Below are 71512 nucleotides of genomic sequence, written 5' to 3'. Positions count from 1 at the left end.
TGATCTATTGTCTATCCTTATGCCAATACTGCGTTGTCTTAATTTACTGAAGCTTTACAGAGTCTTTTGAACAGAGTCAGAAGAGGATATCCAAATGTCCAATAAACTGGTTAAAAAGTGCTCAATCTTACTAATAGTCAGGAAAAATATATATTAAAACCATAGTGAAACACTACTATTTGTCTACAAGAACAAAAAAGAAAAAAGACTGACAACAAAATACCAAGTATTGGCAAGGATATGGAGCAACTGATACTCTCATACTCTCTGAATACAAAGTGAGGCCATCATTTTGGGAAGATGTTTGGCAGTATCCTCTAAACTGAATGTATGTGTATCTCATCACCTGGCAATTCCATCCCTAGACACTCACTCCACAGAAACGCTGACATAAGTATCCTAAAGCAAATATGCAAGAGTGTGCAGAGCAGATGTGTTTCTAATAGCCCCCTCGCTAAATGTCCATCAGTAGTAGAATGGGCGAATAATTTGTGTTATATTCAATCAATGAAAATGAACAAACTGTTGATACATACAAAACATAGATGAATCTCATAAGGATAACGTTGAAAGAAAGAAAGTAGACGCAAAAGAACACACACTGTACTTCCTTTGACACAAACAGGCAAAACTAATATATAATGACAGAGGCGAGGTTAGGGACTGGGGACTGAGACAGGGAGGGGCGGAGGGGTTCCCTGGTGCTGGTTACTGGGGCAGTGCTCACCTGGAGACAACTCTCTGAGCTGTATGATTTGTGCTCTTCTCTTAAAGTATATTCTTCTTCAATAAAGCATTGTTTCAAAAACAAATCAGATAGTTATATATGATTGAGTACAAATTACTGAAATATATATGCACACATATACGCACACCCACACACACACAGTATCCACAAAATAATGCCACGTCTTCTTTAGGAACATACACACAACTGCATCTCTATCTCTGGGGAAGACATTTGGTGTCAGCGTATGTCGGCCTTCTAGAATCAAAGCCGTTTAACTTTCTTATCACAATTCTTCTGGTGTTAGTGTTGAAATCAAGCTGGAGGTGAGGTCGCTGGATAGAGCCAAGTTTCCTGAGAGATGGACTCTCAGCAGAAGGGTGATCAAGCAGCTCCTATTTCCTGGCACTGAATGGAGCTGGGATTGTAAGTTGACAGGGAACTGCAGGGTCCTTGAGTGTAGTCGACCACAAATAGTCTCACACTCTATGCTGCTACTTTAACGCTGGCTGTCAGCTTTAACAAAAAACATTCAAAGTCAAGTGTTTGAAGGGCAGCTACAAAGAGAGCCAGCCAATTCTAAAAAATGGGTGCTGTCTTACAAATAACTAGAGAAAATTTAATCATATTAATTTTCAGGTAGTTTGGGGATAGACAGAATAAATATGGGGGCCGGCGTGTGTATTTGAGAACTGCCAAAATCCTGGTTATTTACTCTATTGATGAGATAAAGAAAATGAAAATGTCCTCTAAAATAGGTGAAAGTCGGGAGAACCAATTATTAAGGGCTCACTGTGCCTCTGGAGAGTGAAATGTGGCCTTTTAGGTGGGGGTTTGGATATTAGCAGAGCCAGGAGTCCTGCTGAAGCCTCCTGTGGGGTTGGCCCCCAGGGCCCAGGTGAGGCCAGCATGATCTCCCCACGGTTGGGTGGGTCTCCCCAGGGTTGGGTGGGTCTCCCCAGGGTTGGGTGGGTCTCTCCATGGTTAGGTGGGTCTCCCCACGGTTAGATGGCCTCTTCTCTTTTTGGGAGCTTGGGGCTTGTGAGTCGTAGGAGGTTTGAGAGCAGAGGAGAAATGGGACCCAGGGACATAGGAGAAGCCCTTCAATGCTGGGGTGGAGGGAGGTCAGAGGGGGCTTTAGCTCGTCTGTAATGCCATTTGTTTGAGTTTTGAAAGAGAATATAGCCAGTGGCAATTAAAAAATAAATCTCTCCATTGGTGTGAAGGCCTGAGTTGGTGCTCCCTTTGGTGCATCCAAGGGGATGATGGAGGCCCTGTTTCAAATGTTTATATTGGAGAAAGGGCCGTCTTGTGTTATGGAACCAGAGACCTGCAGAGGGGGAGGTGCCTTAGAGCTCAGGAGTTCTCAGCTGAGGTGTCTGTTAGATTCGCCTGAAGGACTTCTACAATGTTGAAATCGAATCTCAGGGGTGAGGGCCAGACATCTGTAGTTTTTTAAATGGCCCCGGTGGACTCTGATGCCTGATGTGGGTTGAGAACCGCTGATCTATTCAGTCCATAGATTTTTCGTCTCTCTAGGACTCTGTGAGCTGCCCTGGCAGTTTCAACTGGGCTGCTCCACTTTTTCTGCTTTATGATTTCACAAAAGGTCTTATTTGGAGAAAGACTTCTTCTTCTAAAGGCTAAAATATTGAGGACTACAAATGTTGTCAAATGAGCTTCCAGACATTCCTCTTTCCTCGACTGAATTTGTCAGGCTGACCGTTTTGCCATAATCTCATGAAGAGATTGAAATACTTAACAGCTGCCCCATGCTGAACTTTCTGGAAACAGATGTGAACTGGAGTTTCCGGAGCAGTGTGCTCATTGGACTCAGCGCCTGTGAAGGGAAGGCACTGGAAGAAGCCTGTGCAAGGGAAGGAGCTGCGCTGCGCTGCCCAGAGTGCCGGGTGAACATGGTCGTGCGAGGATGCCCCAGCGGGCGTCTCTCAGTCAAGGGCTGTGGGCTGCTGGGGGAGAGCGTGACCCCGGTTGAGGAGGGTCTTTGCAGCTGAGGCAGACCCCGAAATAGCTGACGGCGGAGGAAGACTGCTGCTGGCACCCCCATCAAACCCATCTGAGGGTCCACAGGACAGGTATGTAACTTCGGGCTGTGGAATGCCTGTGGACTGTTATCTCTGATTCAAGAGGAGGGAAGAGTTCATGGGGCAGCGCTAGCATCCTAAGCCAGGCTCCTGGCAGTGGGACCTGGGAACGGCCCCTGAAGGAGCAGAGAGAGGCGAGTGAGTTGAGAGGCAACACTGAGCCTCTCCTCTTCTTGGGACGTCTCAGGCGGCTGGCTTCCTTTCACAGCTTCCTCTTGAGGACAAAAAGGGAATTTTAGCCGTGGGGTGCCCTTAGAAAACATTCCAGAGGATACTTTGTGTCTTGACCTTTGTTCCTTCTGTCTCTAGCAATAGATTAACTGTAGGATAAGAGAGCTTCAATTGTTGCAAATCAGATTCAGGGGAGCACTTATGGATCACCAGGAGTATGCCACCTTCTGTGCTAGCTATTTTTACGCACAGTCCCACATGCCCATATTCTCATCTTAATCAGTTTGTCATGAAAATTACCCTTTGAGTGATTTTCTTTTCATTTTTCAACTTACCTACTTATCTATTTAAGAACTAAATGTTGAGGGTCTTGTTTTCTGAGCTGAAAACAGTGGAATCCCTAGGATCTTGTTACTAATGCGGCAAGTCATGTTCTCATTGTGTTTAAAAGACACGTTGTTATTGCCGCTTTAATTATACTTGTAAAATAAATCTTTACTGGCAGAAACGCCTTTAGCTATGTTCTTAATGTTAAGAGATACAGCACAAGCCTTTTGTAGTGGTTGAGTAGATTAGATCTGGAGCAGTGTACTAATACTGAGTTAATTATCACAGGATTGGTGCTTTCTATCCACTTCCTATGACAAACAGAGATGAAAGCAAGTAAACACACGCTGTGTTCTACTAGAAACCACAACGTTCAAGGATACATTTCTACAACAAACTTCAACATATGTCGTTTCCTATAATGAGAACATTTATAGTCTCAAGGCTGTACGATGATAGTTCTTAGAAATATTAAAACAAACTTTTTAATACTGTAAGAAATCTCTTTGCACTAAGAAAGAATCTTAGACAGAAACTCCGTTTTAAGATAAGGTATAGACAATGGATTGATGGAACTTAAATTATGGTGACTGGTGTGTAAATATTCAATAAAAATTTTCTTAACTATTTATCAAGATGTAATTTCTAACTGAATGGTTTGTCTACTCGAGCTACCTTGTTGATTGCTCCCCAACGTTCAAGGTTCCTCATTAATCTGCTCGCTGAAGCTTGTAACTTGTCTTCAGAGGGATGTTAAAGACTATGGAGCCTATTATTTTCTGTTGCCACACTAACTAGACTTCAGGTTTTGAATGACTTATCTGTTCCACAATTCTCCTTTTGGCACAAACACAGCCCTGCAGCAGTGGTGTTAGGCAGGGGCAGATCCAGAAAAGGGGTGCGAGTGGGTGACGGGCAACCCCAGAGCTGACAGGCACGCCCAAAGCCAAGCACCCCCCTATGTTTCTGATCAGCCAATATACAGTGAGTGTCAGCAACAGAGATGGACAGATGGTGGCAAAGACGACAGAGGGAAGGACTTGCCCAGAGCTATGCCACTGGGCCGGCTGACTCCTATGGCCTCCAAGCTGTTATAGTATCCAGCAGGAAAGGGAGGGCTGTCTCCAGGGATGCTGTCTTTTGTTCACAAATGAAGGCCAGAGCAGGGAGGCACTGGAGACAGGGCCACGTTATGGCTTTTGCGGGCCCCGCCCCTGCTCCTGCTGGTGGATACGGGCTATGCGTGGAGATGCTGTCCAGAGGCAGTCTCAGAGTTCTGAGTTCCACGTCTCAGTTCCCCAAAGTCAAAGTAACAGGAGCAGTGCCAGCCACTCTAGTGGACAGTGAATCTGGCCACTTCAGCCTCTGGAAGAAAAACAGGTGAGAGGTACTGGTCAGGGACACCGGGAAGAGTGCGTCTGGTGGAAGAGGCCATCATCGCAGCAGCTCTTGGAAAAGATTATTTCGAGAATTAAGGCGGGGGAAGCGGTGGCTTCTAGGGAGCCAGTGTTCTGCTGAACCTGACACTTTAGGCACCTGGAAGACCTCAGAAGGAGACACAAGAAGAAGTCAGGAAGGGGCTGAAGTTGACGCTCACCCACCATGTCACTGTACTACCAAAATCTCTTGTGGGCAAGGCTTTCAAGTCCCCGCCCCTGGTTCGCATCTTATCCAGAAAACAGCGTCCTTCCGAGGCTGCCCTTGAACGTCTGTAGTGACGCTGCCACCGAGGACACAGAAACAGCCCGAGAAGCCTGCTTTGGACCTTGAGGAATCTATTTAACTTGTGATGGTTTGCATTTTGTTTGTGAGAGGAATGAAAACACAACCAGCCCTAGAAAATAACTGCTTCACCGCATCTTACAATTTATTCCACCCGGATGTTGGCAGTAAGCCTGCAAACTGCCCTAGCCCAACCTTGGAGGATTCGGAGGTTCAGACCAGGAAAACCGAAGTCAGGGGAAAGTTTCCACACGTGAGAATTGTAGTATTGGATCTTTTAAAGCAAGAACATGTGCACACACAGCCCCCAGCGCTTCTGAAGGCCTGGAAATACTGATCAGGAATCCGAAAATCAGGAAGTCAGGGTCTGTGTCACCAGTTGTGTTCCCAGGTGTTCGTGCGGTGCGTGTCTGATACCGAAAGTGGTTTGGTTAGACTGGGCCTGCTCAGCCTGGCCCTTGAGAGGGTTTCTTCCTAACTGTTGCTTTAACAAAGTCCTGCTTTAAATCACAAGCTAGTATACAGGGAGTCGAGGGCTAGGGTTATTTTTAAAAGCTAGGTAAATAGATGTGTAGAATGTGGTAAGAACCCTTTGCTGTTTTTTGTAAAATAGCCAATGGGAAAGAACCAATCTTCCTGTCTTTTTTTCTTCCTTCTTCCTTTCTTTGTTGCTTACACAATCATGACCAAGATAACAGCTTGCGGGAGCCGCTGTCTTTAGATATCTTATTTATTGTTGCTCTCAGATGACAGCTGTATACATCTCACTTTGACCTAAAATGTCTTGAAATCTAGAAACAGGTGTTGGGTAGAAAACTAGAAAGGTGCTAACTTTCAGCTCTGGTGTTGCTGCTCTGATCATCCTGGTGCCACAAGACATTGTCCAGCGTCTTCCCGTAATAGTTGTCCTGGCTGCGAATCGCCCTCTGCACTTGGACCCGTTGTCATCTGGGTAAAACCTTCTCTTCCTTCAAAACCCATAGTTTGCATTCTTGTGGGAACCTAAGTGTGGGTGGGGAGAGGTAGAAGAGGGTTATAGGATAGACCCTGGGTTGGGCTTGGCGAAAAGGGGAAAGAGTCAGTGGAGGGCATAGGGATGGAGTGACCATCAATCCAACTCACAATTCTGTGGGGTGGGGGAGAGACTGGTGGTGCTGGAAGGATCCCAGTTCAGACTGGGCCAGCCAACCAGCTGATTGAGGTCCCTTAGCAGAAGAGGCCAGGCAGCAATGCCAGTGTTGGTACCAGGGGTGCCTGGTCACAAAATGGGAGTCTCCTCATTGAAACCCTACATCCAAACTGTCAGCAAATCCTATTGGCTTTATTTCCCAAAGATATTTAAAATCTGATATTCTCACCACCTCTGCCACCAACATCTGGCTGGAGCAGCCATTCTCTCTTACTTGGGTTATCAAAATACCTCCTAACTGGCGTCACTGCTTCTGCCTTTGCCTCTCCCGCTCCCCATCGTCTCAACCCCATGACCAGGTTAGTCCTGCTAAAACCTAATTCAGGTTGTATTTCCCTGCAATAGCTCAAAGTAAAAGCCAAAATCCTTACATCCAACTAAAAAGCTTCTGCACAGCAAAGGAAACCGTAGGCAAAATGAGTAGGCAACCTACGGGATGGAAGAAAATATTTGCAAATCATATGTCTTATAAGGGGTTAATATCCAAAATATATAAAGAATTTATACAGCTCAATAACAAAAAATAAATAATCCAATTACAAAATGAGCAGAGAATCTGAACAGACATTTTTCCAGAGAAGACATACAGATGGCCAACAGGCACATGAAAAGATGCTCACCATCACTGATCATCAGGAAAATGCAAAGCACAACCACAATGAGATATCACCTTACACCTGTTAGAAAGGCTATTATCAAAAAGAAATAACAAGCGTTGGTGAGGATGTGGAGAAAATTGAAACCCTTGTGCACTGTTGGTGGGAATGTAAGTTGGTGCAGCCACTGTGGAAAACAATATGAAGATTCCTCTAAAAATAGAACTATATGATCCAGCAATTCCACTGCTGGGTATTTATTTGAAGAAAACAAAAACTCTAACTTAAAAAGACATTTGTACCCCTACGTTCATCGAAGCCTTATTTTCAATAACAAAGACATGGGAGCAATTCAAGTGTCCAATGAATGAATGGATAAAGAAGATGTCCTGTGTATGTCGAATACTACTCAGCAGTCAAAAGATGAAATCTTGCCATTTGTGACAACTTGGATGGAACTTGAGAGTATTATGTTAAGTGGAATAAGTCAGACAGCCAAAGACAAATACTGTATGATTTCTCTTACAGTGTAATCTAAAAAACAAAACAAATGAACAAATGCAACAAAACAAAACTCATAGACACAGAGAACAGAGAGGTGGTTGTCAGAGGAGGTGGGGCGGGGAGTGAAATGGATGAAGGAGCTCAAAAGGTACAAACTTCCAGCTATAAAATGAGTCTTGGGGACGCGATGTGCAGTGTGGTGACTGGATGCAATACACTGTGCCGCATACTTGAGAGTTGCGAAGAGAGTAGATCTTAAAAGTTCTCATCTCAAGAAAAAAAATTTTGTAGGTTTGTAAGTGGCAGATGTTAACTAGACTTATTGTGGTAATCGTTTCACAATATATACAATTATCAAATCATTAAGCTGTATACCTGAAACCAATATAATGTTCTATGTCCATTATACCTCAATTGAAAAAAAAAAAGCCAAATCCTTAAGGGGCCCACAGGGGCCACGCGGGTCTCCCTGCCTTCTCTCTGGGTTACAGTCTCCTTCTGGCCACCCTCTCCCCCCGCCCCGACCCTGTCCTGATGCAGTGGTCTGTCTGCTCACTCATTCCAGGCGTCTCCATCTCGGAGCTCACTCTTCGCTCTGGGTGGAGCACCTTCTCCTCAAGAGCTGTCTGGCCTCCAACTCCTTCAGTCTCTGCCTGTGGGTCACCCTCCTGGTGAGGCTTCCCTGAGCACATCTTTGGACACGGCATCCTCACCCTTGCTGGCTCTGGCCCTCCTTCCCGCCCCACTCTTTTCCATAGCACTACTAAGCATGTTTGCTTTCTAATGCATCCTCAGACCTTAGAACAGTGCATAGCATATTTTGTAGTGGTTAGTGCTGTGGAGTAGATCCTGACTCCTGGAGACCCTGTGCAGAACAGAGTGGAACCCCCGCCCCCTGGTCTTCTTGTGCCATCCTCTCACCTTCCAGTGCTGCATCAGACAATTATCCCTGCTATTCATACAGTTTTCATGGCCAATTTTTTGGAAGTAGGTGGCCAGGTCCTTCTTCCTAGTCTGTCTTAGCCTGGAAGCTCTGCCCACCACAGGTGACCCTGCTGGTATTTGAAATCCTAGTGGCATAGCTTTCAGCATCACAGCAACATACGACCACCACAGTATGACAACAAACAGATGGTTGGTGTGGTTCCCTGACCGGGACACGAACCTGGGCCGTGAGGTAAGAGTGCCAGATCTTAACCACTAGACCACCAGGCATAGCATACAACAAACACTTAATAAATATTTGTTGAATGAATAAATGAATGAGGTTATTAAACAGGCCCCCAGTAATGACAGAGGGACAGAGACAGTTCATACAATGTTGGCAAGAGTCAGTGGGATTGTCTGGGTCCCAGTTCAGGAGGCCAAGGTTAGGCTTTTGGGAAAATGAAAGCAAGACATTGTCCATGTTTCTCAGGTGCTCGTAGCAGAGGAGTCACATATAGGATGTTATCAGTTTGTCAGAGAACCATCAATGCCTATGGTCAAAGAAGTTGAATACAGCCAGAGGCCGGCACTTCAGGACTCTAACTCTCCTGTGAACCTCTGTAACAATCACTGTCTCCTCCATCCATCTGTCCATCCATCCATCCATCCAGTCTTAAGACAATTATGTATCCAATGTCTCTTCAAAACCAGCTTTGCATGCTCATAGTTTCCGTGCATCTCTCCTACAGGGCTATACACCTTTCTGTGCAGAGCAGGAACCCCCACAGCATCAAAGCTCAAACACTCCCTTTCCCTAAGATGGAGTCTTGAGTCAATGGACCTTGGACGGGAGGCCATGCCTTGTTCTTTTCTTTATAACCCAAGCAGAGGGTAATGAGAATGGACCTCCGAGTCTCAGAATCGTTAAGTCAGAATTTGGATCTTTCTAACCAGCACTGAGCGCTCTCACAGTTTTCTCACTGGATGTGTGCCCTCCAGGGGAGAGGCCTGCTCTCTCACGGTCAAGGCCTTGTGTTTGAGAACTTGGTAAACCCGAGGCTGGTGCTGTCACTGGAAAAGAGGCTTCGTTCCTGGTTATTTATTCCATTAGTTGCTAGGTTGTTTTTGTCCATCTCACTGACTTCATTTTTCTTTCCTGCTCTGTATTCTACTCAATATTAAACAACTGTAGCCTTTTCACACAGTGAGGCTTTTAAAATCAGTGTATTCGTGTTCCTCCAAGTGGATTTTAGTTCCTCACTGTCTGTCTTAGTCTGCTCAGGCTGCCATAATAGTACACCATAGACTGGGTGGTTTGAACAACAGAAATCTATTTTCTCACAGTTCTGTAGGCTGGGAGCCTGGGACCCAGATGCCAGCATGGGTGGACTCTGGTGAGGGCTCTCTGCCTGGCTTGCTGATGGCTGCTGTGTGCTCAAATGGCTTTTCCTCAGCGCATGACGGTGGGGAGAGAGCTTCTTCTCTTTCTCTTCTTATATGGCCACCAGTCCTGTTAGATTAGGACCCCAGCCTCATTTAACCTTAATTACCTCCCTATAGCTCCTACCTTCTAATGCACTCACATCGGGGGTTAGGGCTACAGGGTGGGAATTTGGGGGGACACAGTCCACAACACTGCCCTACTTTGAGACACACGGTGTCAGGTATCGGTGGGGTTCATTTTGTTGTAACTTTAGTTTGATTGTAACTCCAAGCTGTGTTTATGCCCAGTCTTCATATTTTCTTCCTCGTGTAGCGTGCATTTCAGCTCACCGCTTAAATCAGCTTCAAGGAATGCGATTTATAGATTAGTCTTGCTTTGCCCCAATTGTCAAGTTTCTGCCGTACTCTAAATCTGGTTTCTTTTGTTTTTGTTAGAAAACAGGTCAGTGTGGAATCCTCTGTGCCCGTTAACATTTTGTAGGCACTGTCCCGTGCGGTCCTCGTCTCCTCTGTCTCACCTCTAGTTGCGCAGATATAAACACTTGCACGCTCTTCACAGGGCTGCGTTCTTCTGATCATTGGGGTTTCTGTGAAACGTTTCAGAGGGCCTTGCCCAGTCACCATCTCTGCCAGGTCAGGCACACCACATCACCTGTGCTTCTCTCTTCCTGACACCAACGGCTGTTCTCCAGGTGGGGACACAGGCCGGAGGATGTGAGGGATGTGTCTGCAGTTGTTCAGCTTCTGAGCAGCAGAGAGAAGGCCCGGGGGGCGGAGGTGGCTCAGAGGGGTCTGCAGGTGAACTTAACCTGTCGTGCAACGCGTCCTGGAGCGGCCCAGCCCCGCCCTCAGGAAAAGCGGGACAGTGGTCCTCTGGCTCTTACAGCTTCAAGGTCTTCTCAAGGTGGCCTCACCCGCTTTTCTCCGTCCTATCGCCTTGAGGACACCTGTCTGGCAGAGGGAGAGGACCGGGGTGAGAGGGCTGGAGACCATGGCCAGGTGCAGGGTTGCCAGATTTAGCAAATAAAAATGCAGAAACACAGCTAACTCAGAATTTTAGACAAATATTTTTTAAGAATAAGTATGTCCCGTGCAATATTGGGGACATACTTATGCTGACACTTAATTTGCGTTTCCTCTGAAATTCAACTTTAGTCCTGTATCTTCTCTCTCAGCCCCGCCAGATGGCTCCTCTACCACCGCGCGTGTCCTACGAGGGGCGGTGATAAGCCGCTCTTGCGCGTGCTTGCAAAAGAACACAAACGATGACATCGCTTTGAGCTGTGGTTTTATTTACTTCGGAGACACTTTGGTGTTCTTTGACAATAAGAACAACAACACAAATATTCCCAAATACGTATTTAATTTTGGAGACTTTGGCTTGCATTTATCTTGATGAGCACAGTTCCTTTGATTTTCTGTAAATTCATAGCACTTAATATCCAGCACCAAAGGAACTAGAAAACTGGGTTCCTCATGCCGAAAACAAGTTTGGATGAAATTGGACGAGGTATTTAACCTCTCTTGTTGCCTCAGTTTCTTCATTTGCAAAATGGAGATAACAATCGCACCGATCTGATGAGGTTTCTGTGAGGACCTGAGGAAATGCATGTGAAAGTGGCTGGTCCAGCACTTGCCATGTAGTAGACACTCAATAAATGTGAGCTTCCTTCTTTGTCCTCACTGCTTCACTTGTGAGAATGGGCAGTATCACTTCCCAGGCCACCACAGAATACCAGGCAAAAGAAGTAACACAGATATGTCCCAAAGATACTTTTTTCTTTTTTTTCTTTTTTGAGGAAGATTAGCCCTGTGCTAACTATTGCCAGTCCTCCTCTTTTTGCTGAGGAAGACTGGCCCTGAGCTAACATCCGTGCCCACCTTCCTCTACTTTATATGTAGGATGCCTACCACAGCATGGCATGCCAAGCGGTGTCATGTCCACACCTGGGATCCGAACCGGCGAACCCCGGGCCACCGAGAAGTGGAACACGTGCACTTAACCACTGCACCACCAGGCCGGCCCCCAAAGACATTTTGATTCTTGCTCTTTACTAGAACACAGGCACCAGCAGAGCCATACTGCTTGCTTAACCCCTAGTGACAACTAATTGAGTGACTGACTTGTTCATTCCAGCATTCACTTCGCAAGCACGTACTGAGCTCCCAGCACGTGCCAGGCACAGTGTTCTAGGAGCCGGGGACACGTGGTGACAGAGCAGAGCTGCTACTGTCCCATGAGAATTGCTTATATGTTGGGGAGGGGGGCGGATAGTGAACAGAGAAGCAAGAAAATTATTGTATTAATTATATTATATCATATTTTATGTGGAGCAACCAATTAAGGCAAATGTTGTGAAATGATTATTGAACTCGGTTGTGTGGAGATCGTCGGTGACCTTGATAACAACTTTTTGTTCCCCGAAGATTGTTCAAGAGAATGGGAGGAGGAGGAGGCTGAGAAAGGAACTTTGCTAAAAAGCAGAGCAGAAAATCAGGCCTAACTACAAAGGGGATACGGAGTTAAGAGGGTTTCTGGTTTCCAAGGGAGCTATTGCAGTGTAGTCATGAGCTGAAAGGCCTGATCCAGTGGAGAGCAAGTCACGGGGCAGGGGGCAGAGGCCACGTCCAGAAGTGAGTGCTGGACAAGGCGCTAGGAGAGGACACCCAGTGGACAAGAGGAGGTGTGGCCTTGTGTGGCACCAAATGGGAGAACATGGAAATTCTCTTCTACCCTCTCAGTGAAATGAGACATAAAATGTTGTCTTTCATTTCTCTTATCGTAATCATTGGTAAGCTGAAATTAATTATTGATAAGAAATGACAGCTTCCTCATTTGTATTGGGCTCTTGCCAAGCACCCCCAAATGCTCTTGGCTGTGTGCCGCTGTCGCCACACTCCTGCATGCACAGGGCATGACTCTGACTTAGTTTAGTTTATTCGCAGACAACTCTTTTTGGCTCCGCATGCTGTTCCCAGGCCGGAGTGCCGGGGCTTTGCTGTTTTCACCCATCGCGTGTTTCTCTCCATTGAGATAAACTTCTTCCTGAAGGAGAAGCCCATCTTGACAAGCCTGTTTCTCGTCTGTGCTCCACTGCACAGCCAGACCTGAAAGTGACGGGAACTGACAGACGCTCTGAACTCGTCCCATCGGATTTGTCTAATGGGCCTTTGCCTGACACAGACGAGAGAGTCATTGACAGAACAGACCATTTACTGTGAACCTGAGCGGAGGCATAAGCAGTGACAGATGAAATAGGTCTCGAAAGAGAGACGGGAAAGTCAGGCTGCGTCTGAGGGGCCCAAGGAGATGTCTGCTTTCTGACGATGGAATGGACAGTGCTGGGTCTGCAGCCCCAAGTTGTCTGGCTGGTTGGTAAGAAAGCTGGGCCCTGCTCCCCTCCACTACACCAGAGAGAAGCCAAGTGGTGACTCGGGGTCAGGGTGGCTGTCAACAGGACACCACAGGTCCCAGGGGCTGAGTTCTCTTTCCAAGGGCAGTGAGACCAAAAAGCCTTATTTAAAATTTTGCAGCCATCTAGAAATTCTAGTCTGTTAGCAGAACTCATGTTGAAGAAAGCTTTCCAAACAGAGAATCACATCTTAGGAGTGCTATTTTTAGCTTCTATAATCAACACCTAACGTGAACATCATACAAACTTAGTACCACCCTTGAAAAGCCCTTACATCACCCATAAAACACACAACCCTGTACTCTGCTTTCTGCCCACACTGAACTCTGAAAAGCATGGCGCTCAATTAAAGGAGAAAACAGACAGACCGGGTGTGTGAGGGTGCCCGGTCTTCAGACCCTCCCGCCTCGAAGGCGGCTCTCAGATCCTGGCTCTGAGTGAGTATTGGGTGGAAAATGCCACGGTGTTTACTTTATTCCCTTCTAAGATGAAGCCTCAACAGCCTTTGTAGAGGGGAAAGGATGTGTGGTTATTGGGAGGGTTCAGTGGAAGAATGGCAGAGCATCAAACCCAGCTCAGGGCTTGGGTCTGAGCGTGGCTAACGCTGGAATAGTACCACCTCGCCCGACTTCCTTCAAGAAAAATCTTAGATAATCTTGCTCTATGTGCAGATATGTCTAGGTCTCTTCTAAAAGCCATGCGTTGGCTCAATGAAGGGTTAAAATTGCTTTATTAGTGCAATTTAAGTTATTAATATATTAAGGCAATTAATTTCCTAAAAACTTAAAAAGGTGAAAAATGTAACCCAGGGAAAGAGGGTTGATTGGTTGGTTTTCAAAAGGGAATAGAAGGATGTCCCGGGCGCCACCCAGCGCTGGCGCCTGGAAGCCAGAACTCTGAGGAGAGAGATGGTTGGACAGAAACGGCCCCGAGGAGGAAGTGAGCCTGAGCGATGCGGTCCACGGCCCAGGAGAGGGACCAGCGAGGGGCTGTCCCTGGTGCGGCAGTGCTGATGGCCTCGGGGGATATCACGCTTGACTTTCAGTTCACTTTCGGGCTTTTCGAACTCCCTTATGATCCTCTCAACACCTCAGTAGTGCCAGCGACCTGCACCAGCCCTAACGGGGTGGGGAACTCTGCAGTGGTCTGTGCCCATTGGGGTGGGAACGGAGAGAGCTGCCTCACCTTCCCCAAGGTGGGACCACCATCCCCGCGGGGGACACAGCGCCGTACTAGAGACAGATGGTTGTGGCAGGTCGAGGAGGTGATCAACGGCAGAACCGTAGGGAAGTCCAGGGTGGAGCAGGGAGACGACGTGACACAGCGTCAGGACCCAGAGCAGGAGTGGACTGAGCTGAGGCCCTGTCTCTCGAATATGCCTGAGCTGGGATTGCAACTCACATGCCCTCGGTGCCAGCTGGGAGCATAAACAACTAAGGGACTTCCATCCTTGGGCTCCTTCTACTGCGATTATTCATGTCTGCTGGTGAAACATGGTGGGGATGTGTCAAACAGTGAGCAAGGCCCTCTCCTGGGCCTCGTGCTGCATCAGGTGTCCGGCTTCCCGGCTGCGCTGGCCCTGGGGAGGGACCCCCACAGGGCACTGTGGCTCTGCCAGGACGTGGACAGGCCTTGGGGAGGCCTGAGAGCTCGCCCTGCCTATTCGCCCTCTTGAGAGGGGATTTAGGACAAGGACATGTGGATCATATCCAAAGTGACGTCTCTGCCTGCACCACGTGGCACGCTCAGCCTCAGTCATTACAGAGACGAGCGGAACCTGCTCACTCTCTGATGGGCTGGCGGCTTTGAGGGCAGTGTGCACACGTGCTTCTGCCAGCACTGCTCCGCACCGCCCTAGACGCTCCTCTGTCGTGCTCTGTGTTCTCCTGAAAGCTGGGTCTCAGGACAGGACTGGGCACAGATTGTAAGTTGGGATCCGATCCCAGGAAACAGGAGTGAGGGAGTGGGGAGACTGAGGCAGGGAAGGAGGAAGAGCCAACTTCTGGTGTATGAGTGAGGTCTCTGATGTGGATGCACAGAAGTTTGGGGCCCTGGTCCAGCGGGTCCCGGGTCTCAGGAGCGGAAGGTGGGGAGAAGAAGGGACCCCTGTGTTGTCTGAGTTTTCCTTGGGAAGCCCCACAGCTCCAGGAAAGGCCCTGAGGCAGAAACGCAGAGAGAGGCTGCTGTGGGAGCAAGCGTGAGGGGGCGTTGTGCTGTGAGTCTGAGTTTAGGTGAGGGGGTGTGATGCTGGGTGTCCAGGGTGTCTGCTGTGGTCTGTGACGCCAGAGGTCAGGACCCATCATTCTAGGGGTGCATTAGGGTCCGGCGCCATGGACCTGACCTGGTGTGGCCTCATGATGGCTCTGAGTCCATTCCCTGCCGCTCTGTTCCTCAAGGTCGCCTTGCCGGTGGGCACTTTTCCTCCTGGGCTTTCCTGACTCTCACCGTTGATCTATGTGACAAGCAGGCCTGGCAGCAGCTCAGGGAAGGCAGTCTTTCTCTGTTCCCTCCATGACCTTCACTGACCTTCCTTTTCTTCATAAAACATGGTCGTCGGTCAGGGTTGAGTCCTTCAGACTCTCCCTTCTTCCCCCTAACCGGGCAGTCACTGGTCCTCTCTGTCCGACCGCCGTCAGAGCATCTCCAGGGGGCCTCTCCAGCTCCGGCCCTGCTAATCCTCTCCACCTCAGAATCACCTGGCTGTTTGCACACCAGGGTTTGGAGCCCTTGCCTCCAGTGTGGAGTCTCCAACAGCTGGGCGAACGTTCCTTTTTGGTGTCTCCTGCTCACCCCAGTTCAACAGGTCTAAAGGGACCTCGCTTCCCGCTGTCGCTGCATGCCTTCCTCCCTTCTCCTGTGTCCCCCCCACCAGGAAAGGAAGCAGTGGCTCTGTTTCTGTTCACACCACTGTCACTCACGGCTACATGTGTTCAAGCTCTGCAAGCACATTTAATTCCTGGGTCACTTTGGAAGGGGCAGTGCCCCTGGTGTTCAGAGGCCACAGTGTAGGGTCAGGCAGAGGTCGCGGCCAGATTGTCTGGGAGGACAGACGGGGGGCGAATAGTCAAGTTCGCTGGGGTTTCAGCCGCAGAGGGGACTGCAGAGCCAGAATGTCAAAGCTGGAAGGATCTCGAGAGGCTGGCTGGCACAACTCCTCGTGGTACCAGTGGAGAAATCGAGGCCAGAAGGACGGACAGCGTAAACAAAGGTCCTCGGCCAGGTCACACAAGAGGGTCCAGTGCTCTGCCTTCTTTCCCGGACACGATGATGCAATGACACCGTTAAGCGAGGAGCCAGTGTCGGGGCTTTTTAAGAGCAGGGAGCAGAGTACAGAGCTCAAACGATAACTTCCCTAAAAGTCTGAGGTGTCTGCTCCAGGGGACCTTTGAATCAGGAGCTGCAGGATGTCAACCAGGACCGGCGAATGGAGTGCCCTGGTGAGCTTAACCCAGACCTCGTGACCCCGGATCATACGTGGGACTCAAATAGAAATAAGGGTGGGTGGAACGTGGGAAGGAAGGTTCTGGAAGCTTAACAGAGCCAGCCAAAAGTCACTACGAAATCCACACGGGGACAGAGGTATGTGACCTCCAGTCTGAACGAGTGGCGGTTGTGGCCGGACGATGTCCGTCTCAGTCCAGTCAGGGGGGGAGTCTGGCTTGGGGGTTGAGGCTGAAAGGATTACAAAAGCTGGAGGGAGCTCTGCGGCTTTTGTTTGGAAAGCTGCCTCACGTCATGAGTCCCTGTGCCCTGCACACTTCTCCTGTCTGTTCAAAGCGCAGGGCGACCCGGGGCTCCCACTGGAGAGCCTGGTGTGCTGGCGATTCTGCTGTTTCTAGGGTGTGGGGGAGGGGAGGGAGGTGACCGAGCTGCCCAGCCAGACCTAGGCCTTCCCTCTGGACTGCTGTCCGTTTCTGGGGGCTGGTCAGTGATCAGAACCCTGTCCCTGTCCCCACCATCAGTGAGATGCAGTTCTGCGTGTTTCTTCTTCACAGCGCTGGGAGCATCTCTCGTCTTTGTCTTCCCACTGCCGACCCTCAGCTCAGGCGTGAGGTGTCTGGTGCTGGGGCAACCGCCAGTCTGCCCCTGGTCTCCCAGCCCTGCTTCTCACCTGCCGTGGCTCATCCTGCTCCCCGTGCCAGGGCACTCACCTCCAACGCTGGTTTTCTTATGATGTTCTCCTGCTCAAAAGCCTTCAGGGGGCCTACGCTACCTATAGCACCAGGTCCAAGCCCCTCTCTCAGGCTCAGACATCACCTCCTCTGAGACCCCTTCACTGTGGCTATTGTCCTGCCTCCGAAACCCAATAGCACTGATGTCTGTCCCACTGGGTGGACCGATCAGCTGTTCTTGCTCTCTGTCATTAACCGTGGCTGATGTGTCTGCATCTCCTAACTGATTCCATGATCCTGGAGCACAGAGAGGTACATATCTGACTGCCGCCCGTGTACAGCTCTGTGCCCTGCACATAGTGGGTAAACAGATGGATTAATTCACTGGGATCAGACTCCTTGGCTTGGAATCTTGGTCAATTAAGACTTCCTTATTGTAATATTTTAAAATCTCTAGAATTGTAGGTTGGAATTATGAGACAGGAAGAAGGTAAATGGGAGAGATGTTCTCACCCTTTCTTATGGTTAACTTTCCTGGTCTGATTGAGTTAAATCAACATCAATATCCACCTCTGACTCAACTTACCAGAAGATGCTCTTAAAACCTACCAATGTGCATTCCTAGAATTCACGTAGGCATATGGACTGAAATGCCGAATTTGTCGTGTCTCCAGCATGCAGGCTCCGAAGAGGATTTCAAAAAACAACATGCACACACAAAACATGTGTATAAGGCTGGGACAATCTTAAATGGGAGTTCTTGAAGCATTAAAATATGCCCCAGAGTGCTTTGTCGACTCCTAGACATTTGTTCTGGAGTTGTGAGGCCGGAGTCCCTGCCTGAGAGGTCTCAGCATCCCCATCCTGGAAACGGGCTGGCGGCTGGTTGGGCCTTCCCAGCAGGGCTAAGTGTGGAGTGGGACAGGTGTATGCTTTGGGAATTAGGAAAGGGGCTCCTTAAAGTGGCTCGACTGGGGCAATGGCGATAAGGCCACCTGATGGGATCTGCGGGGACATGAGCAGAGGAAATACACCAAAAGGAGAGAGTCAGCTATAAACCTGCCACCTGGGGCTTTCTAGCAACTTAGGTTGGTCAAATGCCGAATCCTAGTTTCTGTTCAAAACACATGGAAGCTCATCCTGTGACCAAAGTAGACTGCTCAGATGCAGCGTTGATAAGACGCAGGCAGGCAGAAGCAGCCTTCATGAGGAATCCACTGGCAGGAACAGAGAAATGAAGGGAGAGGAGTCCATAGGCCCCCGAAGGAGTCATTCTTGCCCCTCCCCCCTTCACCAGTGGAATAGTGACTGAAAAATTAATACTTTAAAAAATACCTTCTTTGCTGTTACTACTGCCTGAAACGCTGTGGAATTATTTAGTCCCTCCCGGGTGGGTGGGGAGCGGTGGTATCTGTGGGGGCACAGACACAGCAGGGCGGGTCCAGAGTCCTCCTGTGTGAGGGGCCAGGTCTGTGTTTACCAAAGGTTTGTGTAGACTGAGACTAACATATTTGGTCCTGCCGCACCAAAAGTCATAATTGCCGTTATGGGCCGAACTGTGTCATCCTCAGATTCATCTGTTGAGGTCCTCACCCCTCAGAACTCAGAATGTGGCTGCATTTGGAAGTGGGGCCGTTGAAAAGGTGATTAAGGTAAAATGGGGTCCTATGGGTGGGCCCTAATCCACTGTGACTGGTGTCCTTGTAAGACAAGGAGATAAGGGTGCTTGCCTGGTGGTGCAGTGGTTAAGTTCATGCACTCCTCTTCAGTGGCCCAGGGTTCATGGGTTTGGATCCCGGGCGTGGACCTAGATACTGCTCATCAAGCCATGCTATGGCAGCGTCCTATATACAAAAAGATTGGCACAGCCATTAGCTCAGGGACAATCTTTCTCAAGCAAAAAGAGGAAGATTGGCAACAGATGTTAGCTTAGGGCCACTCTTCCTCACCAAAAAAAAAAAAAGAAGAAGAAGAAGAAAAAGAGAGAAGTACAGAGGTACACACAGAGGGAAGACCATGTGAAGACAGGGGGAAGGTAGCCATCTATAAGCTGGAGAGAGGCCTTAAAAGACATCAATCCAGTCGACTCCTTGATCCTGGACTTCCAGCCCCCAGAACTGTGAGAAATTAAGTTTCTGTTGTTCAAGCCGCGAGTCCGCGGTGTGGCAGCCCAGCAGGCTAACATAATTGTTAAGAAGGAGCAGAGAGAGTCAGACTTAAAACGGAGACGCACAACTTCCAGGCGTCCTGAGTTTTTGTGAATGAATAAAAGAAGGAATTCATTCACTCATTCAGCAGATAATTCCATTTCAGCCCCTCGCAGGGTGACCCACAGCAGCTGAAGGAAGCCCTTCCTTATCACCCCTAGCAGAGAGAAGGAAGCATACCACGCAGGTTCATAACCTCTGGCCACCAGCCGCTGGCGCCCGCTCTGGGGCGAGGATGAATCTGGGGATCTGCTGATGAGCCAACACCCAACAATGACGGCTGGAATTAGACGACCATCATCTGTTCACATTTCCACTGGGCGTAACCTTGCAGAGCCGACGTTATCCTTGAGCCTGAAGTTCTCAGCTTGTGTACAGTCCTGATTCGAATTGTAAATGTTCAAAGAAGATAAAATATTTAATGGTCCTGACTGGCCTCGTGCATGGCGTGTGGACAAGCGGGTCACTCGGCTATTCTTACCAGCCGCTTCGCAGTTGCTCTGGCAGGCGGGGCCGTGAGGGAGGGAGGTCAGCAGTGACTCCAGTAAAGTACGTCTCCCAGGCTTGAGGAACCGAAGCGCCCCAGCCGCCTTTTCCCTCCTGACCCCTGTCTGCTGCCTCCTTGGAGTTGCTGTGAGGACGGACATTTAGCCAAGGAGCCATACCAGGCCTCCGCTTATTTACTATGCCCGGGCGTTTACAGCCAGGCACTGAGGCCGCATTCCGCCCGAGACTTCTGGTCAAATAAGGACAAAGCCAACCACGCCTTCCATTCTTGGCAGTGGAGCGAGCTCTGGATGGCTGTGTGCTGGGCACAGGGACCTCCTCCACGCGGCCCGTTCTCTCCTGGCTCCCCAGTGACCCCAGAGTCGCAGAGCCGGGAATGAGAGGGGAGAAGTCAGAGCACCGTGCAGGGACCAAGGGGAGCTGGAGGAGAGCAGGCTCCTCGTTCGTTCCCTCTCTGGGTTTCCTGCAGGAAGCTGATCGTGTGTGTCCTGCTCGTCAGCAGGGCGCCTTCTAGAAGAAGCCTGCAAAGAGGGGCACAGAACAGTGCCGTTGGTCTAAGATACGCGTGGTTGCGAGCACACACACCCTGCAAAGAACCCAAAGGGACGGAGACACAGCTGCTGTTCTGGAGGAGTGACCACAGAAGAAGCTGATGGTGGCTGGGGACTTGAAGATAGCAGTTCTCGCCTGGAGAGACTTAAGGTGTGCTCGGAACCAACCAGAAAATTTGACTTTGCTCTCTATAAGGCCCCTTCGTAGCCTTGTGGGGGATGCAGAAACTCCCCAGACCATGTCCCTGGCCAGGAGGAGTTTGTGATCCAGTGAGGGGTGTGTACGATTAAACATAAAACATCTCCTGACAACTCAAGACCGAAGAATGGCAGGGGCAGTCAGCACCGTGGGCAGGGCGGTGGCAGACGAGGCAGACCCTGTGGAAGTTCTGCTGTTCCATTTGCTTGATATGTGATAAGCCTAATGTCTAGGCAGGTAGACCTACTGTGTGCAAACCCCCAGGACAGGGAGTCTGGAGGAAGTAGCATCGGCTATAATGTGCCATCTGCTGGCCTGCCTGCGGAAGGCGCCTAGCGCTACAGCGGCGTGCTTCCAGCACTAGCAGGAGGAGAAGGCACGACCCAGCAGGCGTGACGCTGCCCAGCGCTCTAAGTGCTTTGCAGGCATTTGAAGACGAGAGGGTCCACGACCTTCTGTTTCCTCCCTGTACATTAGTGCTCAGCAAGGATTTGGAGGAGTCTGATCGGAGGGTTTTCGAAGAATCCCTCTGGGATGGGGATGGAGATGCTCTTTATAAGATAAATATTTATGGCTAAAATAAAAGAGCAAAGGGGAAAGGAAATAGACCCCAGGCCTTCCGTAAATATTTCCTAGCTCTTGGTCCTTTCTTTCCGTCGCATCCTCTCCACCCTCAGCCCTCCACCTGCTGCTCTTGCCTTGTCTCAGGGAAGTCCCTCCCCTCCACCCTGCATTCGCAGCTGTCCCGGGGCGCAGGAGTCCCCAGTCCTGCCGGCTGGGTGAGGTGGGAGCGCCTGCTCATGGGAGCTGCTCCTCCATCCTGCAGTCAGCTTCCATCCCAGCACTATGGGGTTTTCCAAGCGCCTTCCTGACACACATGCTTTCGCAGCTTGGATAACAAGTTCTTTCTGCCTCACTCTGCTTCCCACACTTCCGGGTCCCCCCTTCCCTCCCCTAGCCATGTGGCTTTATCTCGAGAGCAGCCTTCAAGAGCACAGGGGATGTCCCATAGTCAGGGACGGCTGGGAGGCCTCGCAACTTGCATGCAGCACAGACTCTTGCTGGCCATGTGGCTGCGATGTGAATTGCTGGCTGGTCCATATGTTTGTGAAGAATCCTTTTTTGGGGGAGGGGGTAGGAATAGGAGGAAACAAAGGAGAACAAAAGAAGAAAGGTGGACAGCTCAGGACCACGATTCTTTATTGTTCGTTTCCTAGTGAGATGGCAAAGCTCTAAGTCCACAGGGGCTGTGGCTGACATGAGTCAGCAACCAGCACAATTTACTGCCAGTTGATTAAATTAGCATTTGTTATAAGCCAGAAGGGAAGGGGGGGAGGTTGTGCGGGGTGGGGGGGGGGTGGGTGATAGTTGGAGAACGAAAAAAATCTTCTTCATGCCTTTTGAATTATTTATGGCCTGGAACTTTACATGCTAAAACCTAACCAGACTTGATAGGGAGAGCCTGCAAGGATTCTCTCTTCCCTTAAAGCCACAGAGCACATGCTTTCGGTCTCCTTGGAGGACAGGGAGACTGCTAACAAGGACAGGCTGCAGTGGAGAAAGTGGAACTCTTAATTTTACTGTGACCTTGAAAACAGAAGTGCTGCGTTGAAATCCTGCTTCCGCTAGGTACAGGAGGACTTGAATTTCCCCGTAACCTTTGGGGCGATGGACATGAGTGTGTGAATGCATTCCACTTTGATTTTGCTGAGAGGGGATGTCAGATGACTGTCAGATCAGTGGACAAAGGATAGGTCTCTTCGATCTTCGCCTCTGGCTTCCAGCCAGATGGGAGAGAAACAAAGACTCAGAGCCTCTGCCTTCCTTCCCCTCCTCCCCTCCTCCCTCCTTTTCCCTCCTCCTGCCTTAATCGCTTCAAGACCGTCATTTGGACAGAGGCTGCTGACTGCTCTCACATTTTGGAAATCATGTCTAATTGTTCAGGGTGTAAAAATGAGGGGATTTGATCTCAGAAAGGGGCCCTCCTTTGGGGAGATGTGTGCACGCAGCAGAGTGAACTCCGGGCTGGGTGTGTGCAGGGAGCCAGGCAGGGAGGAGGGAGTGCACACAGGGGAGCAGCGCATGGAAGACACCCAGGGCATTCGGCTGGGTACCAGGCTGGCCTGGCGAGCATCTTTTGTTCTTGGCTCTTCTGACTGCCGGGAGCAGCAGGACAGGCCACACGCCAGCCCAGAGGAGCTGCCTGTGTTCATCGTCAAGATCTGAAGCTTTGTCTGTGAGCCCCAGGAAAGAGGCAGACTGTTGGGGTTTCCTGCAGCCCCCAAGGCAGCTTCAGGATTGGTGGTGTTCCTTTCCCCTGAACGTTGCTGTGGACCACACTCTAGTCCCAGGGTTTCACAAGGCTAAAGCATCCAGGGACTGTGACCCTCTCCTCAGAGACAGAGGAAGAAAGGAGAAGGGAGGAGTGGCTGAAGGAGGGAGAGAGAAAGCAGCCTGGCAAGTGACGGGGACTAGTCAGACAAAGAACTGGGACACGTGCTTTGGCAAAAAGCAAGGAACGCGGTCATTTCCTTGTTGCCCAGCTGCTCAACTTACCCACCCGGCCCAAGGCTGACCCTTTAGAGGGAATGGAGCGGTTTCTTCCAGTGATTGGAGTGAGTCCTACGTCTTCACCTGTGTACAGATGAGGCAACGCAGGTGTGTCTGTGGCAGTCCCAGGAGATGCAAAATGAGTAAACGATGCACACCCACAAATTTATGATGGGAAACAGAAAGGGCCACAGCGTTGAACTCAGCATGGAGTGCCCCCACCCCAATCCCAGCACCAAAGAGGGTCAGATCCCCCGGCCACAGGAAGGGCTCCGTTCCCAGAGCCCAGCTACCCTGCATTGCTCACTTCTCCCTTAGCTACACCAAGAAGTAAATTGAGGTCATTTTCGTAATTTAGGCAAAACCTCCCTTTCCACTTGAATTACTGAGATATTTCAGGCAAACGCAGATTTCAGAAAAAAATTAAATGGCAGCATTTGAGTTTGGGAACTCATTAAAAACCAGCGAGACTTCCTGTGTTGCATCAATTATAAACAATTTGGAGGAAAGAGAGGTTGCTTTTTTTCGTTTAAGGAAATTATCTGGAAAATTACCAGGGTCTTTGCTTCCTCTTTTCAGATGAGATCTGGACAGGCCATGTTAAGTGCAATAACCTCATTAGGATAGGTTTAGATGAGAAAACCAGGGAAGAAACCAGGAAGCCCAAACCCTGCCCTCAGGCTCGCCTCCACGAGCCCAGCCTCTGACAAGTCAGCTCATCTCTCCAGGCACTAAGATCTTTTTCTCTCCCCACTGAAATGGAGCCAACCCCCTCGCCACTTGTCTACTTCATACGAATGCCCTAGAAATTAATATTCACTGTGCCACCAAGAGAGGCTCAGAGGAACCATCCTATCTCAAGACGAAGCATTATCAGTTTTGTTTTGCCTGCCACTCTGAGTTGGCATCGATTCATTGTTAAGAATCTTTCTAAAAATCTCTTTTTCTGACCTCTGTGACCAATAATGATGGGAAACAGTGTACTGGAATAAATCCAAAGAGGAAATATCTGCCTGTCCATCAGCTCGGCCAACAGCATTTCAAGTGACTGTGATCATTTTAGGCGGTTCTGGGACAGCGGAAGCTGTGTACTAGTGGAGGAGCTGGTGTCACCGTCAATCTCCTCCGTTGCCCAGGTTTCTTTTGGTGGTCAAGTTGGTGTGGAGAGGAGGATGGAGGCTGGAGTCTGAGGGATTTGGGGAGGTGAGCCTCGCTGAGGATGTGTAATACTCCTCATTCAATGCTTCTGGAATCTCTCCTCGCCCTCCCCATGACTGACGGCAGCTCTGATCCAGGCTCTTGTTGTTTCTTTCCTGGATGTCTGAAGCAGCCTTGGAACTGGTCCTCTTGACTCCAAGGTTGACTGCTAAGCAATTCTCCACACTGCTGCTAAGAGTCCTTCCAGAAAGCAGCCTTTCCACGTCGGCCTCCATTGTCCAGAAGACACAGTCCAGGCTCCTCCAGGGGAGGGACCTCCACGCTCTGTTAACACCTCGGCTGGCTGTGTCTCCAGCTTCGGCTCCCGCCATCCCCCGCCTTACAGGTTCTGATTCAGCAACAGCAAACTGCTCGTGCTTTCCCGACATGGACGGTGCTGCTGTTCACCTTTGGGCCTTTGCTCTTGCTGACCCCTGCCAGGAGTATCCCAGGCCAGCAGACAAAAACAACAAGCAAACAAAGAGCACACACAGCTCCTCAGTCACCCTCAGGGCTCCGATCACGGAGCACACCCTGCCCCTCTCTCTCTCCTTGCTTCTCCTCCAGAGCACGCATGTCTCCTGAGTTCTGCCCCTCCCCTACACCCTGGGCAAGCCTGGAGCATGCAACTAATGTGAAGGTTATATGGGTCTTGATACATGCTTGTCTACCTGCTGAACAGTGAGCTCTCTGAGGAGAGGGACCTGTCTTTCTCATCTCCGTATCTTAAGCAATACCGGGTGCAAGAAGGGATCCAGTAAATAGCTAAATACACGCTTCTTAAGTAGCTTCTGTGTGTAAGGGACTGTGCTAGGTGTTTAGAGAAAATTTCTGATACAAGGCTGTTCAAGGATAAGGATATCGATGTGTACTTAAGTGAATTCTTTATTTTCTTTTGAATGAACTATCCAGAGTTATGCAAATAATTAGCAGTTGGGGGGACCCTGTGTCGACAGTGGGCCATCTGGCAGTGTGAAGTCATGGCAGGTTGCCTCTCTCGGCTGCCACCACCCTGGGGCCTGGGGCTTTCTTGTGGCTCTGGCCTTGGGACCTCCCCCTTCTCTGGAGTTCGCTGCCTTGTATTCTGTTGCTATGGCAACAACCCACTTTCATTCTGGACTTCCTGCTTGGGGGAGGGAACCCGTGACTACAGTGGCATGAACGACGAGGGTTATTTCAAAAATAAGTTGACAAGGTTAATCACAAACCTCTTAGACCAGGTCCCCAAATTCTGATTTCATGGTCGGAGAGTTTGCGGGTGTTTCTGGCAGCACTGGGTGTGAGATTTGGTGTGTCCTTTGTTTAAATATCTGTCCACGTGCCTGTTGTGATTCTGCTTTTAATGCAAAAAATATTTTTGTTCTCTAAGTGTATGGAAAACCTGTTTTCAGTCAATCCAGTGTGTCAAAGAAGAGAGCAAGATTTCTAGAGGGAAGGCTGCGTGGTCTTGTAAGGTGTGGAAGGTGGGGATGAACCAAGCTTCCAGCACCTGTCCAGCACTGTGACAGATCTGTTCAAATCTGTTATAAGACAATGTGGAAACGGTAAGGCATCATTGAAGTACATTTTTGGAATAGAGTCAGCTTAAAAAAAGAAGAAATTGCAAGCAGACTTGCTTTTTAAACACCTGTACATATTCAGGTGAGCAGGGGCACGTATGTATTGCCGAGCCTGCTTCATGGTTCAGCGGCCGCAGAAGCTGAGAGAGTTTCAGGGCGCTCTGAGCAAGGGGTCTGGTCTGGCTCGGTGAGCCCAGCTTCCTGTAGCTCAGCCTCTCCTCCCTTTTCCCCCAGAGAACTTGAAATTCTCTCTCATTCTAGTCTGAGCTTGCTCCTGGCCTAGGTGGAGTCCTTTTCTCTCTTGACTCAGGCAGCTTCTCTTTTCTGGTTTCCAACACAGATGGAGGCCCCTGGTCTATTGAGGAGGCGGGCTCTGCCAAGGCTGGCACGGAGTGCCGTGGTTCTCTGGTCTTTCCTCCTCCTGATGGCTGCGTTCCCCTTCCATCAGATACGCCCTGCAGCTGGGAGGACCAGGAAAGACTCTCATGCATTCACTTGCAGTTGGCTATCCCCATCACTCAGAGACACACAATGTGCACGAGTGTTATTACTCCAGGGGCATCGTACTCTCAGGCACAGGCCAGGGCAGGGCAGGGGCTTGACTGGCAGGCTTATCTGTGACAGACTTGATCGGTGGACAGTTTTTCCTGCAGAAACAAAGGTGATGCTCTGCTTACCAGGTGTCCTCCTTGGTGGCTGCTGTAGTTCTTTGTGACTCAATACACAGCCACAGCCAACCGGATTGCACGGCACCTAGTGGATGGATCCAGTTGGATTTTGTCCTTTGGGATTCTGGACTAAGAAATCCCAGTGAGACAGTGAACGATGGGTGGTTGGCGCCCTGTGATGCGCCATGGCCCAGGTTGAAGGTGTCATGGAGCAGAAACGAGGAGTGAGTAGAAGGCGTTGAGTGGAGAGAGGCAACAGAGAACACTCAGGAAGAAGAAGCTGGTTAGCGGCCAAGGAGGACACAGCAGACACACGAGAGGAGGAACAGAGACATCGAGAGAGACAGAGAGAGGTGGAGGGAGAGAGAGAGAGGAGGAAAGGGGGAGAAAGGCAGGAGGAAGGAGAAGACGGCGCATCCCCAGTCTGCCCAGTTCCATTCAGGTCCCCGAGGAGCCGCACAGACTAGTCTGTAGGGGCACATTCCTAGGAGCCAGCCCATCTTGGTTCAAATCCTGGTTCCTCACTTACCAGCTTTGTAATTTCGGGCAACACACCTAATCTCTCTACCTTAGCTTCCTCGTCCATAAGACGGGCGTTAAGTACAGCACCTCCCCTGGAGGGGCACTGTGAGGAACGAAGGAGTCAACACGTGGGGAGCACTTCTCAGGGTGCTGGCACAATATGAAGTGGGACCTATTTTTATTACCAAAGTTCTTGATTTCAACTGAACGTCTCTCCCTACCTCACATGGATCCTGACAACAGCCAGTGTCTTGCATCTGAGTTGAACACATTTGTGGATATCTGCTCCTTATGATCAAAGACAGCTTAACTCGAACACCTTATGGGTACGTTCCACATTTTTGAACACAAAAAATGCCACATTTTCTTTTGAATTTTGTAAATTTAGTATCAAAAGAGAAACAGTGTTGCCATTTCTCGTGGGAACAGAAATAGGCAGAGAGAGAGGACGCCTTCGAAGTGTGTGTGCACGGTCCACACAAGTTGTCTCTAACTGGACAAACGGTGGAGGCCCTGCGCCCTCCCTTTGGGGCCGCCACGTGGCCACCATGCTCTCCTTCAGTCTTCTTACTCCTTCTGTGTGCAACAAACGCTCAGCTTTGCTTCCCTCCGCCGTTTTGGCTCTCGTGTTCCCCACAGCTTGCAGCCTTCTCTCCTCTACCTCCTGACAAAAGTGGGCTCCCTGTGGCATCAAGCCACACCCAACAGCACTCGTCCTGTGTGATTTTGTTCCGAGTGTTTTTGCTAGTGCTGGCAGCAAAGTTCCATTTTCATACACTGAGAACAAGCCCATGGAGGTGTCCCACGGTGCTAACACTGTCTCAGAACCTACTTTGTCTTTTGCACACGGGGAAGGGAGACCCCAGCGTGAGAGTGCTGAGGCCTGTGGCTGCCCTTCTGGCCTACTGGCCGTGTTGGTTTCTTAAGACTGCCTAGCAAAGTACCACACACTGGGGAGCTTCACCCAAGTTTATTGTGTCAAGTTCTGGAGACTAGAAGTCTGGTTCAAGATGTGGGTTCCTTCTTCGGCCTGTGAGGGCTGGAAGGAGAACCCGTGCCGGGCCTCTCTCCCGGCTTCCGAGCCTGCTGGAATCTGTGGCCTTCCTTGGCTTCTGCTCCATCTCCTGATCTCTGTCTTCATTTTCACATGGCGTCTCCCTGTGTGTGTGTGTCTGTGTCCTCTTCTTATAAGGCCACCAGTAATACTGGATTAGAACCCACCTTAAAGGTCTAGTTTTAACTCGATTGCCTCTGTGAAGATCCCATATCCAAATTAGGTCACGTTCTGAGGAACTGAGGGTTAAGACTCCAACATACCTTATTTTGTTGACACAATTCACCCCGTACGCTGATATACTTGAGAAGTGAACACTGACTTGGCTCTTGGGGTCGACAGGTTGGTGATTGGCCTTAATGCTGGTTTGCTGTTAATGGGGTGTTTGTGAAGCAAGCCTGGTGGCTATAAAAACTGTGACTCAGACCCTTGCGCTTGACGCCCTCTTTGCTCTTGCAGCTTCACCCTCTCCTGGTGTTTCTGCTCGGGCGCCTCCTCCTCAGAACCCTCCACTGGGCCTCCGAGTGCTGGCTTGTCCTGCGACCTGCACCTTGACTCCTTTTCCCCTCCATCCACACCCGGTCTTTTGGGAATCTCACCCAGTTCTGTGGCTCTAAGTACCCTCATTAGCCTAAAACACATCTCTGTATCCTCAGCCCTGACCCTCCCCTGACACCCACCTTGTGCGCCCAGGCCTATGCTGCCACCTGCTCGTATCCACGTGGATGTTTAATAGGCATCTCCAACTTGCAGTGTCCAGAACTGAAATCTGGATTTTCTCCCATAAGCGTGCTCCTTCCCTGGTGTTTTCTCAGTAAATGGCGCCTCCGTGGCTCACGTCAAATCCTGGGAATCCTCCTTGATCTCTGGCTCTTCCTCACCCCCCTCCTCAGTTCAATCCAGCTGCAGGTCCTGCTGACTCGTTCTCTAAGATCTCGTGGCACCTGTGCGCCTCTGACCGTCCCATGGCTCCCATGGCGGTCCGGGCCACCAGCATCCGTCGCCCGCATGGCCACGTTAGCCTCCTGTGTGGTCTTCCTCCCTCTACTCTTGTTGCCCCAAAACTACCCTTCCTGGCGGTGGGCAGGCACGTAGGCCAGTTCTTGTTCCTGCCTTTGCTTTAAATTCTCCACAGGCTCCTCGTTGCACTGAGGAGAAAATACAAGCTCTTCACTCCAACCAAAGAGGCCCCGAGTGCTCAGGGCTCTGCCCACCGCTGTCCTGTGCCTTGTGTGAAGCCGTGCAAGTCCACTCGTGCCAGGAGCAGGGCTCTCCCCAGCTCTGCCTTCTGTCTAGAAAGCTCTTCTTTCAGGTGTTCAGTGGGCTTAACTCCTTGTCATTTAGGTCTCAGCTCAAGTGTACTTCCCAGAGAGACCTGCCTTCCGCTCAGCATAAAGCAGACCCCCCCCTCCTTTCTTTCCTACCGTTGGCATCCTGGTTCATTCACACTGAGCACCCACCACCGACCGCTGTCTCTTCATTCGTTTGCCATCTGTCTCTCCCACGAGACCAGAAGCCGTGTAAGACCAGGTGCACTGTCCTGCTCGTTCAGTCTGGGGCCTCAGGGCCCGAAGCCCTGCCTTGCACAACTTAAGCAGTGTGTGTTTGTTGAATGAATGAAAGAAGAGTTCCCAAGCAAGAAAAGTGGACGGAGGCTCCAGTCAGAGTGTGCATGCTGTGTCAGGCAGGGAGCATCCTTCAGCACAGGATTCACTCTGATCCCCATAAAATCCTTGAAGTTAGCTGTTGTCCCATTTGACAGATGAGGAAACTGAGGCTTTGACAGACTAAACAAGGGGATCAACACAGTAGTGCATGAATTGCGGGGCTGACGTTCTGGGTGGTTTCCACAGACTTCTACTGTGACACGAGCTGGAGGTACAATAGTCACCTTACTTCCAACGTTGTGGAAACCAGAGTGTAAGCAAGTTGTTGAAAAGTCTTAGGAACGTTGTTTGGTTCTGGCTCAACCAGAGAAGACAGTCTTTTGACCTAATCTTGCTACAGCAGGAAAAGTTAATTGAAGGATTAGAGATTTCTACAGCAGAGGCCATGCTCATGGCAGATGATCTGAAATAGAAGAAATTCCGAATTTTAATGAAAGAAGGAAAGTTATCAAAAGGAAAAAAAGCAGTGGAACATTTTATTCTTCTGGTTTCGGATTCATGACCAAGAGGCGCATCGTCACTCATGAATGGGGGTGGGAACAGAGGGGACGTGAATGGTTTTCTGAGATGTTCTGTGCCTTGTATAGCACTGCTGGGCATAGCGCCATGCAGGGTCCTCAAGGATGTTTGTTGAATGAATGAATGAATGAATGAGGAGAATTAAAGTATGCAGGTCTATGTAGATACTCTTTCCCTCCTCCATGTGCCCTTTACTGTGTGCAGAGGTGGGGACAAGAGACTTCATGTGGCTGGGTGGCTGGACACCAGTCCAGAGACTTCACCAGGGCATAGGCAAGCCCCAGCACTCAAGTGTGTGACCATCCGCTGCTCCCTGCTGCCCTCCCCACCCTCTCCCTGCACATCTGTCCTTTCCTGACCGCAGGGGAGCGAGGAGTGGCTGGGTTACCCTGAAAAGATGGCTGACTCTCTCCTATTGCACTCTGGTGACCCAGCGCCTGCCTTTTCTTGGTTGTAGTTATGTTTTGGGAGAGCATGATTTAATCCATGATGTATTGCATTCCTGGTGATAATGAGCTATAAAAAAATGGGTGCTATTGTAATTTATTTCAATAAATTTCAAATTACTATATAGAAATACTAGGAATAATCTCATGAATAAAAGAAATAAAAAAGGAATTTATGAGATCTTTACATTCCCTAAGGAAATTATTCAAGTACCAGAAGAAGAAACTAAATTTAGATAAAGGAAAATCGAGGAGTTTAAGGAAGAGCTGTTGATTTCCAAGATCTGAAATTACCTCCTGGAATGCCATGCAAAGTGGGAAGGGTGCAGCTGACAGAGAACCAGTATCTGAACCAATACACCCATTTTCAGATAAGATTCTCCAGGTCAAAAGAAACCACTGACTCAATTTACGAAAGACATAAAAGATAATGGGAAAAGATCCCTGATCATCCAGCAGAAAGCTCTGGGGATATTCCACCTCTCGCTTAGATGTGGAGGTGCCAGGACAGATGACCCAAAGACGCACTTTAATGGAGAGTTGTGCTAATGTTGGAGTCACAGACCAGCTTCCCCAGGCAACACGCAGTGCGGTGGAGATGTGCACGCAGGTGATTTGCGGGAGTGAGGGAAGCAGGATGGGGCAGAGGAGAAACCCACCCGTGATGGACAGAGGCCTCAGGCCTGGAGCTCTGGAGCTCAGATGGCCCTTCAGAGATGTCCCAGGTGGAGGCCAGGGGGTGGGGCCCTTGCATCCCTCTATTGACCAATTAATTAGATGGGGCTGCTGCCAGGGAGGGGCATGTTCTAGAGCACTTCCTGGGGAGAGACCCAGCTGTGAGCCACCCACAGCTAATATTTTGGCTGCTGGGGGATTGGTGGCTCAGTCCTGAAGGTGGAGAGGTCTCCCAGAGCACGGCAGTCCCTGATCTACTGGAACCAGCACTGGAGGTTAGAAAAGAAAGAAGATGGTGCAATGTGTGTGAGCATGTGTATGTGTGCATGCGTGTGAGAGTGTGCATGTATGTGTGTATATGTGTGTGCATGTGTGTGTGTATGTGTGAGTATGTGTGTGAGTGTGTGCATGCGTGTGAGAGTGTGCATGTATGTGTGTATATGTGTGTGCATGTGTGTGTGTATGTGTGTGTGCGTGTGTGTGTGTGTATGTATGCATGCGTGTGAGAGTGTGCATGTATGTGTGTGTATGTGTGTGCGTGTGTGTGTATGTGTGTGAGTGTGTATGTGTGTGTGTATGTGTGTGCGTGTGTGTGAGTGTGTATGTGTGTGTGTGCATGCGTGTGAGAGTGTGCATGTGTGTGTATATGTGTGTGCGTGTGTGTGTGCGTGTGTGTGCGTGTGTGTGTGTGCGTGTGTGTGTATGTGTGTGAGTGTGTATGTGTGTGTGTGCATGCGTGTGAGAGTGTGCATGTGTGTGTATATGTGTGTGCGTGTGTGTGAGTGTATGTGTGTGAGTGTGTGTATGTGTGCATGCGTGTGACAGTGTGCATGTGTGTGTATGTATGTGTGTGAGCATGTGTATGTGTGCATGCGTGTGACAGTGTGCATGTATGTGTGTATATGTGTGTGCGTGTGTGTGAGTGTATGTGTGTGAGTGTGTATGTGTGTGTGTGTATGTATGCATGCGAGTGAGAGTGTGCGCGCGTGTGTGTATATGTGTGTGCATGTGTGTATAAGTGTATGTGTGCATGTGTGTGAGTGTGTGTGTATGTGTGTGCGTGTGCGTGAGTGTGTATGTGAGTGTGTGTGAGTGTGTGTGTATATGTGTGTGCATGTGTGTATGAGTGTATGTATGCATGTGTGTGAGTGTGTGTGTATGTGTGTGCGTGTGCGTGAGTGCGTGAGTGTGTGTGAGTGTGTGTGTGTATATGTGTGTGCATGTGTGTATGAGTGTATGTATGCATGTGGTGTGTGTGTGTGTATGCATGTGTGTGAGTGTGTGTGTGTATATGTGTGCGTGTGTGTGTGCATGTGTGTGCGTGTGTGTGAGTGTGTATGTGAGTGTGTGTGAGTGTGTGTGTATATGTGTGTGCATGTGTGTATGAGTGTATGTGTGCATGTGGTGTGTGTGTGTGTGTGCATGTGTGTGCGTGTGTGTGAGTGTGTGTATGTGAGTGTGTGTGTGAGTGTGTGTGTGTACATGCGTGTGACAGTGTGCATGTATGTGTGTATATGTGTGTGCATGTGTGTGTGTATGTGTGTGAGTGTGTATGTGTGTGTGTGAGTGTGTGTGTGTATGAGTGTATGTGTGCATGTGGTGTGTGTGTGTATGTGTGTGAGTGTGTATGAGTGTGTGTGAGTGTGTGAGTGTGTGTGTGTATGTGTGTGCATGTGTGTATGAGTGTATGTATGCATGTGTGTGCGTGTGTGTGAGTGTGTGTATGTGTGTGTGTGCGTGTGTGTATAAGTGTATGTGTGCATGTGGTGTGTGTATGTGTGCATGTGTGTGCGTGTGTGTATAAGTGTATGTGTGCATGTGGTGTGTGTATGTGTGCATGTGTGTGCGTGTGTGTGAGTGTGTATGTGTGTGCGTGTGCGTGAGTGTGTGTGAGTGTGTGTATGCATGTGGTGAGTGTGTGTGTGTATGTGTGTGCATGTGTGTATGAGTGTATGTATGCATGTGGTGTGTGTGAGTGTATGTATGCATGTGTGTGCGTGTGTGTGAGTGTGTATGTATGTACGTGTGTGTGCAGTCAATGAAATGCCCAGAGACCAGCAAAAGACAAACACGTCGCCTACCCTGGGAACTGTAGATGTGACTGCTGACCCTGGAAATGTGGACACAGGAATGCAAAATATTGAACAATCAATTTGCAAACACCTGGAGGATCACAGGCTTCTAGAAGGTAGCCAGCAGTTTCGCGAAGAGGAGGTATTGTCAGAACAATTTACTTTCCTTTTAAGACAGAGGGGCCTTCATCGGAAGCATTTGTTCCGCGTCTGCGCGGCAGGGAGCCCGTTGGAGGTGGGGACGCGTATTCAGCGTCAGGCTTGATCTCAGCCTCAGGCTCCATCTGCGCCTTGACTTCAGCTAGAGTCTGGTTCTGCTCCTGTGATCCTTTCCTTTCACAGGTCAAGCAAACGTGAGCTCCACACGGCAGGAGGGGGTAGCGCAAGACTGGAGCTAAGCTCAGAATAATCACTAAAGCCTTTTGAAGTTGGGAAAAAATGATTGAATGTGAAATTATTTTAAAGGTGGAAAAGGGTAACCTTTAGCTCAGGTCAAATGAGGTGAACTTTCCGTGCTCTGCACCCTCACGCCTGGCTGTCCCGGCACACGGAACTGCAGTGGGATCAGCAGGTGCGCTGGCCCAGGCCGTCTGGAACGGCCACCGAACGCCCTCCTTTGAGAGGGGCTCCAGGTGAGCTGCTGGAAGTGCACACTCAGATACTGAGTCGCACGCAAGCATCCAGGTCAGACGCACAGGCTAAAAGTAATGCCCTTTTAGGGTCAAAGAGTCACATGGACGTTCCCAGATATCGGTGCCGGGTATTATAACCTTGACTTTTAGACACAGACAACATTTCAGGTCAAGCTGACACAAACTCATCCTAGCATCCAGGCATCCAGACCTTGCACACGTGTGGACCGAACACAAAGCAGCTGAAAAATTCCACAACGATAAACACTCACACAGTCTTCAAGGCAAGGTCCTGGGAGATGAGACCCTTAAGCATAGTTAAGGGGATGTCCCAGCTCTGCGGGTGGGCAGGACACCAGGAAAGCCCTGCCAGCCAATCAGAAGTCCACATCAGAGAAGTCAGCAGCTGTACTGGGGACCTGGCCTCAGCAAGACAGAACCCCAACCCCGAGAAACCTCAGTTTGGGGGACATTGAAAAGATGCCTCATATCGGTACACAGGGGGATAAGGTGGTGGCAGCCTGGGTACCAGGAGAAGCCACATGCAGCGCCAACGGCGGGAGTTCAGATGGGGAATCTAACATCCCTTCTCGTCCTCGGTGTTTGAACTTCTCTGTGGCTGGGCGCTGTGCTGGGCACTGGGACACAGTGCAGGCAAGACGGACGCCATCTTTGTCCCCGTGGAGCAGACAGTTTCCAGAGAATCCCTGCTGACTACGCTGATGGGTCATTGGAATTCTGGGCCCCTGGATTGTGGTGGAGTTTGGGGAATGACTGAACCTATGAGGGCAGGCGTGTGTAGGACGGGTGCCGGCAGTTGGTAGCGAGTCAGTCCAGCACCCAGGGACAGGAGCCGGAAGAGAACTTCACAATCCAGCTGATGTCCTGGGATGTGTTGTCGGCCTGAAGAGGGCAAAAGGCATTCGAATGTTTGCCAGATTCACCGGCTGCAGGAAGGTCCCTGTCCTCCATAGCAGTCAGGAGCACCCGACACAGTTGCCCACGTCCTCTTCTTGCCCGTTCTGCCCTCCTGGTTTCAGTGTCACCGTATGGGCCTCCTCCTTTGTGCCTGCCTTAACTGGTTCTTCCTTCTCAGGCTCCTTGCTGGCTCCTTCTCAGCTGCTCAATCCATAAATGTAGGTGTGCCCAGGTCTCTGTCCTGGGCTCCCAACTCTTCTAATCACTGTCCTTGGGTGGCCACATTCTGTCCAACGCTTATATCATCTTCATGCCAGTGACCCCCAAACTACTCCTCCAGTGCTGACCCCTCCCCAGGCCCCCAGGCCCATGTGGCAAGGAATAGGATATATTGGAGAATATGAGGAAGCCATTTGGTATAAACCTAATTTGGCCTGACCTTGTCTTTCCAAAAGGGCCTGACCGTGGCTGTTGAGCATGCATTGTGTATCTGCTTTAGAGATTCCCTATGGCAAGAACAAAGGCCCTTGAGATAAAGGTGCAACTTCCCTCCCCCTCCCAACGTTGGCATCTCCTTAAGGATTAAGGATCTTTCCTTAGGCTAGGAACTGATTGCTGCGCTCACCTGTGACCACCCAGCTCCAGACAACAGACTTGCCTCCTGCTGTGTCCATCAAGCGCTGTGCTGACAGGGCAATCTTGTGACCATGGTGGGAGGGACATTTCAATCATATGTGAAACACCCTGTTTGGGGGTATATAATCACTCTGTGCACCCCACTTCTTCGGTGCCCTTTCTTCCTTTGGGAAGAAAGGCCCTGGGCCATGGTCCTCAGATTTCAGCTCAGAATAAACTCACCCAAATTTTCATTTATAGATTGGTTATGGATTATTTTCGTGGACACCCTCCACGCCCTTGGCCTCTCCCTGTCCTAACAGACATCGCAGACTCCCGCTGCCCTGCCCTCAGGCCTGCCCCTCCTCTTGTCTCTTCCGTTTTGGTCCATCCATTTACTGAACAAATGTCTCGGTGTCACCCTAGATTCCTCTGTATCTCCCACAGCCAGGTCATCCCAAGTCCTGTCATATCTTCCCCTAAGACATAGTCCTCTTCACCTCCATTGCTATAACCCTCGGTCCGGCTACGTCACTGCAGGGCCTTCTTAGCTGATGCCCTTCTTCCACATGTGCCCTTAATAACCTCTCTATGCCCGTCAGCCAGGGGGAGTCATCTAAGCATTAATCAGATTATGTTATTCTCTGTTGTTTTAAAAAATGATGATAGCTTGCTTAGTGCATTTAGCATATAATCTAAGTTCTCCCGGTTTAACAGCCCTCCACGCTCTCTCCTTCGCCCTCCTCTCCTTCCCCAGGGGCTCCAGACCCCGTCTTCTTTCTGTCTGAGACGCCCACATCCCAGCCTCGGGGCTCTCGCACTGCTCTTCCCTCCGTCCTCACATGGGTCCTCTATGCCGACGTCCAGACCTCGGTCTGCATGTGTCTTCCACGAGGCTTCCCTGGCCGTCAGCCTAAAGGGACCCCACGGGGAATGTCTGTCATAGGCCATTCTAAATGGTCTGGGTATGGCTTACTGCTAGCTGATATCTTTATTATTTATTTACTGATTTATTTCTTTGTGGTTTGTCTTCACCCATTGGAATGCGAATGCCGAGAGAGTGGGGACAGTGCATCCTCTGAGCCTGAAACAAGGCCTGTTATAAGGTAGGCATTCAACCAATATCTGAGGGGTGAATGAGCCTGTGAATGCCGGAGGGCAGTGTGACACTGCCTGTCAGGTGTGCGCCCGCGTCCTTAAGTGAGGGAGTCTATCAGTTGGCTGTTGCTGTGTAAGGAGTCACTCCAACACTTAGTTACTTAAAACAACAAGCACTTCTTATTGCTCACAAGTCTATGGGTCAGCTGGGCAGTTCTGCTGACTTGGGCCAGCTCTGGTTGATCTTGGTTTGGCTCACTCATGCATCTGTGTTCAGCTGGCAGGTTGGCCGAAGGCCACTTAGTCTAGGAAGGCCTCCCTCCGAAGTCCGACAGCTGTTTTGCTGTCAGCAAGGGTGATGGGGGATTGGGCCACGTCTCTTCCGTCTAAGTGTGCAGCTTGGTCTTGGTCAGTTGGTAATCACAGCATCCGAGAGAAAGAGCGGAAGAGCTCGAAGCCTCCTGAGCCTGAGGCTTAGAACTGGCAGCCATCACTCACATCGTATTCTCTCACCAGAGTGAGTCACAAGCCCAACCCAGATTTAAAGGGCAGGGCGGGGAAATTAACTCCACTTATTGATGGGAGGAGATGCAAAGTCACGTTGCAAAGGTGTGTCTGCAGGGAAAGTGAAGGCCTGGGGGCAGTTTGCAATCCCGCTACGAAAGGGGAATTGCTCATTGCCACAGTCCCTTTCCAGGTGAGGGCATAAAGAGCGTGTGCAAGGCCTAGAAGTGCCTTTCCCTCAGTCCACAGCCCTCGAGTTGGTCGTAAGATCCAGCACATCCTTGGACACACAGCTGCGGTGACTGGGGAGTGGCAGGAATGGGCCCCTGGGAACACTGCTGTCCACAGAGCTGAGCAGACTTGTCTGTGGCCAGAGGGAGCCGCAGGACCCCCAGTGCCTCCTGATCCCCGCATGCCCCCAAGCACCCCCCGACTCCACCTCACATGCCGGGCTGAGCCCAAAGGCAGCAGCATCGGCTCCCAACCTGCTGGCATCTGGTGAAAACCATGTTAAATCGAAGGGCTCTCTTTTTTTTTTGGAACAGAACTCAAATGATTCAGAATGAAGAGCTTGCGCTGCGGGTGTCTTAGAGAACTCCTTAAAAAGTGAGGAATGCTGGGCGCCGGGCCTCGTGCGTGCCTGGGAGCAGCGCAGCGCTTCTGCATCCCGAGAAATTCAAGGCTACAGCGAAAGGAGAAAGTGTTCGTTCCAACAGAGAAGTTCTTCTACTTTTCAAAAGATGCACAGGTCGTCCTGGATATGTAAAGTCATTCACGACATCCAGATGATGGGGAACTTTCTGTGGAAACACAGAATTCAGAGGCTACCGCGGGGCTTAACAGCCTGTCCCGGGGCCTCACGGAGTGGGATGGAGCGCCCTACCCGGCCCGGGTCCTGCCCCACTGCCGTCCCGGCCAAGTCCTTCCTCCACACTTGGCTGCAGACAATGGCCTGTGGCTGCAGTGTATCCACTTCCGGCAGCCGAGAGTGGACGGAGCCATTTGGCCTCACAAATGCTTAGGTCAGTAAAGTGTCCTTTGGAGTCATTTGAACTGAGTATTTCTTTTCTCCAACCATTTCCCTCAGCAGCTGCCCTCCACAGCATAAAATATCCAAATTCCTTCTAAATTTCATCTATTAGAAAAATACTCTGAGGCCCCAGCTATACGAGGACTCACTGGGAGCCCCATTCCTGTCCCTACACCGAGCAGCTCGGGTCCAAAACACATGGCAGTGACTCAGCAGTGTGGCGCTCTGTGGCTACTCACTCGTGCGGTTGGCCAGCCTCGGGTCCGCCTGCAACCCGGCATAGAAAGAAAGATCCGACGACTCCATTCCACCATGTTTGAAACTTTCCCTGCTTCCCACAGACGCGTTCCTGAGGGCACCAGTCATGGACGCAGAGCTCGGCGGGGTCCGCGTCGGGTCCCACCAGGCGGAGGGTCCTGTGGGGGAAGCAGCAGAGACTGGGCGTCCTCGGGCCTCCACTCGGGATTCCTGGCTCTCCACCCCCAGCAGTGGGACGTGCCCGACTTCGCCACAGAAGGAAACAGATTGTGAGCTGGGAGGGCCAGAGAGGAAACCGGACGCGTGTCTGGGATGATCAGAAACAGGAAAAGGTCACGTGGTCAGGGCCCCTCGTCTTCCTCTCTGGCTGGAGGCGCGTAGAGCGCAGCAGAGACAACCTGTGTCTGTGTCAGATGACAAGGCTCAGGGTGGATGCACGTGGAGGGTGAAGGCTCCTGGCGTCCTTGCTAGAGCAAGGAGGGGCTTTCACGAGGAGGTCCAGGGGCCAGTGTGGACAGGGGATTACAACTGCTTCCTATTTCTCTGCACAGGGAGAGCCTACTTCTCTGCCACGATGGAGGCTCAGGGGCTGATCACTGGACAGAAGGACGCCGGCCCTGGAGATCGGGAGTCTCCTGACACCACTGAAAAGGGACAAGAGTATTTGGTACTCTGATGTAATTAAAAGATGCCCCGGCTTCCCGGCAGGGGAGCAAGAATAAGGTCTCATTTTGTTGGGTGCCTGCATCTCCACCAGCTCCATCAAAGCTTGCCTGCTTTCCCTTCATGCCCTGCACCCTTTCACCAAAGCAGGTGCCCACGTCCCCAAGGGGTATCACACCCGGCCCCCACAGCCCAGTGCTCGGGCCTCCGGGGCTCCGAGCTGAGCCACCACTCTCCCTGGCTCCACGGCCCGGCTGGCCGCTGCCCCAGCACCACCGCCCCTCAGTTGCACAGGCCTTCACAGCCAGCCAGGCTTTGGCCAAAAGAAGAGAAGCCCCTCTCCCGCTGCATCACGTCCACCCGGGGTCCCACAGCACGGTGCCTGAGCCCCGGGGACCACAGGCTTTACCTAGACAGCCCTTCATTTCACACTTTGTACCCTTTCTCTCTCTGCACAGATGGCAGCTGAGGTGGAGAGGTCAAATATCTGCTACCAGCTTGAGTCAGAACCAGGGTTTCCCTGAGATTTGGGGGCCTGTTGCTATGTTGGGTTCACATTCCAGGTCTGTCCCTCACAGAGTGGCCTTGTCAGGGGCCCTCCCTCCCTCCCGGAAGACACATTTGGGGTGCCTCCCTTCTCCCTTTCCTCCTCCTCCATCAATGTGTCCCTATGAGTGAACCCCAACGGTATGCAGAAATCCTGTATTTCCTAAAGGCCCCTCAGCCCCCTGGGGAAATCAGTTGAAGGAAATGACAGCAGGGACGGGGTTTGCCTAGTGTCACCTGCAGCCACATCCAGACCTCGCTCCAGGCCAGGGGAAATGGTGGTAAGTCTGCTGTTTCTGTTTGCTGGTGTGTAAGTGGCTTCCCGGTGTCCAGTCACTGCAGCACAGGGCCACCAGGGCAGGCTCAGGCAGGATGCCGGCCACACGGCATGTCCTGCGGGAGGCAACACAGGGCTGGGAAGAGGAGGGGCAGCTGAAGGCGAGCACTGGCGAGATCTCACCCAGACAGGAGTCTAAGAGCACGGCCTGAAAAGGCTGCAGATCCAGGGGTCCAGGAATGGCGCCGAGATCAGAGCACACCGGAGCGTACTGCGATCAAGTGAATGGTGTTTGAGGGTGAACGTGCCAGACGCCTACAGTTGTTCATGACATACCTGCCCGGGCCAGATCGTGTTCACCCTGCCGATGGGCCAGGCTGGCGTACGGCGTACGGGGCCAGGCAGCGTGAGGTGCCCCAGACAGGCGCTAGCCAGTCATTAGCCCTCCCAGTGCTTACAGGACTATTTATACACATAAAGAGACTCAATGGCTGTAATTTAACATCCCAACTAAAGCACGCTGCCTGGATTGGGAATCGAGAGTTTTCCATGGAGATTGGTTCTTTTGAATCTCGGCAGCACACACAGAGGACCCCTCCCTCCCATTGGTGGAGGTAGATGGCAATCTGGGCACTTTCCTGTTGAAGTAAAGACAATAGTTTCTCAGTTTTCTCAAATCTCATTCTCCTTCCCACAGGGAGAGTTCCTTGATTTCTGCTTGTCTCTGTCTGTTGTTGTCCACTGAGGCCTCTAATACCTCATTAATGTCACCCTCAGCTCCCATCCTGTCCCTTCCCGTGTCGTGTGTGACGATGTGGTTGCTTAGAGGAAACGTGGTGGTGGCAGCTCCTGTACTTATGGGGTGAGGTTGACGTGGGCGGCCTGCAGATCATGAGCTGAAGGTTGTTATCTCTATTTCTAGCTCCACAGCTGAGCGGCAGCATCACAGCCAACCAGCTGATCAACTGTCCGCTTAGCCATTGGACTGGCACCTCCTGTGTGCCATCAGGTCCCTTGGCCTTGCGGACCGTTAGACACATAGCTCGTGTGCCCGCTGGAGATCCAGAAGGCACACCCGTGACGCAGTCAGCAATCCCGTAAGTGCTCACAGCTCAGCAACTCTGAACAGAGGAGGAGAGGGGACGAGAGTGTCCCAGCAGTTCTGCCTCTCCCTGCAGGCAGGGTGAATGGAAGACGGCATCGCACGTGTCCAGGGCCGTGCTGGGGACCAGTGGCACCGATGTGGCTCCTCAGGGGCCCTGGGCGCCAGCGCTGGGATTAGGAAGAGCGCTCACATGGCTTTGAGAGTGAGTACCTCCCAGATGGAGTGCTCTTGGTGTCTCCGTTCTCTGCCTGGTCCCAGCACCTGTTGTCCCATTATCCCGACACACAAGCTCTCTGTTCCGTCTCCAGCTCTATCTTCTCTCTTTCTTTTTTACTAGTAGTATTTTACTCCCTCCTGGCCATTTCTCCGTTCTTTCCCTTTTGTTCTTTTCCTTTCCCTTTTTGCCCGTCTGTCTCTAACTCCCTTTGGTGCCGCTCAGTGATGGGTGCAGGCGATGCTAGATCCTAATGCAGGCTGGTGTCCAGAGGTCAAGCGGTGGGTGCGAGCAATGACAGTGACCTGCTTTGGCACTGGTGGTTTTAACACTGTGATAACAGTAATACTGATGCGCAGCAGAGCCCATACGTCTGGATCTGGCTTCTAAGAAGGCCAAGTTCTTTTTACGTAAGAACTTTTGTGAAGAGGAGTAAGATGACTGAAGTTATGTGGAAAAATTAACTTCAATGAAGGAGGTGGATAAGTTTGACATTCTTGGCCAGTTAACGGTTCCAAACATCTTCCCTTTGGGGCAAAAGTGCCTCTTTTTTCTCCGTCCTGGTCTCTACTGACCGTTCTCCACTTTATCTCCAGCACGTAGAACAGGGCTGGGGAAACACAAATTTGTGAAATAAATGAATGGAGAGTTTTAGGAGTTAAGAGATGTATGAAAATGAGGAAGAGGCTGAGGCACAAATAATCTCAGAATGAGGCAAAATTATTAACAAATCGGAGGTGAAGTTCAGAATGGAAGCTATGAGGGGCTGGCCCGGTGGCACAGCGGTTAAGTTTGTGCATCCTGCTTCGGAGGCCCAGGGTTTGCCAGTTCAGATCCCAGTCATGGACCTATACACACTGCTTATCAAGCCAGGCTGTGGCAGGCGTCCCACATACAAAGTAGAGAAAGATGGGCATGGATGTTAGCTCAGGGCCAATCTTCCTCAAAGAAAAAAGAAAGGATGCTATGATATTCTCAACATCCTCGACCTCTGAAGTCATAATTGGCACATAAACTTGGTCTCATCGTGGACCCATGGTTGGCCTCAGTCCCTTTGTAAAATGAATGAGAAACAATTTAGAAGATCTTTCTGCTTAAATCTGCCATTTCCTTCCCAGTGTGAGGTTTGGGTGGTCCCGTTGGAAATGGCTCCATTAGGCTTTGATTTTGAGTTGGTTGCTTTTCTTCCCACTTCTGTCTCCACCTGGTGCCTGGATGGCCCTTGGCCCCGGCCTCAGGGAACAGGCAGTGTGGGCATCAGTCAGACAAAGGCTTGCCGGGAGCTTTGGGAGCAGCAGTGAATTTCTCATCCACGTTCTCACAGTTGAAACCTGTGTTTTCTCAGTTTTGTTCTGTATTACTATTGGCTCCAAACATTTAATGTGTGGATCGTCCCTTTGGTGACTGCTTCCCCGCTTTCATAGGCATAGTGACTTATGAAAGAATGAAAATCGGCTGAGCAGCTATAGATTAAGTGGCCTGAGAGTGAGAATCTGCGCGGCCTGAAAGGAAGAACATAAGAGTACAGTCTCATCCCCACCCCGCTTTCCGCTGGCCCTGTGGGCACAGAATTTGCCTGGTACCGTCCAGGTGCTCAGGAGATGACCACGCTCTCCTTTTCTTCCAGAAGGAGGAAGCTGTCTTCAGGTGCTGAGGTCTGATTTCCTACAAGGAGCTGAGGGTTACCTTGGAACCATCTGGGAGATCTTCACCTGCGTTTTCTGCTTAATGTTATTCAACATTTTTCCTTTTCCACCCGCACACTTTCTTCCCCTCCCTCTTGGCAGTTACACGGACTGAGTTTTCTGAGCTGGAAGTGGTGATAGGGTAGTGGCAGCAAAGACACAGAGAGGGGTATGTGACGTGGAATAAAACATAACCTATCTTGAGGCCTCTGATCCAATTGCCGCGGGAGTAACGGCAGCAGCAGGCAATTGCTGGAGGTAATCTGGGCGGATCTTCATCTGTCAGAACGGGGGGCTGCAAACTGGCAGGCTGGGAGTCAAATTTAGTCACAAACACAATAGGTACCCCAGCAAAATGCTTGAAAGTGATTTTTCTAGGTGGAGCCTGGGAGAGGTTCTCACCACTCCCCATCGTCTCGTCCTGGACATGGAACACACGATCCGTACTCTGATGTCAGTTGAAACTCCTTCATGAAGGTTCTCCCACCAAAAGAAGGCCCGTGCCATCTCATCCTGGGCCCCCTTGTTCTTCATCTTGGCATGGCCCAGAGCAGCTGAGGCCATTGTCATAAGTCTGATGACCACGTCTGCAGACATAAGTAAAAGATTAGCATCCTGACTGACTAGTAGAAATTGGCTGACTCCATGTTTCAGAGCCTCTCCTTCTACTTTCCTTACCATGTTAGATATGTGACAAGCCAAACTCTCTCTGTGTCAGGCGTCATTGCCGTGCTTTGCTGGAACCCTCCGGGCGCTCAGTGTGCAAAGGAGATAAGCCAGGGACGTGACGCTCATTAACGTTCGCTCCTCAGTGTCCTTGTATTCTTAGCTCCTTTTTTCTTGCCCATTTCCTTGGCCTTTTATCGTAAATTCCCTGTGTTGTTTCTACACTACTCCTGGCATGATGGCCCACTGCATTCGTTCCTTTATTAGCTCAACTTCGTAAGGAAAATGATGCCTGAGTACCATTCAGTGGTTCTTCTCTGCCAGCTTTTGGACACTCAACTTACTGCCCCATCACATTTCAATACCTTTACCCATCATCCTTTTGCCCTTTCCAAGTAGCTCTTCTCTTTTCTGGCCCCTAGTTCATCACTGTACAGAGTTCAGTGGCTAGTCTGGTGTCAGAGATTTGCCCTCCCCAGTGTAGCACCACCTCCTCTTAACTCCTGCCTGAGAATGTGGAACCCAGCGCTGGGAAGGCTCAGGAAGGGCACTAGATTCTCTCTGAAGGACATCACAGAGCAGTTTCCACAGTGGCTGGGTGGGAGCTTGGGTTTCAAGACCACTTTAGTGTACTTCAGCTTTTTTTTTTTAATTTTAACGAAATAAGTTTATGGGGAGTGCTCTCGGGATCAACACTGTTGAGGGACTAGATAAAACAGGATTGAGCAGAGTGAGACGCTGAACGGCAACGCAGTCACAGCATTTTCCTACCGCTTTTTACAGGGCCACCCTGGAGCTGGAATGGATTTTCAGAGATACCTCGAATCAGGGCACAAGGGCTGAGTCTTTATACACCACGTGGACCAGTATTACTAATTGATGTAGGATGGCCCCACAAGGGAGGCATCACCTGGTCATATTCCAGCCTTTAGATTCTGAAAACATGTTAAAGGATGTGTTTGGCCATTTGTAGTACAAATGGGTTTGCATACAGGTGCAAAGGGGCAAACCCAGAGCCCTCAGGGTCTGATGCCCCAAGAAGGTTTCTTATGATTATTGCCTTGAAGACGTTGTCTGTGGATGACACTAGTACCCGCACTTCCTAGTAACAGGGCATTTGTCTCAGCCAGAAGTGAGGGGACCAAGGGAAACACAGCATGCCGGCAGGTAAGACGGAACCCCAGAGAGGATGCCAGGGCTGGCGGTGGGGTGTGGAGGACACCGCACCCGCAATGCCCTCTCGGGATGGAACCTACTCCATTTGTAGTTTTCTGCCCTGGGCCTGAAGTGAGCCTCGTTTGATCTCCAGCTTCTGCTGAGGGTCTGCGTCTCCTCTCAGCTCACCATGCGTATCTCTCAAGCTGTTTGCTTGCTCGGGGGCCTTGCTGCTGGTTTTAACCTTTTATCTTTCTTTGTGATGGTTGTTTTGAGTTTACAACTAATCAAATATTCCATGGGCACCCTGGGGTTTGACCGGTCAGTGAGGAGCCAGACACAATTGAAAGCCGATTTCCCACTTTCTAGACTCACAGAGGGATTTGAAGGATGGGGGGAGCTCCTCACACATGGAGTGTGAACTGTGAGCAAGAGCAACTTGAAACCCAGGCAGCCTTCAGCTCGGGGATTCTGTTAATCAGCCGGGTTCGGGCACAGCGATCGATGAGCAGGTGGAAGCAACCAGGAGGGCATTGCTGATGCCACGAGGGTGGGGCAGGCAGCAGGAGCCAGCCAAGCAGGGGTGAAGCAAGGAAGGAGAGGTTATTGTAGCCCTTCCCTCCTTACAGTGGCGACTTTTTGGCTGATCAAAGTACTTTGCGTGGTTCCTGGAGGGAAGTGTCGTTTGTATCACACACTAGATCGTCAGCTCGCGTTACTGAGCCCGGGCTGTTCAAATGCCATTGATTCTCCCCCAGGCCTCCCAGGGGAGGCTATAGGCAGAAATTTCAAGGAGCCTTTGCCAATTATTTCCTTTCTATCTCCATATTGATGGCTGACCCACAGTGATTGTGGGAGTCAGGTGCTATGAACATAGTTTCCTTTATTTCACTCATGCTTGTTAAGACAGATAGGGTTTTTGTTAAGATTCTTTTTCTTTGGCCTCTGCAGCTGCCATTTGTGTTTTTGACCTGAGAATGATGTGACAGACCAGAGAGAGGGTGACCGAGGTTTCTTTGCATTTATTTGAGCCTTTTTCACTCTGATTACTGGGGTTAGCTAGGATGTATAACATACACATATTCCAAGGCCTCAGTGGTGAAAGCAGGTGTAGGACTCTGAGCTTCATTGTTTAAAAAGTGTATAATTTAGGGTCCTTTTATTGCAAGGTACAGATATTAACCTGGAAACTCACAAGGGAAAAATGCAATTAAGTGAAGGATATGTAGTAGTCATTTAGTAAAAGCCAAAGCTGAAGACCAAGTATAGGAGAGTGCTGGAACCCGAGAACTTAAGTTGCAGGAAGTAATGGACAGTCTCTTTAGGGAAGTACTAGTGTTTTCTCTTCAATTTATGTCCCTGTTCTGTTCAGGATTAAAATTCCCTTGAAAATCTGGTGGACCCAGCTTGGGCCCTATACCCAGCTCTTGGCTGGGTGAGGGTGAGAAGCCTTAACTGATAGTCCTTCTAAAACTGTCCACAGCAAGGGAAGAGAGCAAAGTGCAGCAGCAGCAGAGTGACGAGGTCGGGACAGGCTAAATCAGCAGCTGCTCATCACAGCTGAAAGGGCCCGGGCTCCCTAGAAAGAGATGTCCGGCGCCCCAGTCTTACACTGGTTCTTGTCATTATTACAAAGTGGCAGGGGAGCCTGCTATGGACTGAATGTTTGTGGCCCCCCCATTCTTATGTTGAAGTCCTAAGCCCAACACGATGGTTTTTGGAGGTGAGGCCTTTGGGAGGTAATTAGGGTTAGATGAGGCCATGGGGGTGGGACCTCACAAGGGGATGAATGCCCTTATAAAACAAAGATTGGAAATGAGATCTTTCTCTCCCCCTACGTGTACACATCGACGAAAGGCCACGTGAGGACATAAGGAGAAGATGGCCATCTGAAACCGGGAAGAGAGGTCTCAAAGACTCCGAATCCACCAGCACCATGATCTTGGACTTCCCAGCCTCCTTGGAAGGGTCCCTGGACTCTCCCAGAACTGTGATAAGTAAATGTTTGTTGTTTAAACCTCTCAGTCTGTGGCATTTCATTAGAGCAGCCTTAACCGACTGTGACAGAGCCTCTCTCTCCTTTCCCCAAAGCAGCCAGATGGACTCCATGTTGCCTCCTTTGGAACGAAGACGAACCCCAGTTATCCTTCTGCACAGCAAACTGATCACTGAGAACAATCAGGTTTGCAGATTCCACCCCGGCTGAGAGGAGAGCCTACGTGGGGTACAGGGTTGGCAAAGACTCTAGCTTCCCAGGCTTTGAAGATTTTTCTTGAGTGGCTAGAAACACCAGAGGAGAAGGTGATGCCTCTCCCACACCCCTGTTTCTCAGCCCCTCTGATAAAATCACTCCCTTCAGCTGCAGACAGGCTCTATCAAGTCTTAGCAGGCCTCGTGTGTATTATTTATTTGATTAAAAAAATTGTGTCATTTGGTTTTAAGGAGCCTCTGGGAATGAGCATAATTAAGCATAGATTAAAATGTCTGAAAGACTGAAAACCACCATAATGATATAGTGAAATGAACACAAGAAGCTTAAAAACATTCTCACATTGTCATTCCACCAAAGCATCCCAATTTACAATGAAACCCTAAAAACTGAGGCTCACTGGGGATGATCAGACTGGGATTTCAGCTGTGGAACACAGGCAGCGACACCAACAATTGGGGAGGAGGAATTTGGAAAAGGGCTCCTCCGTGCCATCAACTGAGGCATAAAGTGCTTCAGTCAGATTCGAAGGAAGAAGACTGGAAGAGGAGGTAAAAAAGAAAAAGGAGGAGGAGGAAGAAGATAAGGAGGAGAAGAAGGAAGAAAAGAAGGGGCGGAGGAGGAAGACGGGGAGGAGGACCCCCTGAGACACTGTAACAAACACGGCAGGAGAGCGCACACCAATGTCTGGACTCTTGCTGTGAGCCAGGCTACCTTCTGGGTGGGCGAGTAAGACAAACTGTTGAGTGTGGAGGTATTTTAAAGAAGCGATTGAGATACTTACGTAGAGTAAGACATTCTGTGAAGGAAACGCACCGTGTACGGGACAGAGAGTTACAGGGTGGCCCTCAGCTTGCGTGGTCGGGTGACTTCTCTCTGTCATGGTGACTTTGAGGTGGGTGAAGAGATGAAAGCAGCCTTGTGAAGATGGCTGGGAGAGGCTCCCCCGCAGATGGAGTAGCGATGGTGAAGGCTGGGAAGTGGGGCAGGATGACGGCTGGTTATCTTTCCTGGAGCTCTGGGGAGAGAAGCAGGGACGTGCGAGCCAGGGGGTCGGCGAGCGCTCTTCTAGACGGCTGCTGAGGCCCCCCCATCAGTCAGGTGCTTTTGGCTGCAAGTAACAGAAAACCTATGTAATGGCTGGTTGACAACGTAAGTTAAGGAGTTTTTATCAAAAGGTAAATCTGAAAGTCAGCAGTTCCATGGCTGGCGCAGCAGGTCAGTGACGAGGCCAAGTTCCGGTGCTTTTCTTTCCACGTTTTTATCCTTAGTGTGTCAGCGGCGAATTCCCTCATGGTTGCAAGAGAGATGCAACCGCTCCCAGCTGCGTGCTCACATAGCCGCAGACGAGGAGGAAGGAGGGTGCAACCCAAACATTTTCTTTGTGGATGGCTCTCCTTCTAACTGAGAGGAAACTTGGCCGGAATCCACCAGCAGATTCCCTCTCACCACCCTCGAACAGGACAGACAGGATGGCCACCCGGACTAGGAGAGACGGCGGGACTGGAGGGCGTCGCTCAGCGTGGCCCTCGTGGGCCCGGCACAGTGGCTGTCCAGGAGGTGGCATTTGGGACACGCTTGCCCAGATGTTCTTACAAGAAGAAACTCAAGGGATCACTGAAGTAGGGAGGATGTTGCTTCAGGCTCATGTGGAGGAAGGGGGCCAGAGTGGTCTTGGTCGGGGTTTGGGGGAGCAGGAGGTGAGGGCTGCCAGAGCACCGGCAAGGACACACAGGCTGAGCGTCCTTAGTGCTTGAGATGGAGATGGGGAGAGCGAGCGTGTCGGGAGGAGGTGCACATGGCCGCGGGCTCTGGGCAGATGCGCGGGTGCACATCCCAGCCGACCCAGTGGCCGGGCGCGACCCTGGACCTCCTCATCTATGACATGGCAGGTGACAGTACCTGTCTCGTAGGTCTCAGGACCAATGAGCACTTGGCGTGTGTGTCGCACACAGAAGAGTGCTGCCACACAGCCGGGCGAGGCTGGAGGAGGGCTAAGAGCTGGTCGCTCTGCACCACTCACCTCTTCTGTGTCGGGTTAGCCTACGTTTATTTGCAGATCTGACATCAGCTCCACGGGTCACAAAGGGTCTCCATGTGCGCTGCTCACTGGTTCCTTGTGACCCTGTCACCCTGTGGCCATGAGCCCGAGAAACCCGTGGTGGTGCCAGACCCACGGACGGTCCCTGGGCTGGCTGGGCAGCAGCAGCAGCCTCTTTGATGCTCCTGCGGTCAGGGGTGTTCTGGCGCTGCCTCGGTCGCTTCTCACTTCTCACAGTTCCTGGGGGGTCGGGGTGGGGGGTGAGGAGAGAGATGGGAATGGACGAGAGCGGCCTTTTGGTTTCTTTCCTTACCTACAGGAGCGTTTACTCCCGCTGCAATCTGGGCTTCTGGGGGAGAGCTGAACTCTGTTTTACGAGAGGATTTTTTTTTCTTTCTCTTTTTTTCTTTTCCCATCAACACTTGTCAGGGATTCAAGGCAAAGAGGCTGGCAAAGGCCTGGGCTTCTGCACCAGCTCAGGCAAAGGATGGGTCTAAACAGGGAACAGAGCGAGGCTTTGTTCCAACACCGCCGAGTGGGAAAGTAGGTCAGGAAGAAAACGCAGGTTTGACAGAACTGGGGATTGAACTTGTCACCTCGGAGCCCATTGGCGTAGAAAGTGAACAGCCAGCAAGGGACCGGGAGTCACTGAAGTCGGCCGCCCGGGCAGGGCAGACCCACGCTGTGAAAGCCGCCTGCGCCTGTCCCTGCCTCCTTCCAGGCCCAGCGCCGCCGCCCCCTCCCCCACTGGCAGCCCCGACCCTGGGAAAGCAAAGCCGGGGAGGAGTGGAGGCGGCGGGAGCAGCTGAGACTCTCTCTGGAGAGAATGCCAGGCGGCAGCTTCCCAGCCACCAGCTGCATTTGCAGGACTGGGAATTGAGACAAACCCTCTTAGAGACGAGGCTCTAATTACAACCAACGCCACCTTCTAGGAAACTCCTTGGTGAACGGCTACCAGCAGAGAAAAGCTTTCTCCTCACCACCCTCCTGGTTAGTGCTGTGGCCAGCGGTTCCAGCTGTAGCCTGGGAAGAGAAAAACACCTCTCTCAACGCTCCCCAACCCTGGTAATTCTCCCACTTTCCCCCAGAGTCAAGCACTGAGTTATTTCGGATGAAGGGTGCTTTCTCCCCGACTCTTAGGACGTTTCGTTTTGGAAGTGTTCCAGATTTCTTGCTCTGGACACTGTTGTTGCCTAACATACCCCTCGGACATTTCAATCGCAGTAAGAGCGACCTCAGACCTGTCGTTTCAGACCTGCCTGTCGCACCACCGGATGCTCCTTCGTCGAGTTCTTCCGGCGTGTGCCTGGATCTGAAAGAAGCTTGCAGCTGAAGACCTCACACTGCATGCCTCCCACTCACTCCTGGACTTTCTTCCGTAATTAATGACTTTTTCCCCCTCTGTGAAGGGGGATAGCACTGGGAATAACACGACTTATTTATAATGGAAACACTCCTGGACTGGATCCACAGACTTGGGTTCCACTCCCACCAGCTGTTCATCTTGTGACTTTAGGCGATTTACCAAATTCCTCGCCTTTGGATTCCTCAGCTGTAAAGTGGGGATAACGTCATTAGAGCAGAGCTGTAGTGTTCCAGCCACACGTCCCTGAGGTTCACCCGTGGAAGCACCTTTCCCAGCCATGGCGCCTGGAGGGGGCTTCATCCCTTGTCTGCTTCCTTCCTCCCTCATCGTCGATGAAACAGAAAGACTTTCTGGAGGAAGAGTTCAGCGTTAGATATACATAAGACTGGTCAAAAAAGAAAATGGAGCAGGCAATAGGCTGTCTTGACATCCAGCCTTGCAGCATCCAGTACAGGAGCCATTAGCCACACGTGGCTGTTTAAATTCAAATCAGCTGAAGTTAACGCACTTCCTCAGTCATGCCAGTCACGACTCCAGCATTCAGGGGCCACATGTGGCTAGTGGCTATCATGTGGACAATGCAGATACAGAACATTTCCATCAATACAGAAAGTTCTACTGGACAACGTTGAGAGAATTTTTGTAGAAATTACTTGACCATAGTGACAAGAACAAGTTTCTTAAGGCAAAACTGAGATTTTCTTTAGCTTTGGAGTGTACCATTTTCTTTCATGATGTTGCCTTTAAGACACACAGTACTTATTTTAAACCACAACCAAGAAACACACTCTACATAGGCGTGCTCACATCTTCCTTTCCGCTTGCCCTGAACCTGTGCACGTGTTTCCCTGAGCAGGAACACAATGCGTCCCATCGGGCTCGTGAGGGAGAAAGGCCCGCAGTGCAACTCAGGTGTGAACCGGCTCCCGGGACCTGTGTGGCTCTGTGCCTGGGATGCGAGGAGGAGCTCACACAACTGTCTGTGATGTCCTGTGAGATGGGAGAGGAGGCGACCCTTAAGCAGGTAGGGGCGCTTGCTTCTGCCTGCCTTCCAAGAGCCGAGTTAGAAAGATGATTTTCATTTTTTTGATGGAGTGAAGGAGGTTGACGTTACTGCTGGTGGTGGTGTGAGTAAAGCAGTTGGAAAGAAGGAGCCTCATTAAGAAAAATGAGTGTTGTGAAACTAGAAAGAGGGACATTTTCTTTCTTGGGATTTCTTTTAAATCCCAAGGTGCTCGGTGTCTGGCTTTTGATATTAGCGGAAGGACACTTGGTGGTCATTTCCATGGTGTGGCTGGCGCCCCAAGGGCGCCTATCGGCTTCCATGACACCCCTTCCAGGGCGGTGAGCATAAGCTTATCCAATTGCCCCGACTGTCTGCGATCCAAATAGAGCAGAAGAAGTTTCCCAGAGGGATTAAAATGCACACCTGAGTGACTCCAGCCAACTCCAGCCTGCAGAGAAGCAAGTGTCAGGGGCCTGGGGTGGAGGAGCATGAAGTAAGTCAGGGTTAATTCCGCATGTCAACGACGTCTGAATTAGTCATTTGCGCATCCTGTGCCAGGTACTTTTGACTGCAGATTGTTACAGGCTCTTCTGGGGTACTGTCGTCACCCAGTTCCTCAGCCATCTTTTAAAAGCATGCCTTGTCCTCTAGTTTCAAGCACAGGGATTGCTGACACAGGGCTCTGTGTCAAGAGCAGGCTGGAAGATGCCTTTTAGGAGCACCAAAGTGTGGCCCGGCTGAGGGAGCGTGGAGCAGCCACTTAGCACTTCATTCCCATTTGGGCTGAGTAATCGGAAGGAGAAGAAGAGAGATTAAAAGCAAGGAGTGCGAAAAGCATCCAAGGGTTTGGAGGAGGGTGGCAAGGAGGAGGAGGTGTTGTAGAAGACCCAGGATTTGGTTTCCCTAAGTCATTGGAGCCCTTTCTTTTGTCTTTAAATGATATTTCCAATGGGAGGCATATGTGAAAAAAAGAAAAAGGGGAAAAAAATCTCAAAAAAGCTCTATTGACTTGAGCAAGCGGGGAACGTCGCAGAAGGAGGCTGGCACCTATTCAGAGAAGTCAGAACGTGGACCTCGCTAGGCGGGTCTCCTATGTTAGGGGCTGTTTCTCACATCTCGGTCTAGTGTGAAGTGAGTGTCACAAAATATGCCAAGCAGTTTCTGGATCTCAAGGCTGCTTGGCTGGCATTTTATTTAGCTTGTGACATTTTTGACTGTCCTTATTCTGGTGAGCATCGGTACTGCCCAGATCCACAGTTGCCACTGAATTTAAACTCGTGTTCAGATCCCCCTTTGTTCTAATTGCCACTTCACAGCCACCAAGCCTGACCAGGTTGAAATAGCTGAGTGTGTGTTCCAGACACGTCTCTGCATCTCTGAAGGTAGAGCCTCACAAAGAGTTGTGGGCATGTTTATTCTAGGCTCCCACGCAAGGCTAGAGGCAAACATTTCAGGAGCAGGAATTGAGAAGTAGCCACATGCCAACTGTGCTTAGGAGCTCTAGAATTTAACCTTTTACTTCTGGTTGAACCTAACTTGGAAGTCATTTAAAGTAGAGGTCACAAACTCAAATGCCTACAGGAACCCAGGTAGATGCAAATGAGTGAAGTGGGTTGGGAGTAAGGCAGTAGGGAGTGGTGAGGACTGTGGCAAACTGGAGAGAACATGACCGGTGTAAGAGAAAAGCTGGTACTCAGCTTCAGCAGATTGGCGTCATGCAGGAACGCCAATGCAGCGTCTTCAGACTTGCCAGTTTTTGTGAAGTCTCTTGATTTTTAATATTGGCTCAAAGTGAATGGTCTGGCCAAGCAAAAAGCATCCATGGGCCAGATTCAGCCAGTGGGACACCAGTTTGCAAACCATGATTTGAAATCATCTGTGGCAAGGCTGGTTGTGTACACTGATTTGCAAAAGTAATTATTTTCATAGATCCCATGATCCGGAAATCACCCCTAAATGGCACTAGTCTCAAATAAAGTCAACAGGGGTGAACTCCACGCTCCTTCCGTGTGCAGCCATTTTGCTAAGTGGCTCTTACCAGCCCTAGGCTGTTGGGCTCCTCACCTGTCCAGGCGTGGTCTCGTCCTTCTTGGGGCCTGGGAATCGTGCTCTCACTCTTCTCCCAGCTAATTGCTTTAATGCATCCTGAATGTATGGAGACCGCCACCCCGACCACTAGGTCATCATTTATTCACAGGCCTGCAGTCCCTTAAGCGGCCTCCTGCTGGCCCTCACGCTGCAGGGGATTAATGCAGTCTGGTTGGTGAGTCGAAAAGAAAGATGACATCATTTCATGTCAGGAATGAGGATGTGTGTTTGTGTAGGCAGGGGTCGTGGAGTGCAAAGAGAGGAAGACCGAGGCCACTTCTCTTATGAGGTGGCACGGCGGCCCCCACCCTCCTTGTCTTCTGCTTTCAATCCAATCTGGCTTCTCCCAAGCGAGTTATTAATATGGGACACAGCCTGGCTTCCTCCCTTCTGTCTCCTCATATAAATCCAACTAATTAATTTACTTTAACAAGAGGAATCTTTTTCTATCTCTTTTAATCTTTGTCCTTCCAGCTTAGATTCTCTTAATTCAAACCCCAAACGCACAGGCACTTTAATAATCGCACGTAGAAACTTATCTGTGTGGCTCGGGCTATAGAGATCTATTTTGCATCGTGGGATCACCGTCATAAACTGGGGGAAAGGGCTATCCCGCGAGAAGAAAGGTTAGAGAGCAGGGAAGGGCCGGAACTCACATTGTGTCTGGTCCAGTCAAGGAAAGGAACGGGGAGAGAGCCCCGTGCGGGCGGGAGAGCTGACCGTCGGAAGAGATTTGTAAATGTTGTTTACAAGGCCCACTACCTAGAGTTCATTCATGACCACGGAATGGCGTCATAAGGTCTAATCTTGAACGAATTCTTAGTTAAATCTCATGTCTCCTTTTAGTGTGTGAATGGAAAACCCCAGCGAAATATGACATTGGTTGCCAGTTTGGAAAATCCCCTGGCTCCCCGTAAAAATGCTGAAGCAACCAGGCTGCGTTGGTGTCGGTGTGGCCCTGTTTTCTGTAACTCTGTCAGCCCCACAAGCCCCATGAGGTGGATCTCACAGGAGAGCATCGGGTCAGAAGGCAGAGCGAGGTTTGGGCACGCCGAGGGCAGACTGGGGGCAGCCTCTCTCCTCACGGGCTGCAGGCAGGTGTGGGATGGATGCCCGGTGAACGAGATCTACGTCCGGCATCGTCTGTAGGGCTCTTTAGAGTCTTCCCTTAGTGCTGGAAGCGGTTTTCTTTCTCTTTGGAAAGTGTCAGTGCTTGTCTTTCAAAAGCCAGAAAGAAGTAAAAAAGAGGATTTGCAAAAACAAGTGCCAAGCTGCCCGTGTGCAGAGTCGTGCAAAGAGAGGAGTCAGGAACTGCTAATGAAGGGACCAGCTGCGTATGGAAAACCAGCCAAGCCCCCGCTCTGGGCTTAGGCTTCTCTGCTGAGATCCTCCTTCCAGAGGGCCTGTGGGAAAGATGCTAAGCCTTCAACGCAGCACACAAAGAGCAAGGACACACAGTGAGGCTATCCTGGAATATTCCAGAAAACGAACCTATCTTGGGGCAAAGCAGCTATAATCCCATTATTACTTTCTGACTTGGTCTAGTAAGATCTTCAAAAACAGGAACACCCCTCCCCATTAGGACCTCAGACCTTCTTTTAAACTCCACTTTCCAGGATTCGAGGACTAGAAAGTTTGGCTACTTTTTTAAGGTGTGTTTCCTGTTTCTCAGTCCTCATGGCCCTCCCTCCCTCTTTTTTCTCTCCAGCTTTATTGAGTATAATTGACAAATAAAATTGCGGTCTAAGTAAAGAGTACAGTGTGATGATTTGATAGACGTACACGTCGTGAAGGGATTCCCACCGTCGAGTTGGTTAACACATCCATCACCTCACATATTTACCTTTTTTTTTTTGTTTGATGAGAACCGTTAAGTTCTATTTTCTTAGCAAATTTCAATTCTACAATGCAGCATGATCGACTATAGTCACCGTGTCGCACATTAGATCCTCAGCCCTTGTTCATCTTCTAACTGAAAGTTTGTGCCCTTTTACCCACCCCTCCCTACTTCTCCCGACGCCCAGCCCCTGGAAACCACCATTCCACTCTGTTTCTATGAATTCAGCTTGCTTTTTTTTCAGATTTCACATATAAGTCAGACCGTGTGGCATTTGTTTCTTTGTCTGACTTATTTCACCTAGCATAATGCCCTCCAATTTTATGTATATCACATATGACTGGCTTTCCTTCTTTTTTTAAGGCTGAATAATATTCCATTGTATACATATACCACATATTTTTTTATCCACTCATGTGTCAGTTGACACCTGGGTTGTTTCCACACCTTGGCTATTGGGAATAATGCCGCAATTAACAGGGGAGTACAGACATTTCTTTGAGAGAGTGATTCTGTTTCCTTTGGATAAATATCCAGAAATGGAATTGCTGGATCATATGGTAGTTCTATTTTTAATTTTTTGAGGAACCTTCATACTGCTTTCCACAATGGCCGCACCAATTTATATTCCCTCGACAGTGCACAAGGGTTCCCTTTTCTCCATACCCTTGTCAGCATTTGCTATCTCTCATCTTTTTGATAATAGACATCCTAACAGTGGTGAGGTGATGTCTCTTGTGGTTTTGATTTGCATTTCCCTGATTATTAGTGATATTGAACATCTTTTCATGTACCTGTTGGCCATATGTATGTCTTCATTGGTAAGAGGTCTATTGAGGTCCTTCGCTCATTTTTTAATTGAACCCAATTTGTGGGGGTTATTTTGCTATTGAGTTGTATGAGTTCCTTGTATATTTTGGATATTAACCCCTTATTGGATACGTGATTTTCAATATTTTCTCCCAGTTAGTAGATTGCCTTTTCATTTTGTTGATGGTTTCCTTTGCTGTGCAAAAGCTTTCTAGTTTGACGTAGTCCCACTTGTTTATTTTTGCTTTTGTTGCCTTCATTTTTGGTTTCAAATCCAAAAAATCATCACCAAGACCAATGTCATGGAGCTTACCACCTGTTTTCTTCTAGGAGTTTTATGATTTTAGGTCTCACAGTCAAGTCTTTCATCCACTTTGAGTTGAGTTTTGTGTGTGGTGGAAGATAGGGGTCCAGTCTCATTCCTTGCTCCTTTTTTTCTTTTTTGCTAAGGAAAGTAGGCCTTGAGCTAACATCTGCTGCCAATCTTCCTCTTTTTGCTCTTTTTGCATGTGAGCTGCCACCAAAGCATGGCTACTGACAGATGAGTGGTGTACGTCAATGCCCAGGAACTGAACCTGGGCTGCCAAAGTGGAGTGTGGTGAGCTTAACCACTAGGAAACCTGGACTGGCCCCTTCTTCCTTCTTAATACTGTAAACAACCTGGCTACTTTATGACTGAAATAGATCACAATCCACTGTGTATGAACTTTGGGATGACCCCAATCCTGAGTGTGTCCACATTTGTGTTCACATGTGACATTACAAACCTGGCTCAACTTTGTGCTGTCCTTCTTCCATTCGCTTCTGTAGTGATAGCAACTGTTTATTGAGCACATAGTGAGCACAGAGCACCACACTAAGAGCTTGGCATCTATTTCCTCACTTAGTGCAATTACTACAACTGAGAAGCGGAACGTCTCCTTTCTACATTTCAACAATTCTCTGTTAATGGATTCCTTCACAGATAGGATTATGCCACTATACCCAGCCTAGCCCACAGGATGTTGCCAAGAATAAATACTATTCTTATTCTAGAGGAAAGAGGGAAAACATATTTTTCAAAACAGTGAGTCTGTGCCCGTTTTTGGGAAGTTTGCTCACAAGGGACTGATGTCCCAAAGATAATTAAGTTATTTGCTCCCAAAGCCTGGCCTTGGGCAAGGCACTCAGCCTCTTGTGCTCTGACTTCTTCATCTATAAAATGAGATTTAATGGGTATAAGTAAGGGGCTTGGAACAGTGTATGGCAAACGGTAAACATTCAGTGAGTGTTAGCTATCGTCATCACCATTATTAAATCATCACAACAACAGAAAAGGTATTTTTATCCCTATTTTACAGATGGGGAAACTGAGGTAAGAGGATTTGACAGCATGCCTGAGTTGATGCAGCCAGTCAGTGATGGAGGCGTTGCTTCTTCCCCGGTCACTAGCCTGGCAGGGCTTCCACTGAAAGGCCGGCCTTGCCGCTCAGTACAGGAGGCACTGTCTGGTCGTGGCTGTGGAGAACACGATTTCTTTCTCTAACAGGAAAGCTGAGTGGTGAGGCAAACAGAAAATGTCCTGCAGACTGGACATGCACCACGTGAGAAGCATTTTCGATCCCTCTGGTAGAAAGCAAGTGCTTAATTACTACGTGCCACTGCTGTTAACCTCTGCAAATAAGTCTAATTATCACAGATTAATGAACAGAGCTTAGGCACATCTGAAGGGGCTTTGCCGAGGGGTTTTCACTTCTGCATTTCATTATCTCCACAAACGCTGTTGCTCCCCACGCACCCGGTTAAGGGACATTTATCATTTTTTTAGCTGCCCTCTGTGAAATACCAACAACAGCGCCTGTGAAACAGCTCAGGTCAGGGATCTCTTTCCAGGAAATCTTTAGGAAGCCTGTAAGTTGGGTGGTTGCTCCTTCGCTGCGTGCGGATGAATCACGCCACATTGGTTTATAAGGGATGCAGCTTAGATGGTTGCCAAGGAAACAGGCTGAGATTTTGGAAATATCTGAAACCATGGTGAAATTTCCAGGAAAAATCGATGTCTTAGTCAAGAGTCAGGGTAAGCCTTCTCTGCATCAGGGTGAGCAGCCACAAGGCACGCACGGCTTGAAGGGTTCCTTCCTGCTGCACCATGATTTAACACCACACACACTGTGTGGGGATTCTCAGAGGGTGCTTTCCGTGGACAGAAGTAACTGTGTTTGCTAGACTCATCCTGGAGAGTGGCCGTCACGCTGGTCCTTAGTGCAGGGCTGTGCCTGGCAGTCTTGTTTGAGTATGCCTGTGAGCTTAGAGAGAAAGTCCCTGGTGAGGACCTTGGAAATCCCAATGTCATACTGTGGCAAGAGAGCAAGCCGGCAGCCAGCAAAGGCCTTCAGCCACGCATAGACTGGGACCTAAGGAAGGTCTTGGGCGCAATCCACCAGACACGTTTCATTAATAAATGATTAGATTTGCAAATCTTGTCAGTAGAGATTGCTATCACAGAATTAATGAAATAAATAATGGAGCATTTCCAGTGTCCCTGGCTGGCTTTCAGAGCAGAGTGATCTCTGCCTTTGTTGCAATTCATGGCTGTCTCTTCGATCAGCTCCTGAGGAGTTCAAGGAGCGACTCTCTTGCTTCCAAGGCCTGCCTTCAGCTTTTAGGTTTGCCTTTTTTTTTTAACTTGACTTTTCACATCATTTTGTGCTTCAAACACAAAGGTTCCCCAGGATAATTTCAGATAAAGAAATCCGACAGGGTGAATAATCTGCAGTGCAGAAAATCTGAGTTGTGCTTTGAGAAACAACCCATTGACAGGGGGCGAGGATGGGGTGGGGGAGGCATTCTGCTTACAAATGAACACGAGAAACGTTCACAGTTGTACTCGAATGTCTCCATTCTGCACAGCCTAAAGCAGAGCATTTCCTGATCCAGAAGCAAACCGAGATGCCACCCAGTGTGGATCACCCAGCAGGCAGACAAAGCATATGCTCAGGACATTAGCGATGCAGGGGCAGCTCACGTTTCTTTTGTTAAAAAAGAAAAACTCAGATTTTTCATATCTCAAAAAAAATCAGGATAATCACGGAGAAATCAGAACGTTGTTGGGTTTCTTTACACTTATTTTCTGACTTAGCATTATTTTAATTTGAATTCCTATCGGGAGTGGGAGGGACGGAAGCCCACATCTATTCACGTGTAGGACCTCCAAAGGGCTTCACGTGCCCCAGCGACGTGTGAAGTTTCTTCCTTGATCCAGTCCAGTCGTAAGGTGGTGTAGCCGTTATCTATAAGCCTGACCTTTTGGGTAATCATTCAGAGGAAAGCATAATGTTGACACTACAAATGGATTTTTGGTTCTCTCCCTGCATCCCCACACAGCACATGAATGGACATGCACACAGACATGTGCTCACCGTTCCTGGGAAATCACGGTGAGTCCAAAGGTCAGCATCCTGATGAATCGCCTGCTGCTGGAGCCGCCATCGTGCAGATTGTTAGTTTTTGTCATTGGAAAGTCACAACGGAACGAAGTTCAGATCCATCCAATTTTTAAAAATCTAATTAAAAATGTACCTTTGAGTGTCTTTATCTTTTCTAGTTTCATCCCATGACACAGCAATTCCACAGGCAAAACACATTTGACATTTCCTGTCCACATGATTTAGATTATTTCTTCTGTGACCAGATTTGAAAAAGTAGGAAATTGTTGAGGAAACAAAATTAATGCTAAAATGATAAGGATCAGAACAAAACAAACAATAAAAACTCCCCTTTAGGTTTATAGAGGTGGTATAAGGGCTTGTCTACAGGGGTAACTGTTCTCGTGCTGTCATTTTATGATACATCTTTTCACTTATCTCCCACAACTGGCTGGGTCATTAATAGGAGCATAAGTATATAGTTCGTTCTACCCTGCAGGATGAAAATTAGATTTTATTGTTATCAAATTATTAGGGTTTTTCATTGATTCTAAGACGCAGAGTTTTTTCACATTTTGTCAATTCTGAAATCAGGAGGCATATCAAAATCACCATGAGCTGGACAGCAGTTGTGGTGTGGCTATCAATACTGTACATGGGTATCGAAACTTTCAGAATGAGGGCCAGCTACCGCGAAGGAAACCCCGGAGGCAGTAAGAAGCCCTGTGTCACCAGCGCTGTTAGGGGCACAAGGCATGACGTTGGGCGGAAATACGTGGACATTGATACCAATGGGTCAGAAATAAAACGGAAGCCACAGCTTGCAAAGCTGTAGTGTGATTGGCAAAGCAAACTATTCGAACCATGACACAGAGAGCAAGCTAAGTGTAAAGCATTTTAGCACCAGCTTGTTCAGACCCATTGGTTCCGAGAGAAGACCACTAACCTCCAGCAATTCATGTCATTACAAATTTTGACCCCTGCCCAGCCCTCATCCACTATGTTCTGCCCCAAACCACCCTGTGACCACCTCGCAGACTTCCCTTCCACTACCCTTCTCTGCTTCCTTTTTTTTTTTAAAGAGAGTGCCACAATTAATCCATTCCTTTAACAAATGGTTATCTATTACTTTTAAGGATTGGCCCTGAGCTACTGCCTGTTGCCAATCTGTTTTCTTCTTCTTCTTCTCCCCAAAGCCCCCAGTACACAGCTGCACATTCTAGTTGTAGGTCCTCCTGGTTCTGCCGTGTGGGACGCCACCTCTGCATGGCCTGATGAGCGGCGCAGGGTCTGTGCCCAAGATCCCAGCCAGTGAAACCCTCGGCGGTGGAAGCAGAGTGGGTGAACGCAACCACTGGGCCATGGGGCCGGCCCCTCTGCTCCCTTTGGAAACCCTGCTGAGGCTCTGTCAGGGGGGTGCTTTCTCCCGCTCAGAACCAAGTTCTGTGAGATCAACAGTGGACTTCACATACAGCTTCAATAATACAAAAAGTCAGTAGAATCAGATTCTACTGCTAGAAAGTTTTAGGATACAGTAAATTATTTATTTAACTTACATTTCCCTTTAAATGTACGCACAAGAGTGCTATACAATAAAATATAAATCAAATAGGTTTTAATGCTTTTGCAAAAGTATAAAATGAAAAACTGTAAGAATGCATTGTGTTATGTTTATTGGCATCACTTTTTCTTCCTTAGTGGCATGTAAAGTAATGATGTATCATGCAATGGATGGCATTTTGCATTTGATAAAATACGGTCATAGTAGCCAGCTGACCCTTACTGGACATCGGTCATGAGCTGTGCTCTCTGCTGAGTGCCTCTGCACTGACGCATTGAGTCCTCAGGCCTGGCCAGGAGGTGGGTCCTGGGCTACCCTCGTTTTGTGTATGTGCAGGGTGGGGTGTGGAGAGGGTCCACACTTGCCTTCAATTAGAGAGCTCGTAGCTGATGGAGGAGTTCGGGCTCAGATCCCGAGAGCTCTGCTAAGCTAGACCAGGAGGGAGAAACGGCACTTGCAGCACTATTTTCTTAAAACTGGCAGAAAGCATTAATTAGAATGATAGTACTTGCACGAGGCATGCACTAAATTTGGGGATGTGGGCTTTTAAGGGTAATATATTTACCAGTTCTTTGGTGCTCCTGGAAGTGAAATTGTTTCCCCTGGGTTTTTAAGAAAAGGTGCATTCTGAACCTAAAATATTTGCCAGCTTATTTCTTCTGAAAAAGAGAGTCCCTCAGTGTTCAAAGCCGTGTATCAGGGTTAAAAAACAAGCAACCAAATAAAAACAAACCCAGCCCTCGGGTCATCCATTTAAGTCACTGCCTGACAGCTGTTATGGGAATGGCTGTTGCCACGGGTTACTGCAGGGCAGTCAGCCTCTCCGCCTTGCCCATCACCCCGGGCTGAGCTCCTGTCTCTCCCGAGAGACGACCTTTCCTTCCTTTCCCCACCCCACCCCACCCCCACCCTGAGGGTTCATATTAAAGATTTTTCCTTCCTTTGAAAGAGAAATGAAATAATAATATGCTGAAAACACCCTGGATGTCGCCTAGGGTCCTCTCTGCCTTTGATGCTTTTGTTGCCCTTGGTTTCCCCTGTAGATCACAGCTTCAGCACCACTTTGTCTATAAACCTCCACACAGGGTTCCGACTGCCGCCTTCTGCAGGTGGGGCCACATACGGGCATTGTCCACCAAGGAAGTACCATTTAGACATCAAGCAATTTATGCTTTCTTAATTGGAGTCTTCAGATGGTTGGCCATGACAGTGTATTTTCAGGACTTTCGTTGTCTTTGTTCTTGTTTTCCTTTCTTTCTCTTTTAAACCCTCCCCTCTTGCCTTGTCAATGTGTTCGTATATTCCTTTTGACCAAGAGACACTGATTTTCCTTCAACCATCTACTTCCCACCCTTCACATACTGAAGGGTTCAGAAATCCACTAAAGTGCCGAGTCAGCCCCCACTCTTACCTTTAATGAAAGAGGAGTTAAGGCAGAACATCTTACTTAGGACCCAATAGGGAGTGCTACTTATTGGAAACATATATGCAAAACACCAGCATTCCATGTAATCTGCTGACTGTGTTTAATGTTTATGATTCCTAAAGCCTTTGAAATAGTGGCACAAGTCTGTTATCTATTACTCTTACCAAAAAAGATCATTTGTGGGAAGCACTTTGAGACTCTTGTGAGAAATTTAGCATACCGTCATTCCTTTGTTTCAGGTATTGGATAATGTTTAACAACCAAAGGTCCCACCGATGCTCAGAGTCAGAGAGAGTCTTGTAAAACGTGCTGCTGGTTCCTCTGACATTTTATAAAAGGAATTTTCTACTCATGACACTTCTCCCTCCTTAGCTCTGTTGTCCCACCGCCTGCTCCCCAACCATTACTTTCCAGCCCGCACACCCCTTTTCTATGCTTTGCTCATAGATTATTAAGAAAAAGATATAAACTCACAGGGAGGATTAAGGTAAACACAGCTGGTGTCAACAAAAACAGTACAAGATGAAAGAATCTTGAGCACGTCTGGATGGACAGCCCTGGGGCTTTCTTGTGACTTTCCTTGACCTTTACCCCCCCAAACATGCCCAAGGCAAGGAAACAGCTTTTCAAAGCAGACTACCTTCTGGGACTCTTCATACATTTTCATTTTAACGTCTTTGCAAAGTGGTCAAAAATAAATGTCCCTATGAAGAGAGTTACTACTGACAAAAGTTGAATTTGAAATGACATAGAACCACTCTGTTGCCTACCACACAGAGAGTCCCAAACTGCTTCTTGGTTTGTTCCAAATAGAAAGGAAAGGAAACAGTCTTCAATGAACATTTTAAACATCTCTGCACCATTCAAAGGGGTTACATGGGCCTTTGAAAATATTGCCTAGGGGTGTTATGGGTGATTTAATTTTTTCTTTGAATTTTGCAGATTATCTATAATGAGCATGCATTACTTCTATAATCCACAAAAAGACTTTCAATGAAAATGGAATTACAGTACAAATTTTTAAAACATGAAACTACCACCTAGTGACTTTTTTTAATAAATGACTGGGATATAGAAAGTTGAACAATAATGTAGATAAACGGTCATATGCCTAAGAAATATGTTGTGATATAAAAAATGAGTTAAAGATGGACTGAAATGTTTTTTTGATCAAAGGTAAATAGTATATCCAAAGCCAAACAACGCTCTCTCTGTGCATCACTCAGCCCAAAGAGAAAAAGAGAATTCTTCCACCTTTGCCTGTGGTTTGCAGGTTTTAGTAATTTTTGTAATTAGATATACACTCAGCTGTGTGAAAAGAAACACGGGACCCAAATCATTTAACCTATGAAATCTCAGCGCTTGATAACTAACAGGGCAGTGGGGATACACCAGAATGACGTGTGGACACAGATCTGCAACCATCCGTCAATCTCCATGATGTTCTTTTGTCTGACGGTACCGCTTTCTTTGTTTGAGGTCCCAGTGTGTTAAATATGGAAAATATGGACAAAGAAGTTAACCAGCTCTCAGGGTCAATTCAGATAGACAGAAAAACAGTCCTGTTTCCTTGTCACGTGAAAATGACTTCCAACGACCATTTTATGCAGTGAGGTACATATTGGAAGAGGAAACCTGCCCAAACGAAGCAATAAAACTTACTTCAGTTCAAGCAGACTTTTGAGAAATCTAGTAGAGAAATGTGCTCCAAGCGCGAGTTACACTAAATCCTAAACATCCAGCTTTTTACGGACTTGCAAATCAAATTGCTTTATGGTTAGAGGAGCATTTAATACAGTGTGACCAGTTTAAAGTTAACATTTTGTGTTCAGGATGATTAATGACACCATATTGTATCTCAATTACTACCAGATACTTCTCTGTAATAGACGATGGCAATAATATTCACATTAAGTCAATAAAAAGCATCTTCAAAGTGTGATGGATAAGTGCCATTATTACAGTATAAGTTGATCACATTGCACAGTGAATTATCAACAGTGTAACAGGAACTCTCTAGATCAAAGCACATATTTTCATCTCAGTGCACAGGGATTTTGGCAGGTCACCCTCATTAGTATTAATAGTAGTCAAATGAAAATCTTCACACGCATTAGCAAGAGGACTGCTCCTCCTTTCCCAGCCTGGGTACACGCCACTCTCTCCTAACTGCACTTTCACATGTTCAAAGTGTGAGAAGCCAGCTTATTTCTTAGAGCATTCAAGTCCAAAGGGAAGTAGATGTGACAAGCGACTTAACCATTTATGTTTTGGAAAACAAGTCCCAAATAATAGGTAATTATTTTCCAGAAGGGGCTGTCCCACTGAGGGAGGGAGTTTGGGCACCATGAAACTTGGGAGAAGCTCCGGGATGGTAAATCCCTAGGGAGTCATGGCTGTTTAAACTGTTCTGAGTGCCGCCTGGTTACAGAAGTGAGGTCATGAGTGGGAAGGCCCAGGAGCTCATGAAAGTAGGCAAAGGGGAGAGCGTAGGGAAGGAGGGTGGTTTCTGCCCCTCTGTCTGTCCCTGTCTCTCCCCAGTCAGGTTTCCCCTCAGTCGGTCATCATGAAAGAATGACTGAAGGAGAAGCATCCTTAGAGTTGGGGTGGGAGCCAAGGCCACTGACCTAACAACCCCATAGAACTTCTAGTTTGGAGCTGCACGCTGCCTAGCGGGGGCTGCAGGAGAGAGTGAGTGTCAGACGAAACAGCAAGGACCCAATGTGCGTCTTCTGCATGCTTGGGGAGGCATGTGAGTGTCTTGCACTTCCATAATGGTTCTGTACAAATATGGTCTGCAGACTATAGGGAGGACAACACGATCGCCTTTCCTTCTTGTGTCATTTTTAAAATTAAAAATTTTATTTTGCAGACCTCATGATACCAAGTAATTGCTGGTGATATTGTAGAATCAAGTGACTTTTTAAATAACCTTAGATATATCTCCTAAAATTGGTCATTAGAAGAAAATGGAGTCACTGGTATGAATGATCAGCATCAGAACAAGAGGCCCTGTTTGCTCCAATACAACCCGAAGTCATCAAGAAAGAATTCCACAATACAACCAAGGTCATCAAGGGAGAATTCCAAAATACAACCCAAGGTCGTCAAGGGAGAATCCCAAAATACAACCCGTGGTCATCTTTTGGAGAATTCCTAAATAGCAAGACACATTTGAGAGCACGGCAATGCTGGTAAGCGGCAATATGAGATGAACACAGACTCTCCAATATTGTTAAATTAGACCTACATCAAATCAAAATTTCCTTAGAAATCTGGGCTCACTGCACATGAATGGCTTTATGAGACTCTGTATAGAGAAGACAAGTGGGATCCCTGTATCCCAATCCTGTCCTTGCCTGGAGCTGAGATTTCAAGTTGTAAGCGAGTTATGAGATGACTGTGAGAAAGTCATCAACCTCCTAGGGCCTCAGTTTCCTCATTTGGCAGTAGAGGTGATGCCCGTCATCCAAGATTCAATCCCCCAGGCATGTGGAGGTCCTCTCACACTTCCTAACTTCACACTTGGTGAGTGTTCTCTTAATCCACAGATATTGTCTTGGTCCACAGTCTCATTTGTATTTCTGAAACCCCCTAAATTCTAAAAAGCAAAAGTTATTTTGTTTGTTTGTAAGTTGGTGTCAAAACTCATTTGGTGGCAAAGCCTGACTTGAACTGACTTGAGGCTATTTACCGGCTCTGTTTAATCCCACTTAGTGTGATTTGCCGCAGAAACGTTAATACATTCAAACTAATTTAATTAATGTATCTAAAATCCAAAAATTCTGAATTCCAAAGTACTTCTAGAGCTAAGGGCTTCAGGAAGGGGACTGTGATGATATCCAGATGATGACGATGGTGATAGTCCTAGCGCTTTGCCTCTCAGTCGCTTGCTTCTTTCTCCTGGTTGTGATACTTTGTTCTTGACTTTTGGCATCTTTATCTCCCAGCGACCTCCCATATTGTTTCTTTGCTGCCCCTGTGACGCAGTTTCTGAGAAGAACCTACACTTTCTCCCAGCTCCTGGCACTGCTCTGCACATTCCTGGTTTGACTTGGCTCACCCTCTGCTGCTCTGGGTCCAACCAGCAGTGGCCTCTGGGAATGAGGAGCTTGGCTTTATACTTGTCAAATGGATCAGGACAAAGACTCTGTCGTTCAATTTGGCTGGAAAAACAGACGGCCTGCTTGGTAAGGGTGGGAGGACACGGAGGGCAAGGACAAGTCATCTCCTTATAAAATAGAATCCATTCACACACTGGTACCTTATTTATTTCTTATTCATTATGACTCATTGTTTACAAAAAGGCTCCATTCAAACAACATGTTTTGTGGTATGAATTCCATTAACAGAAACAAGAATGGGAGGCCCATGGATGTCATCTAGAATGGGGTTCCCTTCTTTGGGTCCCTCAACATGTGAGGTGGGCTATGGCTCCTTGGTCTCTGGCCCATTCGATGAGGATTCTATCTCTATCCATTGACATATGGCCATAGCCAAAGGAACACTTTCCCTGTTCCCAGGGACCTACCTCAGCCGTCTGGGGGAAGAACCCTCCCCCGCCTTGAGGAAGGGCCTTGTCCTGAAAGATTCACGGTTGGCTTCACCTCAGCTGCTACCAAGGTAGCATTGAGGACACTGAAACCTCTAAGTCCTTTCTGGGACCAAGTTCACATTGTTTAAAGGCATTTTCCTCCAAAATTTATCAATCTAGCTGTCAAGTGAGATGCATGCATTTTGGACTGCACCCAAAAGAAATTAATTACTGAATAATCAAAAGGCTTTGTTCTAAGACAATTTCACCTGTAAGGCGGTCCCTTGGCTTGGAACCAAAGGACAAGCTCATTTAATTACAAAAATAAGACATAAATACATGAAAGAAGGAGTTCAAGCTTGGCAATATGTACTTTGCAACAGAAATGACATGAGAAATAGGTGTCAACTACAGGGTTTGGCAGAAAAGGAGACTAGTTTGGATTGAAGTATCAAGAAAGCATTTGTGAAGGGTGGTGGATTTGAAATAGATCTTAAAATCTGTGTACCTTTGGATGATGGAAATGGGATGGAGTTGAAGGGGGAAAATAGCATGAACTGTAAACGGTAATGAAATGGAGTTGGATGGGAAGGTAACTTAGGGTCTGATTGTGAAGGCCTTGAATGAGAGACCAAGGTGTTTGGTATTTGTCTGATACGCTGGGGATCCAGTTTAGGTCTTGTAACAGAAGTTGTCCTTGTTGTTGCTTTATTTTAGTAAGAGAAACTTGAAGTAGGTGTAGAGAGAGAAATAAAGAGGGAAGAAATTGTGCAAAATAGTTAAAAAGTAATGTAAGCACTTCACCCGCATTATCTTGATTATTTGAACAACTCTAGAGGTGGTTACTTATTGTCATCTCTATTTTCAGATGATACTTGGAAACATTGATTAAAAATTTTCCAAGGTCACACAGCTAGCAAGTGGCTTGTCCAGAATTTGAACCCAGATTTGTTCGCATCCAGAGATGAATTCTTACCTACGTTACAACCAACCAAGGATTGCAATAATTCAGTTGTTAGGTGACAATGACCTCTATTAAAGTGATTGCGGTGGGAATGGAAATGAAGGTTGGAGGTGAAAGATATAGCAAAGGAAGTATCCACAGACCTAGTGACTGAGTGTGAGCGCCAAATGAGGACAAGGCACAGATTTGGCTTCATTGCTTCAAGCCTGGATGCTTAGGAGAATCGTGGTAACATCAGTTGTGAAAGAAAGTTAGGAGAGACGGATTATGAATTATCGATGAAGCCACAATCAACGCTGGCTTCCAGTTCTTGCTTCTTCTGCCTTTCTCCTCCATCGTCTATCTGCCTCTCCTCAATGTCTCTGCCCTTTATTACCAGCATCTATGGGACTCTGTAGGATGCTTGTTTTAGTGCTCTGCCAAGTCCTGTAAGACAAGGCTTATATGATGTGCAAGAGGGTGGGGCGAGGGGAGAGGGGAGAAGAGGGATTTAGCATTTAATGAGGATCCTCAGCTGAATTTATTCTCAGTCCTCAGGATTTACTGTAAGTAGATTTCACTGTAAAAATACTGTTACACTTACTTTGCACCATTCTCTCAGTAACGGCATTGGGCCATGGTACAGTTACAGAACCAAGTCACAGCAGGCGTTTAAAATTCATGGTCTTGCTGCTGCATGGCGGAACAATACAAATTGAAAGGCACAGCCTGGATACCATCTTGTGGTCTTTATAAGGGGAAAATTAGTGGCACTTTGATTCATGAAAGGCTTATGACAGGCCTGGGCCTGTGGTGGCACTAATATAGCCATCACTGGAATGCCAAGAGGTGGCCTGCTGTGTTAACAGCTGTCATTTTGTGCCAAATTCACATAACTGAAAGGTTATGGGCCAATAAAAAAAAGACACTCCTCTTCTCCTTTGGTTATGAGATGTAAGAGCAAGCACTTTGGAAAGCAAGCTACCTTGTTTCCTGCTGAAATATGCCTGTCCAAGTGGCTAGTTTCTATGGTGAAAGGCATTTTATAAACACATCCATGTCAGCATTTCTGTGTCTAGTTGGCAAGTCTTGTCCTGAGAGCTGGATCCTGGGCCAACAGGGGAAACTGACTTTGGATGGAGTTATGCTTGCATTTCAGTCAGGATCATGGTTTGTATGAGGGCCAAGGTGACTCTGAGAGGCAGAACGCAGTAGAACAAAACTGGGGTGCTGGGGTCAGAAAGGGCTGGTTCTGCCACCGAGCAGCTATGTAATGCAGTGAAGTCACGTGGCTGGTCTGAACCTGCATTGCAGTATCTGTACAATGGAGCTAACACCATCTATTTTGAAGGGTTGTTTAAAAGGTTAGAAATAATGTATGCAAGGTGCTTTGAAATAGTAATAAAAACAAATTTGAGTTCTTATTATCTGCCAGGCTACATGCTAAGCCATTTACATGAATTATATCATTTGATTCTCATGATTGCTTAAGGAGGTATGTAGCATATTTATTCCCTATTTGACAGATAAGAATACTGAGTCTTGGAGAAGTCATTTGCCGAAGTGATTGTCCCAACTAGTAAAAGTGGGAAAATAAGCATTTAAACCCTCATCTGTTGTCTCTGGATGTTGTATTACTAACGACTAAGTTATAAGGTTAGGCAAGTGGCAATCACATTTGCGATTTAGATTCTGCCTGGCATTGTCTAATTCTAGTATGAGGAGTTTTGAGTATATCTCATCTTTTACCTGTGTCCATGTAGGTTTAGTTGAATTTTTGCCAAACTCTGAAGTTGCAGCTCCATGAGCCTGCATATTTATTTATTTATAAAGGCACAGTTATTGGGAAGAGAAAGTGGATTAGCATTTTGAGAAACAGGGCTGAGTCTTATGATTCCTCTTTGCTTTTATTTCTCAGTGCCATAAACTTACTGTGTGTCTCATTCCAGCCATTAGAAGCTCTACTTTTGAACTAGCCATCAGGAAAATGCAAATAATGGCGTCATCTAGGAAATGCTTCAAGGAATCAACTAAAGTGCAAAATAGTCCATTAATCTCCCTTATGGGGCTGTTCTGGTGCCAAGACAATGATCTTGAGGCGTTGAAGGTCATTATACAACCAATGGTACACAAAATGCAACACATCGCTATGATTGAACATGCCCCAATCAGAGAGGAAACTTAACCTCCTTTCAGTGCGAACAGTTCTAGAATGTTCCATGACTTTGCATATTTCCAGCCTTGTTCCTGGTGATTATAGTGTTTATAGGATGTGTGGGTAACCTCTAAGACAAATAGAAGTTGTCTTCCATGACAACACATGCTGATGTTTAAATGCCTACAGTCCTGAATTAGCACATCTTAGATTCTAGGGGTCTCTTCACAGTAGGTGAGCAGATGGCTGAAGTCAAGATGGGTATCGATAAATACTTTCCAACATCCAAAGTGCTAGTGCACGTTCTTAAAGTATTTTGAGTACTTATTCTGACTCCCATTGTGGCACTCAACATTGTCCTGTACTTTAAGACAGCCCTATGGGGTAGACACTATTTTATCCCCATGTTATAGATGAGGAAACTGAGGTCCAGAGAAATTAAGGTCACCAATTTGATGGGCATGCATCAAACTGGAATTCAAACACAGTCTTGGAATTCCAAAGCACAAGCCACAGAATCCTATAGCCTCTCTTTCAAGCTCTCATTTCAGCCTTGGCCGTGTTCTGGTTCTCCTCACAGGCAGTGGGGTACTTCCTGGGGAAAAGGCTGCAATGACTATTGAGCAAAGCATTGAGGTTGAGTTGGGGCTCTGGGTACTGACTGCGTGGGTTTAAATCCTGATTCTGCCACATAGCTGTGTAATCTTGGGCAAGTTACTTACTCTCATTGTGCCTCATTCTTATGAAGAGATACCTCATAGGGTTGGCATAAAGATTAAATGAGTTAATCCTTAAATCACACATAAGAACACAGGACATGCTCAGAAAAAGTTACTATCACTACCCTACTAGAAGATAAGGCCAGTGTCTGGCTCCTTGTTCTATCTACAGCATCTAGAGAAGCGTCTGTCACATAGTAGATTATAAATATTTATTCTATGAATGACTAAGTTAATGAATGCATAAGGGAATTATAAGAGATTATATCCAGTCCTGGGGGCCAACTAAGATTTAGATTTTGTTAGCTCAGTCCTCTAATCAGCATGATTTGGTGACAAAAATACAAAAAATAAGAGCACCATGGTGTTTAGGAGCTAGGAGAGATCTATAATATCTACTCTACCTCATTGTGATGAG

At 48.7% G+C, this 71512-nt stretch overlaps 1 long non-coding RNA gene across 2 annotated transcripts; it reads left to right on the top strand.

Moving 5' to 3' along the window:
* The first annotated feature begins 16454 nt into the window (after positions 1–16454).
* Positions 16455–49530, top strand: LOC139045150 (uncharacterized). Of its 2 annotated transcripts, XR_011503021.1 has the most exons (4): positions 16455–16561; positions 39236–41267; positions 41349–46992; positions 47087–49530. It is a non-coding gene; the product is annotated as an uncharacterized lncRNA (long non-coding RNA). The 2 variants fall into 2 exon arrangements; XR_011503020.1 differs by having other exon boundaries at positions 39236–46992.
* The last annotated feature ends 21982 nt before the right edge of the window (positions 49531–71512 follow it).

Source organism: Equus asinus, chromosome 4 (genome assembly GCF_041296235.1).
Source record: "Equus asinus isolate D_3611 breed Donkey chromosome 4, EquAss-T2T_v2, whole genome shotgun sequence".
Classification (NCBI taxonomy): domain Eukaryota; kingdom Metazoa; phylum Chordata; class Mammalia; order Perissodactyla; family Equidae; genus Equus; species Equus asinus.
This window is presented reverse-complemented; position numbering and strand designations above follow the sequence as displayed.